Here is a 65,077-nt window from a genome sequence, read left to right as displayed (position 1 = left end):
TTATGATCAAACACTCACATTTACCCTCCATTGAAAGAAACTCTTGAATGTCCTTCCAAGTGCTAACATTGAGTCTGCTTACACAATTATTTTTATTCATGTCTTTTTTTTTTTTCCTTTGCTTTTCTTTTCTATAAAGTTTTCAACAAGCGAGACTAGATTCTAGAAAACCCATAGCCGAACTAGTTTGATAAGATGGGCAACATATAAACTCTCTGTTTTTGTTTCTGTTTCTGTAGTACAATAAGCTTTTGTTGCATAAAATCACAATGACCTCAAGAAAAATATAAAAAAAGATTAAAAAATAAAAAGATGGACTTTCAAAGAACCTCAAAGAAAAAATAATAATGACCTCAAAAAAAAAAAGGCATTAAAGTATAAAATCACAATTACCTCAAAAAAAATATAAAAAAAAAAAAAAAGGAATAAAAAAAAAAAACCAAATTCCCAAAAAAAAAAAAAAAAAAAAAAAAAAAAAAAAAAGGGACAGTCAAAGAACATTTTTAAACGACAAAACGACATAAGTTAGTAAGCGAACTTTTGAAACGACAGCAGATGAGTCAACGAACATATGAAACGACATGAAACTAAAGACGACATTTTCGAAGAAATACAAAAACACGGAAACAACATTTGAGAAAGAAAAATTACTTTTGTAGACGACATATACTAAATGTTGTTGTAGAAAGAACAATTACTTACGACAAAAATACAGAGCGTTTTCCTTTGAGGGAGAGACAACAACCTGGGAGAACAATGATAGTCTAAAACCGACATAAACAGAAAACTACATCTACTGAGAAATGATGAGCACACAAATCTATCGTCTATATGTCGTTATGGCATAATGAAACGACATAAATAACTAAAATAACAAACTGGCATAAAACAAATTATATTAATTAAATAAAAGGACGTCAGCTTAAGTCAATAACAGTCGACAGCAACAAGAAACAACATTTAGGTAAGGGATAGTAACCTGGGAAAACAAAATCGAAGAACGGCCTAACCACAACATCTATGTAAGACAACAAAGAAAAAACGACATCATCAATCAGATCGACAATAAGATTGTGCCCAAAAAAATAAATAAAAAGAGAAGAATGACATTAGAAAGAAAGACAAAAAACCAAAACCGACATCGTCAACACGAGTATCAAACGACAACACTATTGAACGAAAACGGCAACAGCATTGAAAACGACTACTTTTTTGAGGGGAACTCCGACATGAACCTGAAAACGACATAAAATAGCATTGGAAAAGGACTACCTTTTTTCAGGGGTACACCGACGTGAACCTGAAAACGACATAGTAAATCCTACACCGACACGATTTAGTAGAGCAGCAAAATGACCTTCGAAAACGGCAAAAACATCAACAAACAAAATTGAAATTATAAACGACAATAACATAAGGAAACGACAGCTTGTAAAAATGAAAAATGACATGAAAAATTAAGCAACGAAAGCACTAAAGACCAAAACCAACTCGGCAACATTCAAAAATAAATAAATGAATGAATGAACAAATAACCTGGTAAATCATTCTCAAAAAAAAAAAAAAAAAAAAAAAAAAAAAAAAAAAAAAACCGGGGAAAAAATTTTAAAAAAAAAAAAAAAGAAAAAAAAAAAAAAAGAAAAAAAAAAAAAAAGAAAAAAAAAAAAAAAGAAAAAAAAAAAAAAAGAAAAAAAAAAAAAAAGAAAAAAAAAAAAAAAAAAAAAAAAAAGAAAAGAATAAACGCATCAAAGTATGGTTTCCTTATCTCTCATTTTATACAAGGGTGTAAGTCGGTGTTAAAAGTACACACGAGAGGTAAAACGCAGTATCATTTCTTCCATTAAGCAGTGACCTCAAAAACATTAGCAATAGATTAAGAACGTGGAGAAGTTAGCAGACAATTACACACAAATGCCAAGAGCCAAAAAGCTCGCAAATTTTTATAGCTTTTATTAAGCTTTGAAAGGTTTGTCCGAACAAAATTACAGCGGGGGAAAAAAAAAAAAAGAATTAACACTCTCCCCCCCTTTTTTTTTTTTTTTACCTTTCCTTTTTCCTCGACAAAATTACAATTTTTGGGTATAAGAACTGTGAGATCCTACGAAAGAGGGAATGGGTTAGTGTTCCTTACGGAGAAACAATGGCTGTGCAATTGTTGTATCCTAATTCATGAACTGTCGGCAGTTTGGAGCTTTACACAAACAAGGGACTTTGAATTCTTCGGGTTCGTCAGGATCAAATAAGTAGTCATACCTATAAAAGCCAAAAATAAAAATGAAAATAAAGAATAAGACCCAATTAAGAATAGCTGATTATCTACAAGGCAAACAAAGGACGGGGAGAGAGAGAGAGAGAGATTACGTTAGCTCGTCACCAGCAGCTACGTTGGTCTTAGCAATAAGTACAATACGGCTCTCATCATCACCAACACTCATGATCCTCGCGTAGCAATTGGGCATGCACTATATATCAAAGTTGGACAAGGACAAAAGAGATTGAATAGGAAGGAAACTTTGTCAATGTTAAAAGGATTATGGAGATCACAATATCCCAAAAATAACTTCTAACATTAATTATAATCTTTACTTACCGAATGATTGATTAAGCGTGCTATGTTCCCTTTATCAGTAGCATCCACCACTACCTCTTCACTGATCTTAAAGAGCTGCCCAACAAAAAAAAAAAAAAAAAATATATATATATATATAATAATAAAAACAGAAAGATCGCATTAGCTTAGCTTCTAGGTAATAAGAAGGAAAGTAGAAAGTAACACAAATTATATCTTCTATATCATTCATAACAAATCAGTGGAGAAAAGAGAGTAACTTACATAGCAGTCTTTGCCTTCCGATCTGTAACGTGCTTCCCTAAGATCTGCAATACTACGCCTCACCTGCTCTCCACGATATTCAAGAACCTGTGTATAACAATATATGCTTCTCATTCCTTGTCGAAAGCCAGAATATTTCCCGAGGCCACATAACTGAAGAGTGACCCAAAATCAAAAGATCAAGTAAAAAGGCTATTTTTTTTTACCATATCTCCTTCTTGAATATTTTTACGTGCGAAGAGACCCCAGCCATGTATGCCAGATCTACCAAAGCAAACACGATTGTTTTCGGTTCTCTGGAGTCCAATAAACACAAATACCAGTCAAAATCAATTCCAGAAAGTCAATTATAGAGAATAGAAAAGGATTAAGATTGTGCCTGTAAGTGGTAAAGCCGTTCTCTGAAAGAAGAAAAGGATTTTGGTTCCTCAGCAACCTGCTGAAAAAGAAACGACAGTGTGTCACCTTGAGGTTATGATCAAATTACTATATTTGCGAAAGAATTTTACAAAGTTGAAGAATGTTTACCATGAAAGCGTTCAAGTTTTCTATGTCTCCCAAGGGATGATGGGAATGTCCTTTCACTCGGTGAGTAACGGTTTCTTCTTGCATTCTCTATCAACCAGAAAAGTCACGAGTGATGAAGAAGAATGTGCATAATCAAAATATAAGGAATCATCAAAGCCCAAACATGTATTACGTGAAATAGAACTGAAGCCTGCACTTAAATGTGTTTTCTTGATCCAACATACAAGAAACAATAAAAAGAACTTGCCTACTTAAATGCTGCTTCACAAACATATTTTGCTATCCAATTAGTGGTGGTAGATGCATAAGTAAACAAACAATAGTGTTTGTGATTATGAATATTGTTTTATATAATTTAGAATTACGTATTAGTAATTTGTTACTAGCTTATTATCTCACACGTTACCAGGTGATTGGTAGTGTATGTAAGAGACAGAAGTCCTGATCCCCCACCAATTTCACCTGAAAATTATTTAAAGCATTCACCAATTTGACAAGGACTAGTTGCTTTTGCATATATTTTCTCGTTAGTGGTCTTGCTTTAATTCTATATTACCTAAATGACAAATTCACATTGTTCAACTAACTATTCAGCTCCCAAAAGACGAGAGGAGAAGAATGAGAGGAAGAGGAAGGTTGAGACGCATACTTAGGCGCCAAAGAAGGAATAAAAATGAAAGCAGAGAAAGAAAAACATATAAGGAAATAAAAATCAAAGCAAGTTACCTGCTTGTTATTGTTTGATCTCTTGAATACCCGGCACCTTGCAGCAGATAATGGCTCGTGCTCAGTAGTTTCAACAGTTGGAACCTCTTCTGCTTTTGTTCTATTTGATGAAATTAACCTTGAACCGGCCCTCTTCTTATTTTGGAGAAGGTTTTTTGCTGAGAAGACACCTAGAGGAGTCTGTATAATTAAGACAGTATCTGGATTTGGGGCCCTGCACCAAAAATGAAACCATTGCTTCATGTTTTGTGAAGGAACAAAATTACTTTATATTTGCAACACAACCAGCAAAGCAAAAACAAGAGAGACTCGTCAAAAAAATCATAATTACAAACCTGTGATAAGCACAATAAGAAATCATTTTCGTGATTTGCCTGCCATTCTTTTCCGAGCAGTGTAGCTGCAATAAAAGTCAAGCATAAATCACTTTTTCTGGGTGAAAAAAGAGATGAATTACTATAATTTTGAACAGCATAAAGCACTAAAAGACGGTGTCTAGGATCTAACCTCCATGCGATACCCTGCCCTTGATGCACACATCGCGTGGTAATAAGTGGAACACTTGCAACATTGCATGCATGAGCCATGAATTTGCTTGCAAATAACACAAATCTGAAGGTCACAAAAAAAGCCCCCCTTAATACTGCATCAGCTAAATATTCTACAGGTGTTCAACAAGACTACGAATACTAAATTAGATTTCCAGTAGATATAATAGTTTATTGACTACCAAGAAAATTAACAGATTGGGAGTTGGCAAACATGTTATTCAAAAGATAAAGAATGGTTATCCTCAAGAAATATTGTGTGGATCTAATCAAAAAGTTTCCATGAATCAAACTGAATTAAAACAGCTATAAGGTTGTACTGACTAAAGCAAAGAATCCACCTTAACAAAAGAATTAGATGGAATACTCAGGATCCCAAGAGCAGGCTCCATCTTTTCGTCACTTGCAAAAGCGACTTCAGGCCTGAACCAAGCACATGTAACATGAACCCACAATGCCTCAATATCAGTTGGCTTTAAAGCACCTCCTGCAGCAAACATAAAATAAAATACATCAACTTATAATAGCAAAATGAAACCAAAATTGGTTATCGGGGGAAAAAATCCATCATAAATTAATGACCAGTGAAAACTAAAGAGTAAAGAAGTTTAGACGAGGAGTTATAAAGTCATCTTTAACCGGAGGAAGGTTGCCATTGTATGAATAATCATTCTTATAATAACACCCGCATTACTAATTGACCAAACTTTACGAAAAGCGGAACATCACATAAACTGAGAGAAGTTGTGCATTATGTCTGATTTCATAATTGGATGACGAAGACCATAGGAGACAAGTATGTATGAAAAACAAAACTTAACCTTTTTTCATAATGAAAAATTGCCCAAAAAAAAAAAATCTTAAGGACTTGCCTTTAACAGGACAGAGGCAACATTCTCTCTTGATTTCAGGTGTTTCACATGCTTTGCAAACCCATGAAGTGAAATCCCGAACGTTTCTTGCCCCATAGCATTCTTGATGAACAGCTATTTGGCATCTGATAGAAAAAGTAAGCACTCTGTAAGTTCCATACAAAACCACTAGCAATCAACAACCTCTAAGGATGTAGGGATGCAGCTATGTTGAGCAATATTCCTAAACATCCAGAACGTGCCTAAATACAGTTCAAATTCCGCAACATTTATTCCTTTTCACGCATTTGGTAATAAGTGGAATACGACTATTGGTCCTGCTGGATTATCATTGTTATACTAAGGCAATAAATCTCAGACAGTTGCCCACATGATAGTACCTGTTGCAGATGATGATCTTGTTGTAATCCCAATCTTCAACCCATCTACATACAGCACATCGTTCTGTGGTCCACTTAGCATAAACAGGTTCATACTTCTCTGTCATAGCAAGTATAAGAATGCAGTTAGCTCTCACCAGGTCAGATAATTACTGGAAAAAAATTCAAATAATAAATGATTTATACATGACTCATAAAAAATGACAATAAAAACAACTCACCTTGCAAAAAGGCAAGCAATTTCTGCTTTCGTTCTTTCATAGAAGGCCTTTTAGCAGGCTTTGCAGACACAAGAGCACTTTCGTGATACTCTGCCAACTGCAACATCTACAACGTGAAACGAGATTCCATTAAACTAGAGTTTCATCCGTGATACATCAGTAGCTATGAACCCAATACATAATTTGCTTTCCACATTGAAAATTCTCATCACCATGTCAAAGAAACACATGTTTCATATTAGAAAAAATCAATACTCCCAGAATAGTTTGAAAAAAAATGAAGTAGAGTACAAACCCATTGTTCCAGTGGCAGCATAGAACCTTTCACCCTAACACTTGTCTTCCAGTTTCTCGATTTGGAACCTGTGTGTCGCTCCCATTCACTAAGTGCTTGCTTTTCAGAGCCGCAAAACCCACATTTGCAGACAACTCTGGGATGAAAAGAAAAAAAAAATGAGAGGATTGTAGAACTTTATAAACAAATAAAAATGTAAAATTCAGATACACAGATCATAGCCATAATAAAACTACACCAGTATGAAGAAGCATTGACAAATGTCAGTGGCTAACGATTCTTTTCCACAAAATTTCTTCTTTAGAATACTTGAGAAATAAGAAAAGAAGGAAAATAGCCCAAATAATAATCATAAATTTGTTTGTCCCAACAGATAAGATTGCCGGAAAAGACAGTTAAATTTGAGCCACTAAAGCTTACAAGTGAAGGCTTGGAAAATATGTGCCTTCCACACCATTGCAAACAACTGTAACCTTGTTAGGCAGCACCAATTGACCATGACTTTTGTTCCATCTGCATCAAGAAACTCAATATTTGTTAGATATAAGGAGGGGAAAGAGCACATCCATTCAATTAGGAAATGCAACCTGTATCAAGAAAATAAACTACAACAATAATAACAATCATGCAATAAAAGGAAAATAAGTCCAAATTTTCTAATTAAAAAACATTAAATGGGGCTCCACAGACATACTTGACTCTTGGTTGTCCCTTTTCTGAATCTGATAACTCGAAATTGAACTTCGCTTTGCAAGTTGGGCAGTAATAGTCAGTGCCGCCCAAATTCTTCAAAAAAAAAAAAAAAAAAGAGAACAACTTTGTCATTGAAGTGTGCAATGTCTCGTTTCCCATTAAGCAAATAGAAAAGAACAACTTCATCATATATATAGTTTGATCAAGAGACCTTAAAGAGGTTGCTGGAAATTTTGTCGCACTCCGCATGAACCCATACTTTACAACCATCACATCGAACCTGTTAAAAGAGGAATGTTTTCAAAAATAATAACCAGAATAACAAAACAACAATAATAACTAGCCGTCATTTACAAAGAGTTTGTAGAGCTCTCTTACCCAACTTCCACTGTCCGCGTGATTCCAGATTTTCTTGCATATGCCACAAAAGTGGTTTGATTTTATTAACTGCACTAAGAATTCGTTTAGTACGAACATTGCAACAAAACTTGCAAGCCCAAAGTTATTACAGAAAACAAATGGCACACAGAAAATAAGAAAGACACAGAGCAAGGCATCATACGAACCCTTGCACATGTTCTGCACAAAAACTGTTCTGATGGAGTTGAAACCTTCATTTTCTTTGTCATTTTAAGAGGTAGAATTGAGCCACATCCTTCACAGGGCCGAGTGTCTTTCTTCTTATCAAATAGATCCTGCATACAGGACCCTAATTCAATTAAACAACGAGGATTGAAAAACATATATATATACAACACGGGATCAAAACCCGTAATCTTCCCCCAAACCCCATCCCACCCAAATGCCCCCATGCCACCAGACCAAGTGGTCTTAGGAAAAAACAGACATTTTTTTCTAATCAAAGGAATATCCTCATCTCCTACAGGTTACTCAGAGAACTCAGACAAATTGTGATTTGTAAATCTTCTGCAGCCAAATAATGATGTTAAATTGTTAATTAAGACAAGACGCTTCATCAACTCCAGCCGCACAGTAAATATATTCTCAGATTGTTTACATTCAAGCATAAAGAAAACCTGGAATAATAATTAGTCGACGGCGAAGATAATGCAATGTGGATAACCTTTTACGTGACATTTGTCAAATACTGCAGTCAACATTACATTCAATCCATTACTCAAAATTAAAAAGCACGATACTCCAGACAACTTGCCTGATCCTGGTTTGAACCAGTAACTTCTTGAAATCCCCTAAGAATAGATTCATCATAAGTTGCATTCCCAGCAGCCATGTTTATATCTGCAATCAGTTTCTCCGTAAATCCTTGTTCTGCCAAAAACGCCTCTTCAATCGCCATTTGAAAATCACAGGGTGCACAATCATTTACTCCAGACTGCCCCTGGAACCTATGCCACGCAAAGTATTGCCTCAGAAACAAAGACGTTTCTAGATTAAAATTCGAATAACTGTCCAAAATAAAACCACTAAAATGCACACCTGTCTACATAATCCATAAATGGAAAAATGTTTCCCCGTCTAACCCACGCATAATCCTGCTCAATATCATTGAAGTACCACAATAAATGACAAACGTTAATCAATAAAGACAATTATAGCATTTAATAACACAATCCATGACTTAAATTAAAACTCAACATCGGAACCAATCCATACCCTTTGGTTTTGGTTTCCAGAGTATCCAAAAAACATCACACAAGCAGCATCGGCAATGCAAGCCCTCAAAACTAGCTCAGGCGCTTGCGACATCGGGTCGATGACAATGGCAGGCCAAAAGGGCTCCTTCTTCCCTGGTTTTGCCCACACTATATCACCCGAATAAAAGTCTTCAGGTCCATAAAACCCATCAGTCCTCTCACTACCCTCTTTCCGAAACCTCTCCGCGGAAGCCAAGTCAGCTTGTCCCTCCATTGCGAACGTCTCTTCATCAACCACTTGCTCGTGTACTGAAGTAAGCGAACTCCGGGAACTCGAATACTTCTTCATGTAAAAATTCTTCACAGCCGTGTACTTTTCCACTTCCCCATCCTCGTCCTCGCACAATGCAGTATACTTCATGGACTTAAATCCATTCCTATCGACGTTCTTCGTCTTTTTCGCATTCTGACTACAAGTTTTCGGTGTCCTAAAGCTAAATTTCTCCTTCTTACACTCAATCTCCTCATCGAAACTATAATCACGCAAACTAGTCTTACTTTCTTTCCTCCAATTCTCAATTACAGAATCATTAAAGCGAGAAGGCAAAACCTGAACTCGACCCCTCGAAGTCCTCACGAGAGGTGGCCTTTGAACCTCAACCTTGCCATTGATCTTCTCAGCCGTCGAATCTCGGCCGTTTGACTTCATCTCCTCCACCGCGGGGGAGAACGAGACCTCGGTGCACCACGAAGCACAGAATCCCTTCTCGGCGGCGACGGAGCTCAGAACCAAGCCATGGAGGCTGACGGGGATAATCCCCGCCGCGACCTCGCCAAGCAGATTGAGAGGGTAATAACCATTCGTTTTCCTCTTCTTCCTCGCGGAGCCCTCGTCGTCGTCACCGGCCGAATCCCCGGGCTTGCATCTCTTCAGACGCGGCATTTGGGATTTCAAATTCCGTTTGATTATCATCGTGTCGGAGATTCAGAAAAACCGCAACGCGAATCCTCAAATCCCAAAAAAACTTCTTCCCCTTCTTCCCACAAGCAGTCTCAATTTTTCACATCAAAACCCCAATTCTCCGTACACGCATCATAAACCCTAATTTTCGAGAGATTCCAAGAAACAGAGCAATCGAGAAGACAACAAGCGTCGGAGAGAATTCCGCAAACTAGCACCGGAGAAAGAAATTCCGACGAAGAAAGAGACTTCGGAGAAGAGAATGCCTGAGAATTTGACGAAGAAAAGGATCGAATTGGAGAGAGAAGAGTTAGAGAGAGAAATAGGGATCTGTTTCAAAGCGGAGTTTCTCTCTAACTGCCTCAGCGAGCAAAAAGAGAGAGGGAAGAATAAGAAACTTAATTTATTAGACCAAAATCCCAATTTAATCACGGAAATAGTGAAAATTTTGAGTTTTGGAATGGAAAGCTTTCTTTTTCGCAAAATTCTAGAGAGAGAGAGAGAGAGAGAGAGAGGGTGGTGTTGTATAGGGCGGGTGAGTGGTGACAGAGTTCAGGAGAGAGAAAGAGAAAGGTCGGCGTTACCTTGTAAAAGTGTTATACTAGATGAGAGAGAGAGGGATTGAGGCTAACTTGCGCATTACGTGTTGGGAGCGCAAAATCTTCAGCCCCGGTCATGAGCTTGGTTCTGGTATGGTGCTATGTAATGGCAAAGCCATTGGGCTGGTTTTGCGACTTTTTTTGTGTGTTTTTCTTTCTTATTATGTCAATTTTGGTACCTTTTTATGTGGGCACTGAAAAATAAATAGAATCAGTCAGTTCCAAGAAATTCGGAACTCAAAAATGTGTCATGCACTCTAGATTATAGGTGCAATTGTTATTGAATTGGAACTTAATTTGTCAACCACGCTACTACATATAAGTTTTGGACTGCAAAAGTTGCGAATTTTTGGTGGGGTTTTGGTGCAAGGAATGTTGTGTACAATTTTCTGCAAATTGGAAAGGTTTCAGAGCAAACGCCGGCAAAAATGAATGAAAGCTTTGATTTTTTTTTTGGGTGTTTTCTTTTTACGTGGGAGAGTCTGTTGGTGGTCACTGGTTCATGGACGGGAAAACAACGGTATGACGTAATAAAGGTGGTGCTTGGGTTAGGCTTCCCCAATTAAATTCGTGAATTTTCCCCCCAAGTTTTTGGAGGGGCATTTTGGTACTTTCGCACGAGCCCATGGAAACTAGTTGAAAGTGTCAGCAGATCAAAGTAATTATCTTCAACCTCAAAAGAAAAAAGAAAAATCTGTTATGGAAATCTGAAATTTTTCGTTATATATTTCATTTTTTAGAAAACCAAAAAATAAAAAATAAAAAGCCCAAACAGCTTTGATCTTGGATCTTGGATAAGGGAATATAGGGAACCGATTCTCGGCGGTCGCTCTCCGTTGCTTTTAATAAATCTGTGAAAATTTTTCAACATTAGTTTTCCTTGAATTGTAACGTTTTTTTTTTTTTTTTTTCCTGCAATCGTATTTTACGTAACAATTCGAAGTCTGCTGAAAATAAATTGAAGATTACCTTTTGAAAAAGTTAAATCTTTTTTAATTGGTATTATATGATTTATAAAAATGGGTTTTTAAAATTGATCGCAGATAATGTCCTCCTGTGCTGCGAGTTCGATCGAAGGTGATGGCAATTATTGGCACATGTTAGAACCGAATATTTTCTTTTTTTTTTTTTTAAATTATTTGTGGGGGTTATGCTTGCGAAGGATTATTTCTTACGGGCCTGATTTTCAAGAGACATAAAACTTGAAGGATTATAAAAAAAAAAGTTTTGGGTGGATGTTTGTTTCTGGTAGATGGGTTTGGTGGAGGTCAAACCGTTGAAATGGGTTTTGATAGGTTCGTTCAACAAGAAGAAAAATATTAGCTACCAAAAATTAGCAACCAAAAAAAAAAAAAAAAAAAAAAAAACAAGAGACTTTCTTTTTCTGGTAAAATGGGAATGACACATCTTAAACCGAAACGGGCATGTTATCACGTGGTAAAAGATTTTCAGAACATAATTTATTTGGTTTGAAAGCCTGAAACTTGGAAGATATAAAACCGTCACTATTATCTGTCATTGTCATTGCCATTTACTAGTTTTGCGATTATAACGTGCTTAGACTACAAGAATCCTATAAAAGTAGCGAGCGGTGAAGATGGTGGTGTGCTTCAACAACGTGAGCAAAATGAGATGGTAGATGATGAGAGAGAGAGAGGAGAGAGAGAGGAAGAAAAAAAAAAGATGGGTTGTTTAATATGGCACAGAATGTGTGTTGGGTCGGCCATATCTTTTTGAGTTCTGGCCATCACGGTACTATTAAATTGTCTCGGTGGTTCATTTATGATGTGGGTTAGTGTAATAGATGAAATTGTTGTGTTTTTTACAGGAGGGATTAATGAAATTGTGAATGGTTTTCTATTTTGATCTTGTTCCATATCTCGGCTCATCCAAGGGCAGGACGGCGAGTTTACATGAGTTGTGATATTTACAAGGTTTCACTAGTATATTTATTATTATTGTCTTTGTCGTCGGGAGAGACCGAGACTTATCATTCATCACAATTCGCACAGTTCATTCAAATTTTTTGTATAGAGACGACAGTGGGGGTTAATTTCAATAATAAAACTTCTAATAAATGATTATTAATTTTAGTATTATTTTTATATACTTTTATAATTAACATCATGGAATCATATTTATTTTTACTTGAATTAAAATGACAATTGTGCCCCATTTCAGTTTTAAAACCTTGAATATATATTATGAAGCCTTTTATAATTCAAATATTCAAAGTAGAGAGAGAGGAGGAGAACGAACGCAGGCGTGCACAGAGACCAAGAAACCCCACCGTCTACCACCTTGAGCACCGACGAACTCACGACAGTGAGAACTCACGCAATCACGCGACGAGAACTGACGAACCTTCGCCGGAGAAATCAACACCTAAACCTCTTCGTCGGAGAAAAACGAACTAAGAAAATCTCACCCTCTTCGCCGGAGAAAACAGCCACGAAACAGACAATGTCAATGACGGATTCTGAGACGAAGGTGAAAACTTTGTTGGTTTTTCTTATTTTTTTGTTTTTTTTTCTTAGGTATTTATTTTTTTTATTTCTTTTACCATTTTTTGTCATCTTAGAAGAAAAGAAAGACTTTAGAGGAGGAGTTAAAAGCAAATAAGGTCAGTTATTTGAAATTTTTTGGGGTCATTGGATTGTCATTATACTCTTTATTTGGTATGTGCCTCTGTTTGATGGCCGGTCATATCATTATGACTGCTTGGTATAATGGCTCATAGACAATGACTCGTACTGTTATGATTGATTGGTTATTCATAGTATTATGACCGGATATATAAAACTATGAATCACAATACAATGACTCCCAAGGTCAACTATGTCTTTGACGTGGTGGTCGTTACAATCAGTTTACATATCAATTATAAATCATCTAAAATCTCAAATTGACGAAGGATAGTATCAATTCCTATCACATTAAGTTCAACCTAGTCATTTTTTTTTGAGTTCTATGTACTAAGTTTCAGAAAAATAAATTTAAGAAGAAAAAAACAAAAAAAAAACAAAAAAAAATTGTGTACCAACCTCGATCTGGTGCACAACCAGAGTATTAACGACGAGAAAATGAGGGCGTAGGGAAGAGAGAGACCGAGTAGAGAGAGAGAGAGAAAAAAAAAAATTGGGTGTAGAGAGAGAGAGAATGGGTGAGAGAGAGTTGAGAGTCTGTTTGAGGTGCTTTTAAATGATAATTTTGACCTAAGTGACATAGAAATTATTTTACCTCACACTGTTAACATGACAATGCTAGTTGTGAAAGTATACAAAAATGGTTCTAAAATTAATAATAATTTATTTATGAATGCTATTATTGAAATTAACCCGACGACAGTGGGCTCTTTTTCGGTTTATGTTGCATTCGCCAAAAGGCAAGAAAAGCCACGCGAAGGAACAAAATGGATATAAGATGGGATTACTAGTATCTGTTCTCTGTAGAATTGAACCAGAGAAGGGACTTTGTGGCTGTAAAAGGAATAAAATTATGGTGTGTTGTGGGCGATATTATCCATAAGAAATGGTCACGGGCTTCCTCTAGCTTGGGCCAACGTGATTGATAATGTGAAAACCAAACAAACAAGGCAATATATATATATATATATATATATATATATATATATTTAAAGCGAAATAATGGCTCAAAATATTACATTTCATAACATATTATATGAACAAGTAACACTTAGTTTGCCTCCCCTTTTATTTAGCATACCCTATTTACAACTCTACAAGGCCATGTAGGTCTGTCTACAGAGGAGGTTATTAGTTATTACAGCAATAAGAGATCTACTACTTTGCAGAAGTTGGGAATTTGTTGAGCAACATCGTCGGATCTAGCTACTTCATTCCTAGGCTTCTTCTTACTATGGTAAGTCAAAGTTATAGCCTCTTGCAGTCGGATTCTTCGGTCCTCGCAAACCTTCCGCGGATCCTTGGTTGGCTGTCAGCAAGAGCCTTCCTGCAGGCATACTGAAAACGAAAGAAACAAAATATAATTTCTTCGCGAGGAACGGGTTCAATGGGCTTATCTGAGACACCGGAAATGTCAATGAGTCGCCTTTGTTACAAGTAAAAAGTTTATATTGTGTATTTAGGCTATTAAGCCATTTAGTTTCTAAGACTGCATGAAAATGTTGCCAATTTGAACTCAGTTTACAAGTTTTTACAACACATTTACATAAGAAAGGACAAAACATTGAAGAATTTATTAGTATTTTTACCTTGATCTTCCTTCCAAAGTTCCTCTTATTCTTCTTATTCCTGTATCTAGAAAGCTTTTCCTTGCGTTCCTCGGAGATGCTTTTGCTGATGATCATCGGCCGCTCGTGAGGAGAATGGATGAGGCTTATGCTACCATTGCCAAGAGTCTGTGACAAAAGTTCAGAATCAATGACTCAGCCCCATCCTGTCGAAATGGCCAGAAACATCTAAGCATTGCTTAGTCCGTAGACTTAGTTAACTAAAAAGCCAATATCATGCTTGGTGCTCAATTTGCAAATCCTTTCATTGCAATTTTAGAGAGAGACATTTCTCTATATGTCTCCAAAAACTCTTCCATTTCAAGATATCATTGTTTTCTATTTTTTCCTGAATAATAGCACAAAGACTATTTCTCTAATTTAATCTCATACACAATATTGGAAAACAAATATGAATAACCAAATCTGACCTTGATGTCCCCGTCACTGAATGCTCGTCGCATCCCGTAGGCAGCGCCCAAATCCATTCCACGAAATTCCAGAAAACTCGGCGTTGTCATAGGTCCATGCATCCAGTCCATTGAGCTTAAACATTCCGAGCTAACACTTTTCTGGAACGATAAATCAAAAAGCGGCTTGTTCTCTTGGATTTGGTTTCCATCAATCCTCAAAGAAGGAATCTTAATTTCTAGGACTTCAGAAAGAGGCACTTCCATCGCCGCCTGTTCTAAGAGATCCTTCTCGCACTCGTACAAAACCTCGCTCAAAAGCTGCTCCTTTTGAAGTGATTCAATGTCTGCAACCTTGAGCGCTTGGCGAGAGATGACATCTTCACCGCATGATATCAAGGACATAGCCGCAGACATCGGATCAAGGCTCATGACTGGCTCTTCAATAATGGGTTCTGGAGCCTTGAACAAATCCCCTTCTCCTCCCATGTCATATTCTGATATCATGGAAGTCTGCATAAGGTCTCTCTGAATTGAACAAAAAAAAAAAAAAAAAAGTATGTAGGTCCCGAAAAGATATTAGGGTCAATCCCAAGCAAAAATAAAAAAAAAAAAAAAAAAAAAAAAAAAATGGCAAAATCAAGAACAGCAACAAAATGACAATAGTTAGACAAAATGTCGTGACTCTTAGCATTAACATTGCAGTTATAGAACCCGAATGGATACACACATAAATTCAATCATTTGTGACAAAACACAAGCAGCTAAAATTCTTGAAAATTCACAAGAGAACCAATAATAGAGAATGTGAATATGCATCCATATTACAGGTGCCGTGTCCCTTTTTTTTACAGAACACCCTTAAGGGGTCCCATGAAAGGCACTATTGGTGATCAAATAAGAGAACTCCTTATATTTAAGGCTTTCCTTAACACTCTACAAAAAACACGGTTTAAGAAATGAAGCATTAATTATCTTTGTGAAACTAAGAAAAATGGAAGAATATTTACACTAAAAAACTGGAAGATAGAATAATCAAGCACAAGAACTTGTTCAGTTTTGCTTCAAATTGTTGCATAGTAACAGCTTACAAAATTGCACATCTTTATAGCTGTAACTTTCACTAGTACCAAGCAACACCACTAAAGTTATATCCTTAACCATGTAAAACACCAATACATTCACTGAAGGAAACAACCTCATTAATTCAGAAAACCACCCAGCTTGAGAAAAAGTATAACCATGGAAAGTCACAACTGATTGTTCCTTTTCCACTCCTCCCCAAAAATTTACCTTTTTAATAGCAAAGAAATCGCCATGGGATCTAATTAAGGAAAATTAATTTTCACTTTCCTCTTAACTCTTTTTTCCCCCCCACGCCCTAAAGAAAAGGAAAAGAGAACTTTATTCATCTTTAGTATTTTCTGTAAGTGCGGTGGAAAAGGCAAAAATCCCTACTACAAGTTCACATCAGAAATACAAAAAGAAACTGCAAGAAAGATTATGGAACACGTAACTATGCCAGAAAAAAAAAATGTTTTTTTTCCACTTATGTACTTTCTTTTGCCTTTTCTATCCTTTTCCAGATCCAGCATAAAAAGCCAACTCCAGCTGTTTCCGCTTGTGCTTTGAGAAAACTACTGCAGAAAATAAAATAAAAAAATCCTTTCCTTTTTGTTTTCTATTCTGAAAATAAATGAAAAAAAAAAAAAACCATGATGAAGAAATTTGAGGTTTGGAACAAAAAAAAAACTGAACTTGCCCAAAAAAAAACCCAACTTTGTTCTGAATTTATCATAAAAACAAGCTTTTTTGCTCCATTTTATCATGAGGATCATTGAGAGAGAGAAATCCATAACATTAACTTTCTGGCAAATGAGTTAAAACCCACCTCAGAAACAATCAAACTAATCCAAATCAAGCTAATCCACAAGCAAAGGAAGAGAAAACAAAGAAAGTAGTACAAATATCGACACAAGTTTCATATTTATATATTATAAAGCTATTTAATTGAAAAAAAGATAAAGAAAAAGAGTACCATCGAGGCATTGGACTTCTGGGCTTTGCACAAATCCTCAAATTGCTGAACTTCTTGAGAGAAATTCTGAAAATAAGGGAACAAAAGCCCCGTCTCTGCATACATTTCTCAAAAGCAAACCTTCAAGCAGATTTTTTTCTTTTCTTTTCGTTTCTTTTTTCTAAATTTCCCAAGAACAGAGCAAAAACATATAACAGAAGAACAGTGAAAACAGAGCTGCCAAAATGACAGAGAGGGGAGAAAGAATAGAGTAAGAAATTGGCTTTGATGATTTAGGACTTGAGTAGGAGAGAGAATTTATATATATAATAATGACGGGAGTGGTAATTGAGTAAATATAGATGATGACGTAATATAATAAGGACAAAAAATGAAAAAGGACATGATTATTTCTATAATGCTTGTCCCCATGTCTCTTGTTATAGTCCTTTTTTTTTTAATATGCATTACTGTTCCATCTAAAGTTAAGTATTTTATTATTTTCAATTAAAAAACTATTTTATTATTTCAATTAAAAACTATTTTATTATTTATATGGGAATATTATAGTGCAATTTGTAATTTTCTAGACAGGGGTGGTGAATTGCACCAAGCCAATTTCTGTGGACTGTACGGTAATTGTCAGTCGTCGGTCATCAAAATTTTTTTTTCCTAGTCATCATATTTGTTTAGGGCTGTCGATAGAGAGTCCCACGCGCTTTGCAACGCGTGGGAGCACGTGCTCCAATACATGTTTAATTGAAGTGAAGTGCAACTTGGCACAAATTGCAGTATTTTTATATTGAGGTTTCTTGTTTTCTTTTGATTTCGATTTTGGACGGTTTTTTGCTCTCTATTCATCTATGGAACTGGAATTCTGTGTAATTATATACATCCCATCTGTTTGGGAACTTCTCTGCTAGGTATTTTGTATTCTTAGACTTCGTTTATTTCACCGATTCGAGTTTTCAGTTTTAAATTTTTACAGTAAAAAATTTTCAAAAAATGTCACATCTAACATTTTTATTATAGTGAAAAGCTCTCAGAAAATGTCACATCTCAACTCGAATCTACAAAGTGAATGAGACCTTATTGTATATTTTTTAACGTTAAATCACATTAGTTCTTTCTTTAGATAAATTATCTTGTTGCCAAACTCAGGGTCATTGGATTCGACAAAATTTGATGAAATTGAGATTATATGTGAACAGAGCAAGAAAAGGATCGTGTAACACTCAAAAAAAAAAAAAAGAAGATTTGCTCTTGAGGAGACAAATTTCTTAACCCCTCCGTTTTGGTGATATTATTAGTTGTATATGTATGCCATTTTCCATGTAGTATGTTCTCTGCACAAATCCAGATAATAAATGTGTCTCGAGCTATTACAAAAAAAAAAAAAAATGTTGGTTAAAGTTCTTGCAATTATTTTTTTTTTTTTCCTAAAATGATGTTTTTATTTTCTTAGCATCACTTTTTCTGTCTCTCTCTGTATTAATTATTTAGCACGTAAATTTTATTATTTTATTTTTATTTAAATAATAATATATGTTACGATCCTCTCTTCTTATTGAAATGCATGTCTTATGTTTTTCACTGAAACCCATGAAAAACAAATCAAATTGTAGATATCATTGGGTTGTGTGAGAAATGTAATCTGTATCGTGAGTACCAACTGCCATCATTTAAATGTCGTTTTGTAAATCAGTATGTTATTAGAGATCTCCAACGATTACAGTTATACCTACTTAAAATGGAATTAAACAGTTATATTCATCCAAGGAAATCTTTTGATAACCCTAGAAAAGTTAACCGCATGAAACTCTGTTTTCTGTTTCAATCTGTGATCCATCTAAACTTGCCAAATATACAGTTACGTCCGAACATTTATGTCCACTAAAAATGACGGCTGCGAGGGAAGAATCCATATTCAATGCAGGAGATTCGTCCACAAATTAAAGACTATTGTTTTACTTTTGCATTTTTTCAACAAACAAAAAAAAGAGTCAATTGTCCAAAATTCAAGTCAAGTATAAATGTTAGGGCAGTTCATTTTATCGATTCGAGTTTTCAGTTTTAAGTTTTTACAGTTAAAAATTTTCAGAAAATATTACATTTAATTTTTTCTACTACAGTTAAAAATTATCAAAAAATATCACATTTCAACTCAAATCTACAAAGTGAACTAGTAGTATGATGTTTTTCTCCAACATTTCGATTTTGTTTTTTTAAATGCTTACGATAAATTGGTCTGGATGAAGAGTTATAGAAGCTTTTTTATTTTTGGCTGAAAGCGTTACTTATTTGCTTTGTTTTAAGTGCTTGCTCACCTATATATTACAATATTAACTATACTATTTATTCTTCAAAAGAAAAAAAACAAAGCTTTTTCAACGGAAAAAGAATGCAATAGTAATACAAGTCATATTTTATCGTAGCATAATATCGTATTAAAAAACACTATGAGTTGTAGTTTTAAGCTTGACCTAATTATGATAAATCCACACTCCGAATCGCCAATCCGATAAAAAAATAAACAAAATAAAATACTCTTTTAATTATTCTCTCCACATATTACCCGTTCATTTCACCGATTCGAGTTTAGAATTTAAATTTTGCTACAGTAAAAAGCTCTAAAAAACAATCACATCTAAATTTTTTGCTACAGTAAAAAGCTCTCACATAAAATTACATCTCAACTCAAATTAAAAACTCGAATCAGCGAACTAAACGCGATATTTCATCTATTTCTTTCTTCCTTCCTTTGTTTTCTTACCTTCCACTTGTTTAGGGTGAAAAAAACGCCATGCAATCAGAGTCATGGATAAGAAAGTCCGACAGTAACATTGGGCGAAAAGTTTATAAAAGATGTAATGGACAAGTAATGTGATTGTAAGGCTTAAAACCAATAATCCATCATAATTATTTGACCATAAAGTAATTTTCAAAAGTCTTATCTGCAGTTCAACCAAACAACTTGCAATCTAATAATATGGAAATATCTACCTTATGTGGGCATAAATGATAGCTTTGTCTAATAATCATTGACATTACTTGATTTAGATGTGTGTGGGTCTGGAGGCATGGCTATAATATTTATGTTCTGTTCTTAGTTCCAATCTCCTTAGTTGCTAAGTGAGGAAAAGATTATGCATACACTTTGAAAGATAATACAAATAAAACAATATTATGAAGAAATTAATGATCAAAATCTTAACTAAACTGTACCAAAACCTTCCTCGGTTTGCTAAGTTAGTTAAAAAAAAAAAAAAAGTCCCATTCATAGTCCTACTAAGATATGTCTGGTTTATGCCAAAAAACCATGCAATGGCTTAGTTGGTTTTGATTTGAATATTTTCATTATAATTAAGTTACAGCTAGATCTGATTAATTTTCACTATAGTATATCTGAATGACAAAATGTTTGGCACTTTTTCACTAGGGAAAGTAACTTTAAACTCTTTTTAGTTATCCCAAATTATCTTATGTTAATTTCATATTTTGGTTAAAAAAATATACAAAATATAATATATGATCATGTCCAAGCCAGTTATTATAAACCTGCTATTGTTTTCTTTCAGAGGAAAGCTTGAAAATATATAAAATAATATTAGCTGTAAAAGAAAGAAACAAAGAAAGATAGGATTCTGTATTCCAATATGATGAAAATATTCAAATTCTCTTTCAGTGTGGTGAGCCCTATGCGTCCACATTGCCAAATGGACTTATTAATGAAGTGTTTGGTATGAGGATTCGTGTCATAGTTTGAATCATGGTTCGTAGTTCGTTACAGTATTTTTTCTCACAAAAAATACACATAAATCAAAAATTATTCTGAATCTATGAATTAAACGTTCACTAAATGATAGATTAAAAGTGTCAACCAAACTTTTGTCCCTTTCTCAAACTCAAAGCATAAAAGTAAAGAATCTTACATCAAAGTAAACCATTTTTTTAAAGTAAACCTTCTCTTACTGTTTAAGAGCTTTTAAAAATATTTACTAAAAAAAAATTCAATCCAAAACCCGTGTTAAATTTTGGATTGAGATAATTTATTATGCTCCCGAATCACCGGTTCATTTTTTTTGTTCCCCTCACCAACTTAAAATCCATAAATATTCAGAAAATTTTGGTTTACAATTAATTTGAGTTTTTAATTTAAGTTGAAATGTGATGTTGTGTGAGAGCTTTTTACTGTAGTAAAAAAGTTAAATGTGACTGTTTTTTAGAACTTTTTACTGTAGCAAAACTCGAATCAGCGAAAAGAACGGGGCCTATATGCAAACTCCGAGAAATCTCTAAACATTTATATTAGTTATAAATTTAACTTAAAAGACAATTTACAAGCAAATGCAAAACTACCTATTTATCAAGCTTGATCGGTATTAACAGTTAAAAAACAAAACTTGAAAGTATTGCATAACAATTTTCTTCTTTGTATTTCTATTTTTAGGCTGGAAACCCTACATAGTGAATATTTGAAAACTACATGTGAAAGCAAAAGCCCGAATACTTGGTGAATACGGATACCCACTAAGAGATTTCTCTTTCAGAAGTATAGCTTAATAATTATTAAGGTCAAATAGCTTTCAAGTGTGAAAGAAAATTCATGTGAGGAATATGGACTTTGGCTGTAAAGCAAAAAAAAATAAATAAATAAAAAAAATAAAAGAATTTCAACCAATTAAGGACTTAAAATCTGAAGTATGAAATGTATATGCTCTCCACACCTTTTCATTTTTTTTTTTTTTTTAGGGCATGTGAAGTAAGGAATGCACATTTTGGGGTGGCCAATTGCAGTACATGTAAAGTATAAACCTTAAACTCCCTACATTAGGAAAAGGAAATTGTAAAGAGGAAACCTCTCCCTACAAGAACCTTCACCAAAGGCTTTTGGTTCACACAAAGTTCAAATTCTTTGTTTGGTGTCTATGTCATGGGAGATAGCTAGTATCGACCAATAGCTCGATGCCACGTGCCGCGTTCATCTCTCGACACCTAGCCAGCCAGAATGCAGTAGTGGACTTTAGCAGACAAGGAATGTAAATAATGGGAAAAAGGCAAAAATGTCCCTTTTTTCTTTATTTTTTTGGTGCTTTGGCAATTTTATATATATATATATATATATCATGGGAAATCATTGAGGCTGCGGAGCCACAAGTATGGGTCGGCAATGTGCCAAATGAATATTTTGGAAGGAATATGTGAACCATTGAAGTGCACTCATGAATCAACACTGAAATATTATGCAATTTGTGATAATTGCTATCGATTAGATATAATATTATGGCAAGTTGGTAGAAACCAAATTTCCCAATTCACTTATATTTAGACATTTGCTAATGCATAAGATGAGACGAATTTAGACATTTTCTTTTGCAAGTTTTAGCATATATTGTCTCTACACTTTCTCCTTTACGAAAAGAGGCACAATTGATCACTTATATTGGAATCACCATAATAGTCAGCAAGGAAAATGGGGTTCTCGGTATTATCACTATAATAGCATGGAGATGTACATGAACTTGATCAATTCTTATGTTTAATAAATCAAATTCCGATGGTTCAAAATTGTGCCTTAAAATATATATATTTTTTAAAAAATGTTATCACATAAATTAATAATTACTTGTCAGAAAATGTTTAGTAGAGGGATTCATTTCCTGATTCGAATCATGATTCGTAGTTCGCTACAGTATTTTCTCTCACAAAAAATTCACGTAAATAAAAAATGATTCGAATCACATAGTTTAAATTCTCTAAAACGTCCTCTTAATTTAAAATATCAACAAGAGTAGTACTCTTGTGACACGGCTCGGAGGGAATGTAAAATGTCAAATTAATTAAAGGGATTCTGGCCTTTGGTGGAGATGAAAATGAAATTAGGAATGTGGAGAGAGAAAAAATACAAAGGCGAAAGAGATGGGGGGTATTAGAAAAAAACAGCTGTAGGGAATTGTCCCATTGTGCTTTCGTCTCTTGTCTTTCTAAAGAAACTTGTTGTAATTGGAATTGCTTTGGTTGGTTGGCCCCACTTGCTTCCCATCTATCTACATGGCCCACACTTGAAGGCAGGCACTTTTTGGATTCTTATGGTGACTCTTTAGATGTAATGCATGAAATGATGGGTACAATTTTAAGCAGGTTGGTTTTGCCGTACTAAAATGTTTTTTTGGCCATTTGATTTGAATTGCCTAATTTACAAGTGAAAGAGTATTTTTATATAGCACGGTGTATTATATTTAACGTGAATACTAGTAAATTAAGTGTGCGTTTAGTTTAGTGTATTTGTGTAATAATTTAAATTATAATTCGTGATTCGTTACAGTATTTTTTTTAATAAAAAACACACGTAAATCAAGAATGGTTCTAAATCATGATTCTAAATCTATGAATTAAACATTTACTAAATGATGAAAACATTTTTTTTTTCATTGTGTCATGGAATTATTTTTGATGCGGATACTTATAAATCCCAATGTTAAAATTTAATCAAAACTTTCGGCAAAACAGCCTGCCTTACCGGAAAAATTTTCTTTTTTTTTTTCTTATTGAAAATGCATGAATGATTGGTTCAAAAAAAAACAAAAAACAAAAATGCACGAAATGATGTGTGGGAAATAAGAGAGGGTTTTGGAGACTTATATATAACGCTCGTTAATAACGACAAAAGTAAGTCACTAGCTCTTCTTCGGTCTTCTCCAAGGCGAACAATGCACACTTTGTTTGAGGCCTTTTATTTTATTTTATGGAGGCCTAGAACAATGTTTTTTTTTTTTTTTTTTGGGTTAAAATAAGAAGGATAATTTTATGGTTGAAAGAAATATTGATTAGAAATATAGTTTTTTTTATTTTATTTTATGGTTGAAAGAAATATTGATTAGAAATATAGTTTTTTTTAATCTATCGTATCATATGAAGATAATATCGGATTAATATATTTAATTGAATAAAATTTGATGAAATTCTTAAAAAAAAAAAAAAAAAACAAAACAAAGAAAGAAAGAAAGTGAGCGTACAAGTTAGTCTTGGCAACTTCACAAATTAACAAAACAAATACTAATCCAAGATTACAAACTATATAAGCATGCAAGCATTTGAGAACTGGGCAATTAATACATCTTTCACAACTTGATTATCACGAAAGGTCCTTATATATATTATATCGCTATTGAAAATCAAAATCTCTAAGAACCTTTAATATTAATTTCTTTGCACTGAAATTACGAATTAAATACACACAAAAAAAAAAACTAGTGGCTCAGTGGACAAGTTAGGTAGCACAACCCCATCATATGTTTGGACAAAAGCGTTTTATATTTTTGTCCTCTTATAGTTTTTTGTTTGTTTTTGGTGTGCTAAGCTACAGGGTAAAGAAAAAGGAAAGGAAAATTAATCAACTTGCATTGCGGATAAAAAAATTAAAATAAAAAATAAAGGGTTGCGAGAGTCTAAAACGTGTGACGTTTGGTTCATTGATTCAAATCACGTGATTAGAATTATTTTCAATTTACGTGAATTTTTTGTGAGAGAAAATACTGTAACGAACTACGAATCATGATTCGAATCAGGGAACGAATCTAGGTACCAAACGGAAATAGAAGGCTTAGATAAGAAGATAAGAAATATATAATCATTGGCGATTTATTCTTTCCATGGTTTCAGACTCAAAAACGGTTGAGGGATGTTTAGTTTGATGGATTTGGGTTAAATTGTATTTTTTCTAAAAAAAAAAAATTAAATTTAAAAAATTCTGTTACAATACTTTCTTTTATAAAATTTGAATTCTATATTAAACTCCTTAATTTGAACCCTTAAACTAAACATATATAATTTCTCTGTATTGGACTTTCTGTCTCTCCTTTTATGATGCTAACCTTTATTCTTGTGGTGCCAATTTTCTCTTGGAATACAGTGATTGGGAATTATGACTCATCACCTATATATGGCAATGACATAGATACACACTAGTGCAGCCGCAGCCGAATTGGGTAATCTCATAGTACACATATCAAATTGCAACAAAAAATATTGGCCATCTTACAATAATTTTATAGTATATTAAATGAAAAAATTTTAATGCATGAGCGAGTATTATAAAACAGACCTGCATGCTGAACGTCTTATAATGTGTTCAGAAAAGAAAGATACAAACTAGAATAATATATATGTATATATATATCCTTAAGTTCAGTTAGTTAAATTAAATATGATTGCATCATTCAACGTTTTTTCAGACACTAGATCAAAAATGTCTCCGTTTATTTTACCGATTTGAGTTTTCAGTTTTAGATTTTATCACATCTAACTTTTTTTGTTACAGTAAAAAGTTCTCAGAAAATGTCATATCTCAGCTCGAATTAAAAACTCGAATCCTCGAAGTGGACGAGACTTAAAGAGCTCTCAGAAACAGTCATATCTAATTTTTTTAGTATAATAAAAAATTCTCATATAAAATTACATCTTAATTCAAATTAAAAACTTAAATTAATAAACTAAACGGACGCTTCGTAAATTAAAACCGTTCAAATTTCGATGGATTTTTTTTAAGTAAATTACTTGTATAGTTGTGACAAACGTCAAACTCCTAGAGAGAGAGCGTGGTTTAATCATGGACTTAGTTTCATACTTTTATTTCATATATAGAGGACCCTACGACATGCACAAATCATGATCAATCTTTCCCATCATGATATTGATAACAACCCAAAGAGTACGCATAAAACCAAAAACATAATATATGACCAGTGCTACATGGTGCAAGTGCAGTACCACACTCGATTGTCTTTACTGTCTTAAAGTCTTTGCAGTACAATACAGCAAATTAGAAAGAGGAGAAAGCCAAAACCATCGGAGCGTTTGAAATTAATTTTAAATTATTTTTAAAAGCATTTTTTCACGTCTTTTAATAAATAAAAATAAAAATATTTTGCAAAATATATTTATTTAATAAATATTTTAAAAATGAAATCAAAAATAAAATCAATAAGAATAATTTTAGTAAATAAATTAGAAAACGGTTAAAATTTTTTTTTTATTTTTTTTTATTTGTTAATATTTATCAATAATGTTATATTATATTAATTAATAATTATAACTAAATACGATTTTATTTTTTTATTATACTCAAAATAATTTTTTAAAAAATTAACTAAATGTAATTTTAAAATTGATCTCAAAATAATTCCCAAAATAATTTTATTTTTATTTTTGTACTGAAAATAAAATTATTTTGAAAATATTTACCAAATGGCCGTATGTTACATCCCATGATGTGCAGTAGAACCACAATCAAACATAATTTATGAAATCAATCTCTTTCATTGGCGTGAATTTGAGTGACACCAACCAACTTAGGATGGTCGATCGCAGTGACATATATATATGTGTGTTTGTTTATATATATAAGGATAGACTATAGTGACGCACATATATATATGTATGGTACTTTTGGCCCCAATTTTAAATAACATTTGTGCAAAGTTTTTTTTTTCCCTTTCGAAAACATTTGCAATAATTTAGAGAAGTTGTAGCAAATAGAAATTAAATTAGGTAAATAACATATTTTAACACTATTTGAAGTATATAGTAGTTTATCGTGTACATATTTTATTTATCACTAACAAAATAATTTATGTGATAAAAAATATTTGTTTATGTGGAAATTTTTTTTACTAGTCATAAAAAAGTTTATATAGAAACAAATCTATTTACTAATCATAAAAAGAACATTTACATAATAAATTATTACTATTTACTTTAATTTTTTTATTATTATAAATCTACTATTTACTTCATTCACCAAATAATTTAACATCAAAGCTTAGATTTGGCCATTACCATGGACCTGTTGTAGTCTCATGAGTGGTCCAACATAAGTGGAAATCCACTTGTGCATTTGTATTTATGAGGATGCCAAAATATAGATCGCCATGTGGCACATTTTAATAGTAAAATAATACTGCGTGTGTTAAACATCACAACTAATAAAATATAAACTCATTTATAAACGACATCTTATAAGATTCACATTTTATTAATATGCAGTGACCACTATTGATATCCGTAGCACTGTTCAAAAAGTTTACAGTCATCAAATTTCGTTATATGACCTAAGAATTTCATCTTTTACCATATACGGTGATTTGTGGCTACCTATAATAAGTAGCCGTGTTCACTAAAATTACACAAAAGCACAAATTACGTGTGTCTCACTCACACAACACTGAAAGAATGCGTATGCAGCGTGCAATATTGCAGGCTCTTTAGACCTATTGCAATATTGCAATATTTTGGACATGTCGAATTTCATTAGCCTTGATTCCATTTTGCGACAATGTTGGCTATCCCATATGTCGGACCATGCGGGTTGATGATGAGATGACAGTTTGCATTATTTGATCCATTTGGAATTTTGTGTATCTCAAAAGTGTCCTTTTGTGCAACTTGTCATATAGATCAAAAAACATAAATACTATTTCAATTCATTCATTCACAACCTTTAAGGGTAAAAAGGAAGAAAACAAAATGTCCATATATAAAAGGGCGTCTTCTCAAGTCCTTTCCTTTTCCTCTCTCTCTCTCTCCCTCTCTCTCTCTCTCTCTCTCTCTCTCTCTCTCTCTCCCTCTCTCTCAATGCACCGCAATTGGTGTTGCCAATTTCTCACTACTCACAAGTACTATCTAGAAATGCTTCTCAATAATTTGATGATTATCTATTGAAATTATTTTGCTTAATTATGGATTTGTAGAGCCAATCATAAACGAGATGTCTTTTACAAGACTATAGTTATGATTTTGGTATTGAAACCGATGTTATTGGTGCATCAACCTTTTATTTATAGCAATGAAAAAGACTTGTTTAAGAAAGCTGATAAATACATACCTCTCTAGATTTGAAAAGTGGCTAATAATGTGAGAACTAGGGAAAGTTCCTTCCCTCAAGTGATTGTTATTTAATTTTTTTTCTGAAATTTGTAAAAAAAAAAAAAAAAAAAAAAAAAAACAAAATTTTTTTATTTTGGGGTTTTTTTTTTTTTTTTTTTTTTTTTTTTTTTTTTTTCTGCTAGTCAAAATTTAATTATAGGTAGTTGATCGTTTTGTAGAGTGTGTTTGAGGAAGAGCGACAGTTTTTATGGATAAACCTTCTGCGGAGACCATATTTGGAGTAACCGCTTAAAGTATAAGAATAAATATGTCATCTTCAAATCATCTTCAAATATCAACAATAAGGTTGGATTATGATTTTGAAAAGATCAAACAATTAATAAACCGTGAGTCGGTTCTTTTCTACTTGAAAAGGCTTGAATATTTATATACTGGACGCGACATAACTAAAAAAGCTTTATTTTTTAATTCTTATTTCTAATACTGCTCGCGATATTTTAGTTGTGTTCATTTTACAATTTAAGTCATAACTATTGTATATGTGAGTTAAAAATATTATAACAAAAAATTTAAATTTAAATTTTTGTGAGAAAAAACACTATAATAATAAAATTTAAGTTGTAAAATGAATAAGGTTTTGATTACGGTGACGACATATATTTTCTCTCAAAGTCACTAATTCAACCAAATATCAGCACCTACTATTAAGACAATTCGCCACTCTTCTAGAATATTTAATTCAAATCATTTTTTCAAAGAACTTGCCAGCTGAAAATTAACAGAGACTATAAGAAAAGAAGACAAGGATAGACATACAATTGTGATCATGTAGTATGACATTAGCGGAAAAACGCATATAGAGAAAGCAACATTACAAGGCAAGACATTGCTTTTTTGATAATCAAAATGTTAGATATTATTTTGTCAAGACAGTGAAGAAAATCACGTTGATATGATAAAATAAATTATGCCTGAAATAAATTTTGTAAGTTTGTTTCTACCCCAAATAAAAAATTATGCCTCAAAACTCAGATTTTACTCTTAGGCCATAGTAAAAGGACAAGTTGTCTGCTATAAATATATCTCCGATGACGTGTAAGCTAGTGTCACCCGCGTATAAATTGAGGTCGTGAAAAACTAGACACAACCAAACGAGGAATTATTAAATACACTGGATGTAGCACGTCATATTATTTATGTAGTATATCCGTTTAATGAGATTATACCATTTAGACATTTTATCTATGTCAGCTTTTCACTTTTAAAAAGTGAAAAGCTGACATAGACAAAATGTCTAAATGGTACAATCTCATTAGACGGGTGTACTAATAATACAATCTCATTAGACGAGTGTACCACATAAATAATATGACGTGGTACATCCGGTGTACTGAATAATTCCTTGGACCAAAGTTAGTTGGAAGACAATTAAAAGTCTTTTTCCCTATAAAGTTTGGTATTACCGACTATTAATTAGGCCTACTATAGGGATGTTTCCCTGGAAATTGGAAAATATTCATTGATGAAGTGGACAGTAAAATATTAAATACCACTCATAGTGATGAAATTAATAATGATCCTTGTTTGTTTTGAATAAAAATATAGAAATTATCTTGTGTGCTCTAAGAGTTAATATTTGGACCTAAATTTAGGTGATTACTAGTCGTAACCTTTTGCTATTAGGGCCATTTGAACGATGGTTACCCTTTAATGGATTGAGGAATGGGGATGAGAAGAAAAAACAAAGGTGTCGTTTTCCAGACCTGTCCGAAAGAACCTACCCACAGTGGAACAAATGCAGTGGCGCCCTCAGGAAGGCCACCACCTTTTTATGGAAAAGGGCATCTGAAAACGACAACCGTGGCATTATGGGCACGTGTCGACAATAGTTTGCGTCGTGCAACTGGAGACAACACAAATTCCAGACATGTCCATTCATCTATTATTATTGTTATTAGGATTTATATAACACGACACAGAGATCTCCCAGCAAGGGAACACCGTCCCTAAGAGCTAAGACTTCCTTTGGTAAGATGAATGACGGAGAGGATTGGAAAGACGAAAAATGTGAACGATAATGAAAATTATAATAATTTATATGTTATTTAATAAAAGGAAAGAGAATTAAAAAGATAAATGATAATTTTTTTATTTAATTACTATATAAAAAATGTAAAGAATGAAAAAAATTATAATTAAAATGATAGACGATAGTTTTTTTGTTTAATTATTATATTATTCATTTTATTATTTGTTAAAAATTATTTTTGAAAGAAATTATTTTTTTTAATTTTAGTGGATTAGTTAGATCCTTTCCAAAATAATAAGTCCGGAAAGAAAGTCTCTCCCTCCATCCATCCTCTTCTCCTTCTTATCAAACAAGAAATTAACCCTTTCCCTCCACCATTCTCCATCCCTCCAACCAAACATTCTCCTTCTTACTAAACAAAAAATTCACCCTTTCCCTCCACCCCTCTCCCTCCCTCCCTCCTAACAAACATACCCTTAGGATGTATAATCATACCCCCCAAAGAGTATGGAGTTTGGTCCGAAACGAACGGTCGTCGTCTTATGGTAGTTGGCACCTTGAGTTGATCATCTATTATTAGTTCTTTGGAATTGCAAAGGAAGAATGCAAATAAGCACACAAACGACAAGAATGCAGGAACAAAGGCCAAATTCACAGCTACCGTTAAATCACTCTCCAGATCAATCATGTCTCAAATATTATTCTCTAAAGTTTTTAAGCTTAATTAAGGCTTCAAATAAAGCAGTATGTAGCAATTGTAAGTACATAATAAACTATATAAAGGATAACGTAAAGATTGTGGGGTTCTTCTATCAAGGCAAAACCAGCAAGACGAATAAACTATCCTCAAAAAGAGAAGAAAAACAAACCACCAAAGCGAAAACTAGGAACCAGCAAGCATTAGGCGTATTCACAAATTCTCCATAAACGGCATGATAAGTTGTGGGGATATTATAGCTACAGAATAAATAAATGACTGCATATGATAAAAAGTTAAAAAACCAAGTTTGCACCACCTTAAAACTGACAAAAATAAATAGCAATACTTTAAGTCTGTCTATGATATCTTGGCATATGATAAAAGGTTAAAACCCAGGTCTGCACCACCCAAAAACTGACAAAAAGCTCCAAAAGTTCCCCCGAAGTAAAAGTGGTTCCATATAAGTCCAAAATTCTAGTCCGTTTACGATAACTTGGCATTTGAAAAGTCCAACTCCGGATGCTGCAAAAGAGAACATACAAATCAATAAAGTTTTACTAGAGTATTATGATAACCCCTCTCTCACTCAAATGTGTTTAGTGCTCACCTCGGTCATGAATTTCTTGAGAAGCTCTTGCTTCTGCATTTCCTCACTAGTTGGCAGGCCCATGGTCTTCTGCCTCTGATCGAACTGAACAAATTCACACAGCGCTCATTAATCATGAATCAACAAATGCATGCAGCGATAAACATTCACATACAAAGACAATGACAAGGACAAGTACAACTGTACAAGTACAAAAAAAAGGGACAAACAATTGGGGCGAAAAGTGAGAACTGAAGAGGTGGTGGAATGTGAATAGTGATTTACCATCATCTTTTCAACAGTTTGTCGAGTTTCCGGATCCAAGTCAGCCAATTTGCTAGTTTCAGGTTCAACCTTCTGAGTATCAATTTCAGGATCACCTTTCACCAAAAATCTCCACCACTCCATTTGATCATGCTTGGTCAAAAGAATAGAGACAACACTCTGATCCTCTGTAACAAGTATAACATATTCAGAATCCCCAATGTGTGCACCTTTGATAAAGGTTATTCTCATTCATAGTAAAAGGTTCAAAAATCTAATGCTACACAGTGAACATTAACTAATCAATCAAGAAGCTCGCATCATAGGTACACATAACCTAGCAGTGTTGATGCAAATACCGAAGGGGTTAACACAAGAATACAAAAATATAATGTAATAACAGGATAATTCAACAAAGATTAAGTCTGGAACTTGGCTTGCTCCAATAAACAAGTATAAAACATAACGTCAAACGTGTCTTGTATGCTATTTATCTGCAGTTACTTACCTATGCTCCAGTAAGAATCATCAGGTTTGATCGATCGGTAAAGCTCTCCCTGCAAGTATTTGGTTTTACATTATAACCGGGAAAATATAACGACAAAAAGAAAAAAAGAAAAACACTCAAATTAGTGAATTGCACAGCTATGCAAGCATGCTTACCTCAATTATAGGTGGCTGGCCTTTGAGTCCAACCTTTAGATGGTTCTTCTTGATTTCACACACAAGAAACCTTGCTTTCGTCCCAGCAGGCACTGGAACATTTACATTAACTTCTTGCAAGGTTTGAGTCCACGAGTACTTCTCCAGATCAAGGCCATTGCCTCGATTGGGAGCTGCCCAGATATTTATGTAAGTGAAACGACAGGGGAATTTAAAGCAAATAGGATACAAGACAACAATGCTTATGGATAAAAGGAATTCCAAAAGCACTACTCAATATAAAAATTCACCAATGAGAACTAGATAACCACTAATTGCTCACATTATGCAACACAAACATTTTATATACGTTAAATTTCACGGAAGATTTCTCCACTACAATCACATGCAATTTTCTTTCCCTAGAGTAAAGTGATTTCTTTTCCTCAATGTGGCATATCTGTGATGGGTTTTCCTCTATTTTCCGAGCAGCCAAACGTACTCAGCACCACAGACCAATATCCACAAAACATAAACAAGAATCTACCTAAACAAGAATAATGTAGCTCTGTAACAAGAACACAATCACCAACAAGAATTTATCCCAGACAAACAATCTAACCAGAACATAAGCCAACAAGAATTTACCCAAACAGATGATCTAACAAGAACACAAACCATTCACATAATTGCAATAAATATTCTCTCTTTCTTTCTTCCTCAACTTTCTAATCGTAAAAACAATCAAAAAGGAAGTTACACACAGAGAAAGGTCGGTACCTAAGGCGCCATTACCCTCCTTATCCACTTCAATTGGAGACTTGCCCTCTTCCTTCTTAACCTCCTTCTTCGGCACTTGGCTCACCTTCGGCTTCTTCTCCTCCACCTCCTCAATCTTTACCTTCTTCGCCTCCTCCTCAATCTTGATATTCTTCGTCTCCTCCTCAATCTTGATCTTCTTCTTCTCCAATGCCTTCCTCGCCTTCGCGGCTCGAACTACCGACAAAATCTCCTTCTCCGCGGTCACTTTCTCGAGAAAATCGCTCTGATGCGCAACAAAGTCGACAGCTTTCTCCAAAAACCCTAGGGGATTGGAAGGGTCGAAGGTCGCGGTAAACGACGCCGTCACGGCGGAGGACGATGGTGAAGGGGAGGGCTTCATCTCCTTCTGGTCTTCTTCGAAATCAGAGATTATCGCCATGGCAGAGTAATCGCGTCGTGGATTTGATCAATGAGGAGTTAGGGTTCTTGGATTGAGACACAAGCAAAGAAGTATAAATATATAAAGGAAGAGAGAGCAGAAAAGAGAGGAGTGTGGTAGAGAGTTCCGACTCTAGTCCGAGACAGAATTTGGAAAGCGGCTGGGTTCCAGAAACTTCTTTTATTTTTATTTCTTTTTCTCTCTCTCTTTTTGAATGGTTATTTCTTTTTTTTTTTCTGAGTAAAAAAAAAACTTTATTTTTTTTATGATATCGAGACAAATGACCCTTTTTAAAAAAAAAAATAATAATAATCAAAGTTTTATAAAATTAACAAAATAATGACTTTTTTTATTAATTAAATGGTCAATTACTGATTGATTAGCAGTTAATTAATGATTGATTAGCCATCAATCACTAATTGGCTTAAATTTATCACTAATTAACTCAATAATTTCTCATTATTAATTAATATTAATTAATAATTAGCTAAAATTAATTAATAATTTATCAATTTCAATCAATAAATTACTTGTTTATTAATAATAAAATATTAATGAATTATAATAATTAATAAGCCGATTCATGCTTAGCTAAAGTCAATCATGATTGATTATTACAAAAAAGACTATTTTATTAAAATAAAAAAAAATCGGCCACTTATTTAAAAAATAAAAAATTCAGCCATCTATTAAAAAAGATAGTTAAAAAATGGTCATTTACCTAATTTTTTTTCTCTTTTTTTTAGTTTATCATATCATCAAATCAAAATTACTTTTTTTGGTTAGAAAAATCAAATTTACTTTACATTCACACATCTATATTTTACTCAAATTATAAAAATACAGAGACACTCTTTTTCAAGTCAAATTAACAATTAAGGTTTTTTGGATAGTAAAAAAATTATCATTTAAAAAAGAGAATCACAAAAAATATTACTCTATGGTCAAAGAATTATCTCGGTTATTCTAAAAAAAAAAATAAAAAATTTATCTCAGTTGTATATATATTTTCACTCTTATTTAATCAGCATAAATAGATTACAAGAGTGATTCTCACACAAGTTACGACTTGAACTTATTGATAAAAAAAATTGACGACAGTAACTTGGACTCAATTGATAAAAATTGACTCTTTTTTTTCCCTCAAATCTCCCGTTTAAATACTAGTCGTAGGACTATTTACCTTTAAAAAAAAAGAGGTAGTTTAAATTAAATCGACCTGATCCACCAAAGGCAGAGATCGGCCTCAGGGATTACGCGTGGCAGAAGCGACTAAGTTTAAAAAAAATAAAAAATCATAAGCCCAAGAGGCTAGATCTACACTTGGGATGGAAAACAAAGGAAAGTAGGAAGGAACAACATCAAAAGTTAAAACCAGGTTAACAAATGACAAACTTGACAAACTTGACAAATGACTTGGCTTTTTTTTTAAAAAAAAACAGGAAAACAACTTTTAAATTAAACAGGGCGAGCACAACAGAAGATACAAAGCAAGGAGTCGCATAAACCCCAACAAAATTCATTGTACAACTAAAACCAAAAGAAGCTATAACATGAGCAACTTTATTACCACTTCTGTTTATATGAGAGTACTCTCACCTCTTCATAGAGGATAATAACCGAATAATATCTGGGCAATATGCTAGAATGACTTTCCAACAAAGTGAAATTAACAAAATGACCTTATTCTATTTTTTATGAAGAAAGACATTTACTCATTCTTTGTAAAAAGATGTCATTTTACAAATAAAAATTTTTGAAAAGTTATTTTACTAATAAAACTTTTCAAAAGAGTTATTTTTACAAAGGCCTCACAATATCTTCTATAATAACACCTTCTTCGCCCATCGTTGAGCTTTCTTTAACCGCTTGAACTACACGAACAACATCAACTTCAACCACGCTGATGGAGAACCCCCGCTCTTGTGTGAAAATTAGGCCTTCCTGAAGGGCCATGCATTCGGCTAAAAATGGTGAGAAAGATCTGGCAATCCTCTTCTCCAGACAAGCACAGACTATTCCTTCCACATCCCTGATGACAACACCTATTCCAATGGAGCTCGTATTATCTCAAACTGACGCATCAGTATTAAGCTTGAAAAGTCCAGCCACCGGAGGTTTCTAGCGTACTTCACTAACGGGCACCGTAGTCTGATGTTTGGCCACCGGATCCCAACAGCTCTGAAACTCAGCAATTGTCTGCCCAGTTGTTCCTAGGATATCTGTCGGCTCCCGATAGACTCGGTGATGGACAAATTGGTTCTGAGCTACCCAAACCATCCACGCTAGTACACAGAAAATTTCAAGGTCCTCTCAAGTTGCTACTTTGCTAAACATAACACATAGAGCATCAAAACCTCTAACTTTGAGAGGCTTTAACTTGTGCCAGAGGGCACTCACTTCCCACACCTGAATAACAGCAGGGCACATCCATAGTGCATGCCAAATAGATTCCTCCTCCTCACCACAGCGCTGACATCTCGTTGCACAATTAATCCCCCTCCGAACTAAATTGGCAAAGGTTGGTAAGAAACCCAAAATTGCCCTCCACATGAAGTTCTTGATTTTATTCAGAATATGAAGATCCCACAATTTCCTCCACCACACACTATCCCCTCTCCCTCCAGAACTACTAGGCAAATTTCTTAGACGCATGGCTAGCTTGTAGCCCGCACGAACGGCATAGAGCCCCTTAGAATCATAATGCCACACCCAGAGATCTTCACTAGAGCCACAGCTCAAAGGCATGTTGAGAATAATTTCTTGATCAATAGGGAGAAAAATATGACGAATAAGCTCCCGGTTCCATTGCCTATTAATAATAAGATCTTCCATCAACCAATCTTCAGTTTCTTCAGTCACTGCCGTAATTGGACGGAAAGAATGAGGTCTAGGGACCCTAGGTCCCTAAAACATCGAATGGATTTCTCGGAACCAACACGTCTACGAATGCCACCTTTCAAAAGTTCTCATCCCCATATATACGACGCCAAGTATATGAGGGGTTGTGTCCAATATTAGTATCAAGAAAATCACCTCTTGGAAAATACTTAGCCTTAAAAATCGTGACAACAAAGGAGGAAGGTTTTGAAAGGATTCGCCAACACTGCTTCACCAGAAACGCTTGATTAAATGCACCCACATCACGAAAGCCCATACCTCCCTCTCTCTTAGGACGACATAATAGCTCCCACTTTGCCCAATGGATCTTATTCTCAGTGTCGTTGCCGCCCCACCAAAACCGTGAAATCATAGCTTGAATCTCCCGACAGAGAGCTTGAGGGATCCGAAAGACACCTAAGGTATATGTGGTAGTAGCTTAGGCCATTGCTTTAATCAAGATTTCCCTTCCTGCCATAGAGAAAAGCCTCATCTCCAAAGCGTAAGCTTCTTAAAACACTATCCTTAATTACATTAAAAGTAACCAGTTTATTCCTATCAACAAAAAAAAGCAGCCCAAGATACTTATCATAAGAGAGATTATTCTTATCCAGCTGCAAACACCCCTTAACCTCATCTTTATGATAAAAGCTTAAAACCAGGTTTGCACCCGAAAAATTGACAAAAATAAATTATTGAAAGGAAAAGAAATGAAATTAAAATAGAATTAATGTCTGATAAAAAATATATTGAAAATTGGCTGTCGTTTGGTTGGAAAAGCAACACATAGTGCTTGCTGTATATGTATAAAAACAGCACGCGTCAAATCGTTTGCAAATTCCCTGTCGTTACAATACAATGAGGACATTTCAAATTGCTTTAGAGCTCGGTTTCCTTACACCAAACATGTTTGTTTCTTCTTTACCTTTTAACTGTCGTCAAGTCAAAATGATATTTTGTTCATGGTCTAAACATTTCTGTCGTTAAGTTTGTTCATTGTTGTCCTTTAGCCACATAACGACAGATACTTTTGTCCTCTAGGAAGTAGGAACAACATATCTTTTGGACTAAAATGAAATATATATATATATAAACTGACAATTCTTTTAAACATAATGGCGTAATATACAGCACTCTCAGTACTCAGTAGGGGAAAAAAGATTTTTTTTCCCCTCCTTTTCAATTAGACAGTTTCCTTGTTGAGGCCCTGTTTTATAACAGCTTCGCAAATGAGTTTAAGAGAATCCTCAAAATCGTCAAACAATTGCTGAGGATCAGGAATCACATTCGGGTCCACTGCCAAAATAATAGTCATCTTGTCAACATAGCTCTGGAAATGGATTGTTAATGCCTGTAAGAAAACGGGACACCAAAGCATAAATATCTCAAATAAAGAATTTTAAAAAAAAAGTAAAAAAAAAAAACAACGCGCGCACACACAAAACACAAATGTGTGTGCAGGATTGAATAATAGTTCTCGTCTTAAAAGAGAGCTTACATGTGGATGGCCGTAAACGCTCGGAGCAAGGTAAGAAATTTGATGGCCATAAAAGCTAACTTCTTCTAATGGACCCATCATATTTGAGAAGGCCACTGTAGTGTTAGAAATGGCTCTTCGTGCTGTAGCTGCAGTTATCTGTTCAACAATGTGAACACTATGTTACTCAACAATTAGCTCGCAAATATACTCAGTTAGTTGAGCATGAGTGATTATGTTATAACTCTTGGGTAGAACTCATCTCCAAAAGTTAGCTTGTAGGGAGAGGGTGCCCAAGTGGTTATAAACCCACATACTAAGCCCATACTTTAGCAATGTGAGACTCAACCAGGATCCTAACATACCACCACGCTTCCGACACCGACGTCGATGGCGGCCCACTCTGGATGGCCCACTCTGGCCTTTCCAGGTCGCCCCTCCCCAGGTCGCCCATTCCGCAACATGGGCCTGAGGAGGAGCATGCTCTGATACCAATTGATATGCTCCCAAGTAAATTGACACAGAAAGATGGTAAATTGAAAGAGAATTCTGTATTAATGGAATCGAAAATCAACAATGGCGACAAGAAAGTGTAAAGAAAGGTATGGGGATTTTCGAGAGATCCAGTGCTCTCCTATCAACTTGTCTAAGAAGTTTCTGAACAAAATGATCGAATGCCTCCCCCTTGCTATGACTAAGCTATTTATAGTATTTCTATATCCAGTAACTAACTTCCCTCTAACAAACAACCTAACCTCCCCCTGAAATTGCCAGCTTAGCCATTGGACCTGCCAGCTCATCTTCTCCCCGAGTAATTCCTTGCTGACTTGCACCCTTACTGCCAGCCCCTGCACCAGCCACATTCCTTCCTCTAGCTCTCCTCCGCACGTAGGTAAAACGCACAGGAGGCTTATCAGATTATTGCAAATAAGATTCACTTGAATTACATATGCTAGACAACTAAATGTTGTATGCTAAGATTTATTCAATTTAGTCAGAATTTCTCATTCCTACAATGTGGTTGAATTTCTTGATAATACCCTTAAATCAAAACTAGTACAAAATAATTCTCATGTTGCTCGTCAAGTAACAATGGATATGTATATTTGAGAGATATTGAGAAAACTATACGCACCTCAACTCCGAATATTTTTTGTAGAAATCGGGCACATAAGTATGTGCAAATAGCTTCAAGGGAGTGCTTTTTTCGATCAATAGTGGCTTTGGCTTGACGAACATAATCCAACGGGTCATCTTGTAAAGCAATGTTGAAGGGGAGCAGGAGGTAACCCAACAAATTGCCCCATTTAGCCTTCGAATTCTTAGCCATCATATCTGTCAGAGCCTGTTTTTTTAGCAAGTACGTGAGAACGAAGATCAATCAATCAAAAGTACAATGTGAGAATACTGAGAAAGTTTGTCATGTTGATCCACAATCAAGTACAAAGTATAGTATATTCACCTGAATCCCCACTGTTGGTCTTAGATTAACAAGAACAGTTGAACTCAAACGAATCTTTTTAGGAAGAAAATTTGTCTTCTTGTTTGTTCCCTCATCTTTCTCAATTTGAGCTGCTCCATTACACAACGTGTTTAACATCAGTAATCAGACAAAGAATCCTTATGTTAATTGCAAATTGTAATCTCAATCTAATGAAGGAAATCCTAATTAACACCTCATTTAATCTTAATAATCTTTTGCATGTACTACTAACAATTTCAAGTGGAAGTAAGACCTCCCCACCACCAATGAGAAAACAAGAAAAACAGTAGTAAAGCCAACAAATTTAAAGAGTTCTCTATGTATTTCCGACGTATGCCTAATTACACAAGTAATAGCCAGATTAATCTTCAGTAACAGATACAAAAGAAGCAATTCTCAATTAGAAACTCACCATATCTGCGATTCAGATACCGCGAAAGACCAGCTTGCGTCACTCCCAGTAAAACATCATTAATCGTCTGATTAAATCACCCAAATTAACACATAAGAAACTTTAATCGCCCCATTAAATCATCAAAATCAACACACACACAAAACAGTATGCGCACCGTATTCATGGCGTTCTTGACGAACTTGATATCGCCGAGACTAATACTCCGGTGAACGAATCGCTTGGTGGAGAGCTCAACCCCCGGCGGACCTTTGATCGGAGTCTTCGAATCACTCAGAAACAGAATCGTCGCCGCAAACACTGTCACATCCACAAACGTGTTCCAGATCAAAGTGATCACCGACCAGATAGCCATCAAGAACCTCAAGAACCGGACGGAGAAATCTCCGGAATCCGGCGGCGGCGGCCGTTTGGACGGCGCCGGGAGGGTCGGGAGCGCGTCGGGATCGGAGGTGCGGCGCGTGCAGGCGAGGAGGAGGGACATGAGAGACGCGCCGTCGCCGACTGAGTGGTGGATGCGGAAGATTCCTAGGGATTCGGAGTCGGAGGTCTTGAGGTTGAGGAGATGGAGCTCCCATAGCGGCTTGGAGAGGTCGAGAGGCGTCGTCGTGAGATGGGAGATGTAGTCTTCGACGAACTGGTCTGGATTTTCGATCTTCGAGCCCAGGATTCGAATGAAAACGTGGTCGTCTAGGTTCACGGGAGTTCGTACCCATCTCCTTCTTCTACAGAACTTGCCGTCGTCAACAACCTTTCCGTTTCAAAGAAAATCGAAAATCAAAGATCAGAAAAGGACAATATGAGAAGTTACAGTTGGCGCAACAAAGTCAAACTGATAACACCCGTCAACATGACAATGGACCTAGTGGGCCATGACATGACAGAGCCCAAGCCTTCCAAACTATTTTTTCATTCTTATTTTTTCTTAAATGTAGGATCAAACTCTCTAATTATGATTTGTGATTAGTTGAGGGAATTCATTGTGTACACTGACGGGAGATCTTTTTTGTGGACAGAGGAGATTTTTTTTCTTTGAACACCGGAGATATTTCTGTTTTTTTTTTTTTTTTTTTCCCAACTTCAATTTTACATCGAATATTTCAGGTTAAACCAACAGTCAGCAGTTCTGGAATTTGGTTGGTCCTCAAAAACGACAAAAAAGTGCTTAAATTTTTCAAAACTCAAAAATAAATAAATTAACCTAAAAAAGAAACAGTAAAAGGAAAGTAAAAGACTGACTTTTGGAGCTTTAACACAGAAGAAAGAGAATAAGTAGAAGAAGATGAAGAGAAAAACGATGATATATTGTGTATTTTTTTTACTACAAAAAATTATGAATCATGATTTAAAATTAAAGAGAAATATAAGAAACAAATGTACCTACCAATTTGCTGGAGAATCGAGGATGTTTGAACAAAGTGCGAGTTAAACCATCTTTGATGACTTCAGGATCGATGGTTGAGTTGCAGCCGATGATTGAGACTATGTAGCAATTGAATCTTGGTGACTGAAACAACCGTGCGGCTGGACTCAGCTTCATCTTCCGCGACTCTTCTTCACTCGGAGGAGTCTCCATCTTTATTTCTTGTCCTAAGTTTGATTCTCTCTCTTCTCTCTCTCTCCTCTCGCCTCTCGTCTCTTTAGCTGTTCTTGTTGTTTCTGTTGTGTATTTAATTGAGTATCTTTAAAACTTTTGTCAATGGTATGAGGTAGCCGCCAAGCTGGAATGTGAATTCTTTTTTGTTTTTTGTTTTTTTAAAGAATTCTTTATAAATAAACGTCTCTCTCTCTCTCTCACTCTCTCTCTCTCTCTCTTGTGTGTGTGTAAACTTTGAAGGGAGCTAAGCCTTGCTTGTGGTTTAGTATAAAGTTTCGTGGGAATTGGGTCTCCTTTGGATTTATCGTTAATAAGGTAAAGTTTGTGCAATAAGTCCAAAAAATAATCAAGAACTGAGAGAGAGAACAAAACAAAGGCAAAGCCTTGCTATTAAAAGAATTATTATAAGAGGAAAAGTGGAAATTTCCACTAAACGTGTATTGAAAAATTAGGACTTGAAGGATTCGGGTCACATAATTGGAGTCAAATATAGGAATTCATGTTTAGATCCATCAAATTATCTGGTTGATTTGAATCAGGGTCTGAGTCATGTGGGTCTTGATTCAGAATCAACCTCCCCTTAATTCAGTCAAATTGTAATCAGGAATACAATACACAAACAGTGGAGTAGTTGTGTAGGTGATGGCAGCTGAAAAGCTGGAAAGCATACGACATTCCCCCCCCCCCCCCCCCCCCCCCCTATTTATGCTCTCTTAAATATAACTTCTCATTGTTACGCCCATCTTGTTTGTAGGATTTGTTTTTATTGATAAATCTAGTTAATATCATATTAATATATATATAATTAATCATTTTTATTTTAATATGACACGTTAAAATTAAAAAATTATCATTACTTTCGTAGTTAGTTTATTATAATTTTGAGTTATAATTATTTGTATAATTTTTTTCTAGTACTTCATTTTTTAAATTATATCACGAATTATACTTATTATATAATTTTTTAAATTACATTTATTTTAGGCATGATTCAAATTCAGAAAACAAGACAATCAATCACCGGTTCAAATCACATTCTAGGTTAGAATAAGAATCATGGATATACACATCCAAACGAAGGTTCTAATCACTCTGAATCATTATTCAAATCATGAATCATGATTCTGAATCAAATGACTCAAACCACCATAATTTTAATCCTTATACCAAACAGACCCCGTCAAGTTTCATCAATTTGAATGGTCAAACCTATGCAGAGTTTTTATTTTGGCTCAACTTAGAGACTTGACGAATACAAAACTATGCTCTGTCCCTTTTTTTTTCTTTTCTTTTTTTGTTTCTCATTCGGGGGGCAGCAAGATTTTGCAAATTACAGAATAAACTATTATTGTTTTTGTGATTTATATTTTGGTGCAGCGACATTGTCACAGGGGGTGTAGCTCATATGGTAGAGCGCTCGCTTCGCATGCGAGAGGCACGGGGTTCGATTCCCCGCACCTCCACTCCTCTCTTTTAATTTATTGCAGATAATGCAGAAAACAATAAGAAACGACATTATGCTTTGAAAGCGACATACGCGCAAACGACAAGAAAGAAGCAAGCAAGGAAAAACGACATCCAAATTAGAAAATGACGGCAATTGAACGAACCATATAAAAGCAAGTTTTTTTTTTTTTTTTGTTATTTAGAAAAAAAAAATATAGCCTAAACAAATTAATGGTCTTGGAATAATAGAGGAAATTGTATTTAGCAAGTACCAGATGAGCGACAATATGTTTTGAAAAACAACAAACATAATTGTAAAAGACGAGAAAGAAAATAAACAAGGAAAGAGGAGATCCAAATTATAAAATTAAGCCGCAATTGAACATATCATATAAAGCAATCTGAAGCTGCTGCTACTGCTTCTTCTTCGGTATCCAGAGAGTAAAAAAAAAAAAAATGTCAAAACAAATTATTGAAACAAGAATCAACATGAGCAGTCCATGACGAACGATCAACGTGCCCACTTTCCACTAAAACAACGGAAAACATTGAAATAAAAATATTTTTTCCAGCGAAGCATGAAAGTTTGATATTCTTTTTTGTTTTCATGTGTAAACAGGTAAGAAAGAGTAAGAACTTTTTTTTTTCAGTCTTTTTCCATGCTAATATCGTCTTCTTCATAATTCGTGCTCACTGTTGAACAAAGGTACTTAGGGGAGGGTTTTCAAATGTCCTTCAAAGTTTTTTTTTTTTTTTTTTTTTCCTCGAAAGAGTTCTGTGAACTCTATGGAAAAAAAATAGAGATTAGGGTTTCTTATTGAATTGCTTAACCAAAATAAAATACAACTGAAAGCAAAGTTTATATAGACTAGTGAAATAAGAAAGAAAGACTATTCTACCCTTAATGAAGAGAAAAATAAAAGATAATAATAATAACTAATATAATTAACATCCCCTCTCAAACTCACGATGCGGCTGCAATGAGCATCGAGAGTTTGCCAAACAAAAAATGAAAACGCGAAGCGGAGTGCAACTTTGTGAACAAGTCAGCAATCTGCATATTAGAAGAGACGAAAGGTAACGTAAGAGTGCCAACTTGAAGATGATGTCGAGTGACATGACAATCAATCTCAATATGCTTGGTTCGCTCATGAAAAACTGAATTGCGCGCAATCTGAATAGCACTCTTGTTGTCACAATACAAAGGAGTAGGCCGATCAAGAAAAACACCCATATCTGCGAGTAGCCGACGCAACCAAACTATCTGACAAGTAGTAGAAGCCATGGCACGGTATGCCTCTGTGGAAGATCTAGAAACGACATCTTGCTTCTTACTCTTCCAAGAAATGAGAGAATCACCCAGAAAAATTTAAAAGCCAGTGATAGACTTACGTTCTGTATGGTCACTTGCCCAATCAGCATCAGAGAATGCACGCAGTTCTAAGGATGAAGTAGATGGAAGTAAAAGACTCTGAAATTAAGTACCACGAAGATACCTCAAAATGCGAAGAACAGCAGCCCAATGAACTGTAGTGGCGAAGTAACAAACTGACTAACTATAAGAACAACATATGCAATATCAGGATGAGTGATGGTGAGATAAACCAAGCTACCAACAATAGTACGATATAAGCTAGGATCCGGCAAGGAAGAACCATTAGAAGAAGAATACCGGGCATTAAGTTCAAGAGGTGTATCAATAGTCTTATTGTAAGTAAGACGAGCACGCTCAAATATGTCAGTTATATACTTAGATTGAGAGAGAAGATAACCTTTTGGAGAGGAGGCAACTTCTATTCCCAAAAAGTAACGCAACGAGCCTAAATCCTTCATTGCAAAACAACAAGCTAACTCTGAATTTAGTGCTGCAATCCCATCAATATCATCACCAGTAATAATCATATCATCGACATACAAAGAAAGCATAATACGACCGACAGTGGTATTTTTGATAAATAAGACTGAATCATGATAGCTAGGACGGAACCCAAGTAAAGTAATCACTGTAGAGAACTTCGCAAACCAGGCTCGAGGTGCTTGCTTGAGACCATAAAGAGTTTTTCTAAGCTTGCAGACTTCACCAAGTTGATGAGGAACCCCTGGAGGGGGTAACATGTAAACCTCTTCTTGAAGGTCACCATTCAAGAAGGCATTTTTAACATCCATCTGAGATATGTGCCAACAACGAACATAGGTGATTGCAATGAGGGTGCGAACTGTAGTCATTTTTGCAACTAGAGCAAAGGTCTCCTCATAATCCATGCCATACTCTTGAGAATATCCATTAGCAACCAACCGGGCTTTGTATCTTTCAATAGACCCGTCAGACTTGGTTTTGATTTTATAAACCTAACGAGAGCCAATCGCTCATTTACCTGGCGAGAATGCCATAAATAAAAATCATAAGATGAACGACTCAAATGAAAGGATGACAAATCAACACTGGAAGCTGCAACTTCTGGTACTTTAAGCTGATCCAAAACATAGAGTCTCCCTTGCCTACGGCCAGTCCCAATCAACTTCTGAGATTGCAGGTCCTGCATAAAACAATCAGTGGAGGAAAAGAAAACTAAGTATCTAGATTCACATAATTGACTTCAGATTCAAGATTCAAAGTAAGATTAGGAATGTAATAAACATTAGGGTGGGACAAACAAGGTGTGACAATTGAACTGACACCTGCTAAAGGCATAAGAGTACCATCAGCAGTCATAACTGACACAAAAGAGTTGGGAGATAAGGAAACAAAGGATAACAAATCAGGTGACATATGATGAGAGGCTCCAGAGTCTAAGACCCACAAAGAAGACATACCTGAAGAACCAGAGGGTGACAAACCTATATGAGAAGAGGCAGACATAGCATGCGGCTGCGTGGTAAGGAACTTCTGAAACTGCTCAAACATATAAGGGTCCAATGATGGTGCAACCATCACAGTATTAGGCTGAGGTGGCCTGAAAGTCCACTACTGTGATTGATTTCCAGACTTCCACATTGGAGGAACCTGTAATGGCAGTGGTAGTTGTTGTTGCTGTCAAGGTTGTTGTTGTTGTTGGTGCTGCAGTTGTTTGACTCTATTCAACAACGTAGGACATTGAGCCTTCCAATGACCCTTATGTTTACATAAACTGCATTCATCAGGAGCAACCCTCAAATTTGACCTATTTTGATTACTGGGAGGCGGTCGCTGAGGAGTTGGTGTTGCGAAGACAGAAGGATTGGATATTGGAACAATCCCTTTCCCTGCATGAGACTTAAGGTGAATCTCTTCTGCCAACAATTCACTGACCATTGAATCCACTGAAGGAAGTGGACTGCGATGCAAAATCGACCCACGCAGCCCCTCAAAATCATCACGGATCGCCATCAGAAATTGAACTAGTCGTTGTTCTTCTCTTCGGGCAATATAAGAAGCAAACGCCCGCAACTCTTCTGACTCTGTAAGTGCCAACTGGTTCCATAGGTCGGTCATAGCAGAATAAAATTCTTGAATGCTCGTATTTTTCTACTGAAGGGCACGAATATCCATCTCCAATTGGTATTGTTTTGCAAAGTTAGATTTTGTGTACAATCTTGCCATATGCTCCCAAACTTCCCTGGCAGTCTCATACTTCGCCAACTGAGTGCCTATCGAATGCACAACAAAATTATTAATCCAAGTAATAATCATCGAATTATTTGCGTCCCAAGCATCCGAAAAATCTACATAATCGGTAGCCTTCTTATCAGTAGACCTGGCCGAAGTGCCTGTGATATAACCCCACATCTTTTTACCTTTCAAAAAATTCTTCATTACATAACTCCAATATGAATAATTCTTGCCATCTAATTACACACTAATAGACTGCAGAGAATCGTCTCTAGCCCCAGCCATCGCAATACGAAGATAATAAACAAAGATGCAATTAAATCAGAGTCAAGAAAGCGAAAGCGGAAGCGTATGAATTTTTTTTTCTTTGCGAAAATGCAGCAGCGAGAACCAACTCCAATTTTATTGAATCATGAGCAAATTGAATCCAAATTGCACCATCAACGTGAGAAAGCCCAATGCAAAAAAAAAAAAAAAAAAAAAAAATCCAAACAAAGCAAATCTCTTCTTTTCTTTTAATAATATGCAGCAAACAACAAGAACGACAAGAAATTGGAAAGCACAAACTCAAACCTCAAGTAACAATCGCAATCGAATCTCAAAGCTGAAAGGAAGCCAATATATATAATTATCAAGATCGCAACAAATTTCCGAAACCAAACAAAAAGGAAAAGGTTCTCTGATACCATGTGAACTCTATGGAGAAAAATAGAGGCTAGGGTTTCTCATTGAATTACTTAACCAAAATAAAATACAACTGAAAGCAAAGTTTATATAGACCAGTGAAATAAGAAAGAAAGACTATTCTATTCTACCCTTAATGAAGAGAAAAATAAAAGATAATAATAATAACTAATATAATTAACAAGTTCTAGTTAGTAGTTATAGTCTTATTTTAAGTCCAAATCATATACAGGACGACCCTCCAAAAATCCTATATTTCCTTCCCATAAATCATCAATTTGCTAGTGTAGTGTTTGACACCAAAGCCATGAAGAACAAAATAGCCCCTATTATATTCTTTGCCATCGTCTTCTCTTTTGCTTTCCTAACAACTTTGCGAGAGGCCAACTCCAACCACCGCAACATCCAATCAATCTCCACCATTCCCGGCCGTCTTCGGCTTTGAGACTCGACCATCTACTCCGCCAACAACAATGGCATGTGTTCAGATGATGAAAATGGGGTGTAGCTCACATATGGTAGAGCGCTCACTTCTCATGCGAAAGGCACTGGGTTCAATTCTCCGCACGTTTACTGTTTTTCATCTATCGTCTTTCACGACCAAAACTAGAAGAAAAAATACGTTGGTATATATTATAGGTGAAAAACGACGACTTTGTATCGTAGTGATTCTTCTTCCGAGCCACTTATACAGTACAGAAAATCTCCTCTAATTTGAATTATAAGTGACTTTTCTTTTTGTTAAGTACTTGGCTGAAAGAGTGGAAGGCGAGAAAGGGAAGAGGGAGGGACTCATGTAATAGAAAAGCTTCAATACTGTGTGTGTTAGACTTCCCCCCTGCAAGAGCTCCGCTAGTTAACATAGGGGACTAGCCTATCGTATAGAAGAGAATTTTTTTTGTTTTGTTTTTGTTTTTTTTGTTTGTTCTCTCTCCTTAATTTAGTCAAACAAGCTCATCCAAATAATAACCGGAAAAATGTTAGCACGTTAATTTCACTGATTTAAATTTTTAATTTTAATTTTATTATAATTAAAAATTTTAATAAAAAATTAAATTTATTTTTTTTATTACAGTTAAAAATTCTCTTATAAAATTATATTTTAACTTAAATTGATAAACTGAATAAGACCGTCATCTACCACTAGTAGATCTCATCAGTGAAGCCGCGACATCATGCAAGCGGCAAAAATCGCGGGAAATGACACCATAATATTTGAACGACGAACTTTTAACTCCAAAGATATTCTCATGTAACGGAATTTTACTGTTCAAAACCACGAAAGAGCGTCATGAATAATGGGAAACGACAATAATCCTGAAACGGAAACAAAAAGAACTGATACCTTGAAAAATGATAATGTAAAAGAAGTCAAACAACTTGAGCGACATAATAATTTGTTTAACGACGTGAAAGACAATGTAAAAACACGATAACTATAGAAATTAGACATGACAACTCCAAAAACAAAAAAAAAAACAAAAAAAATTTGTAAGCGACATTAAAATTTTGAGGCAAGAAAACATAAGAAGCCAATAAATTTGAAAACAGAAAAAAAAAAAAAAACACTAACAAACGACATGAATAATAAGGCAATTAAACGATTCAAATCATCCTTTGGCTATGAGAACGACGTAAGGCCAGATATACACTACAAGAATTTGAATTTTTTGTTACCAAAAATTTAGTAACCAAAAGTCCTGTTTTTGTTACCAAAAAATTTTGTTAGCAAAAAGTGAGTAAAATAAAGTATTAATTACTAAAATTTTGGTAGTAAATAATTTTTGCTATTAAAAATTTTTTTAGTAACAAAATGTATTTGGTAGCAAAATGTATGATATTCGGGGACTAAAAATTTCAGTAGCAAAAAATGTGAGCTTTAAGACCCCAAAATTTTAGTAGCAAAATATATTTGGTAGCAAGAAGTACGCGATTCAATCATCAAATATTTGGTAACAAAAGGTATTTGGTAGCAAAAACCATGAGATTTATGGACAAAATATTTAATATCAAATTATTTTTGGTAGCGAAATGTATGAGATTTGGTGACCAAATATTCGGTAACAAAAGGTATTTAGTAGCGAAAAATATGATATTTAAATACCAAAAGTTTGGTAGCAAAATATATTTAATAACGAAAAGAACAAGAATCATGTACCAAATATTTAGTAGCAAATAACTAATTTGTTGCAGCCAAATTTTTTTAGTCACCAAAACTAAAACATATTTATATACCTGTATTTTTTTAAATATATATATATATATATATATATAAAATGTCAAATATTAATTTAAAATTTTCTAAATATTTCAATACATATTAGAATCCAAACAAAATACTAAAATAGTGATACTTAAGCAAAACCCAAACACTTATGCAAATAATGTACTAATAAAGTCTTAGTATTACAAGAATTAAACTATCTAATAAACTGCGGCCGGTGGTGATGGTGGTGGAGGATATTCTCTTCTTGAGACGGAAGGTCCAAAATAATTTGATGGCGAATTTATCTACTGAAGTAGCTTTTGTATAAGCTCATGTTGTTGACCCCTCTAGTAGTTACTTAAATGAGCATCGCGAGTCTTGATCATTTGTTCTTGCATTAGGTGAAGTGTTATAAACTTTTAAGTTAGAGTAAAAAAAAATACAAAATCAAACGAAATGATAAAGTGTTAAGTAATTCTTATACAATCTTTGCTCTCTCAGTTGTCTATCCACGTGATTCACTCCATGAGTATTCTTGAAGAACTCAAAGTACCCTTTCGAAGTATTTGAGTTAAAACTCGAATGTGTGTTCTACATAAAATCATTATTTGTTAGTTAATAATAAAAAAAAGTTAGTCTTCATCTGGTATATACCAGAAAATCAGCACCCTGAAGAACGATAAACAAAAAAAAAAGAGAAAAAAAGAAGAAAAAGAAGGGATGAAAGAAACAACAGACACCTTTACATAACGGCAAAAATAAAACATTTTTTTTTTAGGTAAAAAAACATTTATTTACAAGTTAATTTGGAAACGGGATTTATTTTAACTGAAAAAAAAAACAATTGCAACTATGAAAACAATAATAAACTTTCAGATTAGAGACAAAACGACAGGAATATCGAAAGACACGACGATAATCCTCAATGCAAAAACATAAATAAAACCAGAAATCCCCTTTAAAAACGATGGAAGAAATATAAAATAAGATGAAACATGAAAAACAACTGCGAAAATTAAAACGACACAAACCTTTAAAAATGATTATAAAAATTATGCAAAATGCAACTAATTGTTTAAAAGGACTTTCAATTTGAATAAGGATATGAATTTAAAATCCCATATAGATGAACGAATCTAAATACGACATTTTAACTTAATGACATGAATGATTTAACAAAAAGGGCAATAACAAAAAAATGATGAACAAAGATGATAGCGACTAATAACTTAAGAAATTCCATGCATCTATAATAACAGTAAGATCGACAACAAACTAAAAAAACAAATAATAAAATGATGAAAATGGCACCACAAAAGACGACAGTAATGTTATAGGAGACAGACATCTTAAGAGTGGCGGATAGATAACAAATTGTCAAATCGACATGCAACTTAAAGACGAATTAAATTTTGGAAACGAGAAATAGAAACGACAGTAAATTATGAAACGACATGGTAACTTAGAAACGACTAACAATCCTGAAAAACAACAGATACAAACAATGACATAAATAATCTTTGTATCATTTATGTTACTCTATATTTATAAATGATACAATTGTACAATGATATAAATAAAAGCCACGCGTCTTAGAGAAACGACATCAAACTGGAAAATGATGAGAGAGAAAGAAAATGAGAGAGAGACTGACATCTTGTAGAATGACATAAAATTCAAAACTGAAGGACATGGAGAAAAAAAGAAAAGAAAAGAAAAGAACAACACACAACTACCTTTTAGAATGACTTGCAACTTCAACACTATGTTTGGTAGAGTGCAAAAGGGAAAGGAAAGAAATTAAAGCAAGGATTTAGAGAGGAAAAGGAAATCTTAGACCGTTTGGTAGAGAAGAAATGAGGAATGAAGGAAGTTGTAAATTCATGAGGCCCATTACTTTTCATTTTTTTCAACTTTGGGAAGAAAATAGGAGAGAAAATTTAACAAATAAAAAGGATGTAAAATAACAATTGTATCCTTAAACCATTCACCATATTTTTATTTATATAAGAGTAAAATAACAATTGACATTTTCTTCATTTTTTTTCTCTTCTATAAAATCTCATTTATATTATTTTATTTCATTCATCTAAATATTTTACTTATCCTTTCTTTCTATATTCCATGCCTCCTACCAAAAATAAGCGTAAAAAAAAAAAAAGCCACCATGAAATTGATAAACAGAAAAGCCGACAACTTGAAAACTGCCGGCAATAAAATAAAATCTTTTGGAGTCATTGACTCTATATTTTAACTCAAAACTTTATCCTATATATTACTTCTATTTTTTATGTGATATTCTCCATAAATTAACATATATCCTCACATTAATCCTCAATAGTACTGTTATGTCCCTATCCGTACTTATTGATGTGGAAACTTCCCACATATCATTGTTATTTGTCTTTGTGTTATTACAATATTATAATAAAATTTAAAAGTTTAATTTCGTCGAAGGCTACAATACTTATTTGCAAAATTTGACTTTTCAGAATATGGAAGAAAAATGAAACTTTAGACTACAAAATGACATTATAGACATAGTTATACTCCAGCTTTTCTTTCACACATGTATAACCAATAAGGCTAAATTGGCCATTCCAAACCTTGTTCAGCTTCTTTGATCCTTCCATCCAGTGTAAGGAATATTCTATCCAAACTACTAATTTCTGAATTTTCGTTGGTCCTTAACTTCCTTAACTTTATAACCTATATTATATAAATATTGCTGATTGACCCTAGAATTGTGAAGCAATTTGGCAACTTGTACTTTTTTTTCCTTTTTCTCCTTTTTGGTTTTCAGAAAGTCTTTCCCACGATCATGCTTCTCATTCATTCTTTTTGTCTCTCTCAATTCATTTCATGTTGATTGAAGTGCTCAAGACTACTGCCTAGCACTAATTCTCTCCTTTGTGGTATGTTTTTGCTTTACTTTCCTCGCAAGTGTTTTGGTATGTCAAAAATTTTGGATATCTAGAGCTGCTGTTGAAGCTAATTTTATCCTAATCCTATTGTCTAATTGGCTGTTAGTTTACAGATATTACGGAATCGATTAATGATCTTTTAATAATCATATTTGTTGTAGCTGAATTGGGTTATGCAACTACAATCAAAGGCATAGTTTTTTATTGATCACATAAACTTGGTGTGTTTTTGTTCTGTTTCTGTATGGTTTTATATTTTCATTAAGTTGCTTAAGTTCTTAAATACAATTTAGTTGATTGTTCGTGGCCTGCACTTTCAAGTACCACTAATTGATAATAATTCATTTTTTATAATGTTAAACAGTAATTAGCTATCCATAATTTTTGTTAGCAGGATTTTCCTTCTGTACGGAGCACATTAATTAGAGAAACATTCTCAAAAGATAATAGATAGCAGAAGAAAAATGGGAAGAAAGTTCTCTGCAGCAGAACTTTTCAGCGTTTCAGGACCTTCACATCTCACTGCTGTGGATTGGTAATCCTAATAAAGTTATCTTAGTAATATTTTGAGTGGTGTGAAATTTTTCTACTAATTTAATAAAAGACGTTTTCACTATACCACTTTGATGGCGTAAATGTTAATTAGTCTATTTTGAGTGAGTGGTATTTTTTATTTTCTCACTTTTTTATTTCAGTCCTCAAAAGGAAAAAAGGATCTCCATCTAGAAAAATACTGAATGAGTATATTTTATTATGCCTAATCTCTTTTTATTTGGGGCACAAAAGATTTCTTGAGCATTAAATTCCTATTTCCTAATCAATTTTGTTGCAGGACAAATGTGCATCACCGAAGAGCCATTGCGGCCAGCTTGGTGGAAGCAGCCTACAGAATAGAACGAGACCGCCAAGAAAATCGCCAAGGCCCTGAAGCACAAGCTTCTCCATATTGGGAGTTCTTCCATTTCAAGCTAAACCATGTTCTCATAGATAATGTAGACAACTCAATCTTCGGCGTCATTTACGAGTACAACTTCCCTAATCCACACTTGTTCCACAACAATCACAATCAGCTAAAACCCCCTAAATACGCCGTCGCCTTCCGAGGAACTCTGACTCAACCCGACACGAGATCAAGGGACTTGAAGCTTGACTTCCAATGCATTTGCAACACGATTCATGAGAGCTCGCGGGTTCTGCTTGCGATGCAGGCTATGCAGAGCTTGGTTTCCTCATGCGGGGCTAAAAATGTGTGGTTGGCAGGGCATTCTTTGGGGTCAGCCATTGGGTTACTAGTAGGTAAAAACATGGCAAAAATGGGGTTTCCTCTAGAAACTTACCTATTCAATCCACCTTTCATATCTGCTCCTATTGGAAGCATCAAAGGAGAGAGAGTTCGACATGGGATTCGCATCGCGGGCAGCATTATGAAGGTGGGCTTAAGCACTGTTGTGAAAGGTCATCATCCGCAGCACATCACAAGTGCTCATGATGATCATGATAGAGACACTTTTAGTCTTCTCTCTGCTTGGTTTCCATACCTTTTTGTGAACCCGGCTGACCCCATTTGTTCAGGTTATATCGGGTATTTCGAGCACAGGAAGACGATGAAGGAGATTGGAGCTGGGGAAATTGGCAAGTTGGCAACAAAGAGTTCATTTGAGAGCATATTTTCAGGCGCTCTAGGGAAGGAGACTGAACCGTACGATCTCCTTCCTTCGGCGTTTTTGATTATCAATCAAACTCCGTCGCCTGATTTTCGACGCGCTCACAGCGTGGAGCAATGGTGGAATCCTAATTTCCATTTCCGTTCCTTGACGTACCAATTCAGTAGCTGAACATTGTATAACTTTCCTCTGTTTCATTTTTGCTGTATGAAAGAAAATTTACTTGATGATCACATGGCAAATTGAGTGATATGAGGCTGCAATAATATTGGCTCATACATGTCTAATTTTGGTGATCATGTACACTACTTTTTAAGATTCATATGCTAATTCTGAGAGCTATATGTTATCATCATGTAACGATTGAAACAGTTTTTTCACTGCTGATTGAAAAATCTGTGATATCCTATTTATATTCATTGTGTTCCGGTATGTTAAATGCTATATAAGAGCAAAGCACATAAAGCTTTGGGCTACCAAGTGATCAACATGATCTCTTTACGTTGAGAAATTTTGAGAATTCCCAAAAAAAGTCTCACTTTCAGATTTATGCCACGGATGTTAGAGCTTTGGATTTATGCCACACAAATAGACTAATCAAAATCAGTAAAAAATGACATAAATCTCAACCACAAAGATCTTGTAACATAAATCTGAAGATATATTAGAGTTCTCAGCTAATTTCTCTTTCTTTTAGATTTGCCTCAAGTCCAGCCAATGAGCTTTCGGGCTTCGGCCAAATGTTGAATAACAGGATCCTAGCCCAATGTTTAGGTTGATTTGGTCAAGTGTTACTCACACAAATTTTTACTCTGATTTGTAAATTAGACCTAATACTGATACGAACCACGCCAACAACGTGACGAAATCCGAAACTAAATTTGAAATACGACTCAAGATCTCTCAAGATTGACGGAAACCGTGGCCCGTTGCTTAGTGTTCGCCAAAAACTCTATGCATAAAATGACTCAACGCAAGCGCACGCAATCGAACAAGTAATATAGTAATGAGTAAAGTATCGTCTCCACAGGGACTGAGTTAATGAGGAATTCTATTACAAAAACCAGTTTTATCAATATGATTGAGAATAGTTTGAATGCCAAATTGATATTAATTAAGTGAAAAGAATGTATAAGACCAAAGACTGTAATTTAAATGCAGACAAGAGGTAAAAGTCAACAAGATCTGAGCTTAGAGCTGTGATTTAATGATGGATGAAGGCTAGGATTACTGATTTTCCCTCGGTTGCAACTCTGACCACGATTTGCTATACGATTGCTGTAGCAAAGTTCATCTAGTCAACCTAAAATTCTACATAATCATCTTCCGACAGATTTATGCTTGTAATTCCTTAAACCAAACCAACATATTCCTATGTGTTTTAGTTTACAAACCTGACGTTAACATCAATTTTAATGGGTTGTACAAGATAATAGTATATTCCTATACTATCTCTTACATTATCCAAGCTAGATCTAACTCAACCAACCTTTCCAGAATTAGCTTAAGTTTGTGTTTTCTTACTAAATGATGGCCTGTCACTTAATAGAAAGTAAACAATAAATATGCTTGAATAAACCAGATGAAAATTACATTATCAATCAAAATAGCAAATAGATCTTCATTGCAACTTTGGTTCCATCAATAATCCTAGCTAAGGAATTTAGCTCATGTTTAGTTCAACAAAATCAGAATTAATAACAAATAACAGATCCATAAGGTCTCGGAAAGTAAATACAGAGAGAAGGAGAAAACAGCTAAGCTAAAATCTGAGGTCAAAAACCCCTGTGTATCCGTGCTGTACTATTCTTTTCTCCAGCTCCAGCGTCCAGGAATTCTCTTCTGTCTCCGTTTCCAGCTTGTACAGGAATTCTGTGCGCCTCCACTGATTTCTTTCCTTTTTTCTGGCCCGTTGTACTATACTCTTCTTTTCCTTTATATACTAGGGCATGTTGAGGTGCCCTAGTGACAAGTGTCTGCATGAGAGTCATGATTGATGGTCCCCCCTCCTGGTGCTCTTACAGCTGTCCAGACTTTGCTTAGACCACTACCAGCGCTAAAAGACAAACTGCGCCAGCTTGCTAATTTTTGGCTGCTCCTGCTTTTGCTGCGACTTTGCTGCAGCAATGCTATGGCATTGGAGGCATTTCAACATTTGTGTTTTCCACCGCGCTTTTCTCACCAAAAGCCTACGTCAGCACCTCCTGTGGACATCATGCACTAAGTTCCCAGGGTCAATGCAATGAGTTGAATTGAGGAATAACTTCAAAATATAGCAAGATTTCCCAGAAATAACAACTTTCTGCCACACGGACAAAGATTAATAAATGCTATTAAAAATACTAACACAAAGGCATTTTACCCGGAGAATATAAACAAATATTAAGCCTAAAAGTATGCTAAATAACTCTATTTCTGTGAGTTATCACACCCCCAAACTTAAGTCATTGCTCGACCTCGAGTAATGCCTAACAACACAAAACAAAACAACAAAACACGATATCTAAACACAAATTTCTGCTTTGGCCGCTGAGCAAGTTGATTCTCCATTCTCCAATAATGCCTCTAGAGTCCCATCTCATTTCCAACCGACTCTTCATCCAATCTCAGATCAATCTGCCATTCTGCCCACTCCACAAATGACATTCCTCTAATAGTGAGTGTGTGAGACCATAGCTAACCATCCTTGTTTCACCTAGGTTGCTTGAATCACGATCCTTGAGCCTAGCTTTTGGTCTAATAAGCTGATTGCTTGACCCCTCTCCTGGTGCTCTAGAGAACCAAACGCCTAAGGCTTTATTCAACCCGTAGTCTACCTCTAAGGGCACTAGGTGGGTGCATACATATAACCCTTTTTGAACTCTTTTTTTTTTTAGATCTTCATGTCACTGCTGCCTTTTTACGCGAATGCCAACATTGGTGATGAAGGCACCCGGTTACTCAACAACGTCACAAACCAGATTTGCTTTTAGCACACTCATATCCCGAACTGCTGTTTGACGCAAAAGTACACATGGGGCTCATGTTACTCCTGGTTACTAGGCGGCTCGGAATAGTAGAGTATAGATTTTTTTTTTTTTTTATAGCAAATACACTTCCACCCTTTTCAACATTGATTTACCCTAAAACGTTTGCCTCCCCCCCCTGAACTTAACTTCAAGGGCATCATACAATCAGTTCTATGACCCCAAGTTCTCACAATGACTCAAAACTTCCTAGGCTTTCCACTGGACAACTGTGCTATGATCTAACATGCTAAATTTCACATGACAACATTCATGGAGCTAACGAACCACAGATATCACCAAGATTCAACTCATGCCGAATTGTTATACAAGCTGAGACTTTTGACACACTGCGTTTTTCATTGAATGTCCTTAAACCAACACAACTGCAGCAAGACCAAGGCATTTATTCAAATATATATATATATTTTTAACAAAAATCAAACTAATATGCTACTAAACAAACAGACTCAATTAACAGGCATTAAACACAAATCTACATAGGCCTGCCAAACACCCCCAAACTTAAAGGAAGCAGTGTCCTCACTGCTTGGGGAAAATGCTGATAAACTACCAAGAACAAACAGATACTAAAAACAACTGAAATAAGACAAAGCAAAAATGGGGCAGAAAATTTATACTCCCTGGGCAGGGTAGGCAGGGCGCCTACCCTGTTACTCCTTTTCTTCTTCCTCTGGGTGGACCAAGGCACTGTCCTCAGAAACAACGGGCTCCAGCACCTCTTCGGGAAATTCAGGGAATGGGAACACTGGCTTGGTGAAGTTTTTCTGAAGAGATTTCTTCAAGGCGTTGTCCCGTTGCTCGGCGTATGCCCAATATTGCTGCTGCTGCTTATGCATCCGCTGCATCATTTCCATCATCTCAGCCTGCTGAATTTCCTGGAGAGTGATTCGTTGTTCCATCATGCTGAGTGAGCTGATTATTCTCGCATTCTGACCTCTGCTACTCGATTCGGCTGCATGTCCGCTGGTTGCGGCCTGCCCCGCCGGGTCTGGCTCCTCATCCTCATCGGAGGACTGCTCAGCTGGAGGTTCTCCTTCCGGCTGATTCTGTGCCAACCGTGCTATGGTCAGGGTGGTGATTGCTCCACGCGAGGACAACGTCTCCTCATGAGGAAATACCGGCGCGCCACTGTTTTGACACAGTCCTGAAATGAGTGCGGGAAACCACAAGCTACCTTTAGCCTTTCGAGCACACGTCCGGAGTTCCCTGTTGATTATTTTGCCGACATTGATTGGGCGGCCTGCCAGGACAGGATCCAGCAGTAGCATTCGATTCTTGGACACTGTGTGCATCGTCGTGGAGGGCAGTAGGCGGGTCTTCAAGAAATGGTACTAAATTCTGCTCTGCGGGGCAAGGCTGCTTCTTGGCACCGTCAAAGCACCCTGCTTGGAGACGCTCCATTTGGTGCCTGGGACACAAAGATGTTCCAGCATGTTGTTTAGCTGAGTTGCATCAACCACCGCTGCAAACTCAGAGTGCAGATCAACCGAGGCCTCTAGCCCATAGAAACGATTTATCGTCTCCGGGTCAACTGGAACCTTAACACCCCGGGTGTACACATGCTGCTGCCCTTCTTGGGTGAAGTGGGCGTAGAACTCTCAGACGAGAGGGACTACTGCGGCCGGCGGGGGAGAACAAAAAGTTCTCCAATTTATGGCATTGATGACCGAAGCTATGCTCTCATCATACCCCATATTAGGGGCGCTGGTCAGCAAGAACACATTCTCAGGGTTGAAAGAACGCCGGCAGATGCACTGGTCGTACCGGACTTCCGCCGCTATTGAGGAAAATGTCCGATAACTAATCTGTGGGTTTCTTGGCACGCGACCCACTCTTTTGTTGGCTGGTCTCTTCGTGCGCACCATTTCGGGATCGGCGACGGAAGGAGCGGCTCAACCAGAAAAAATTTCAGCCCTAAAGTTAAAATTGAAATTCCGCGCCAAAACTTCTCTTGAGGAATCTGAATAGGGGAAAGCCTCAATGGTAGAATCAACACCAACTGGGTCCCTTGGATTCGAGTGCGCACGAGGCTGTGGTCACGGCTGATCAGCAGGGTCGACGGCGCAGGAGAAAGGGATGCCACGGAAACACTTGGTGGGGCTGGTAGGGTTTTGACTGAAAGGGGAAGTGGAAGTTTTGAATGAAAGCGATAGGGCATGTTGCCCCTTTTTATCCCCCGTGTTTTTTTTTTTTTTTGAAACATTGCTACAGTAAAAATTTTTTATTGAGAAAAATTTTGCTGCAGTAAAATTCTGGACTTAGCCCTCCCTTTCCTTTGAGCTAAAACCTTCCTTTCTCCCGCCAACATTACTTCTGCCCAACGCCTTCCTGGATCACAATCATGCTCTTCACAACAGAAACAAAAAGTCATTACAAAAACTAAAAATCAAAAGACATATAGGAATTAAAAGTATAGGGTTGCCTCCCTCAAGCGCTTGTTTTAACGTCTTCAGCCTGACTCGGCCGTGCTCTTATGCGTCTTGAAGTGAGATGGAGGTTTTCTGGCGAATAATCTCGTCACCCCAGTAGTGCTTTAGTCGCTGGCCGTTCACCTTGAAGGTTCTCCCTGAATCTGCAGCTGCTATCTCTACTGCCCCATGTGGATAGACTTGATGTACCACAAAAGGACCTGACCATCTGGACTTCAATTTCCCTGGAAATAATTTCAACCTGGAATTGAAAAGTAGAACCTGCTGCCCAACTTCAAACTGTCGAGGAATGATTCTTCTGTCATGCCATTTCTTAGTTTTCTCCTTATATAATTTGGCACTTTCATATGCTAGCAGCCGGAATTCCTCCAGTTCATTCAGCTGCAACAAACGCTTTTCTCCTGCTAAATTGAGGTCCATGTTCAGCTGTTTCACTGCCCAGTATGCTCTGTGCTCCAACTCCACTGGTAAGTGGCATGCCTTCCCAAAGACTAGGCGGAATGGGGACATTCCCAGCGGTGTCTTGAATGCTGTTCTGTATGCCCATAGAGCATCCTCCAATCTCAGCGACCAATCTTTTCGATTTGGGTTGACCACTTTCTCCAAGATGCTCTTTATTTCCCTGTTGGAGACTTCAGCTTGCCCACTGGTTTGTGGGTGGTATGCTGTGGCAATCTTGTCCTTTACTCCATATTTGCTCAAAAGGTGCTCAAATTGCTTGCTGCCGAAGTGGGTACCCTCGTCGCTGATGATAGCCCTTGGTGTTCCAAATCGTGTAAGGATGTTTTTATGAAGGAATTTCACGACTACCTTGGAATCGTTTGTTGGAAGTGCTGCTGCCTCCACCCATTTTGAGACATAATCTACTGCCACCAAGATGTACAAGTTTCCAAAAGAAGGAGGAAATGGGCCCATGAAGTCTATGCCCCATACATCAAATAATTCCACCTCCAGAATGTTACTCAACGGCATTTCGTGCCGGCGGGAGATGTTGCCAACACGTTGGCAACTGTCGCATCTTTTTACAAGCTCATGCGCATCCTTAAAGATTGCAGGCCAATAGAATCCAGATTGGAGGACCTTTGCAGCTGTTCTTGTTCCTCCAAAATGCCCTCCATAGGGTGATGAATGGCAATGTTGGAGGATACTTTGAACTTCTTCCTCAGGGATACATCGTCGCATTATCTGGTCCGCACACTGTTTGTAAAGAAATGGCTCATCCCAATAATAAAATTTAGCATCATGCAAGAACCTTTTCTTCTGTTGACTACTCATTTCAGGCGGAAACAGCCCACTCACTATAAAATTCACGAAGTCTGCATACCAGGGAGCCTTGGCTTATTGCACGGCCAGAAGTTGCTCATCTGGGAAGGTCTCTCGGATGGGCTCCCTTGGTTCAGTCCCACTTCCCTCCTCTAGCCTGGAAAGATGGTCTGCAACCTAATTTTCGGATCCTTTTCTGTCCTTTATTTCCAGATCAAATTCTTACAGCAGCAATATCCAGCGGATCAGCAGTGGCTTGGCGTCCTTCTTTGCAATCAGGTACTTAATGGTGGAGTGGTCAGTGTATACGATCACCTTAGTGCCCGCAAGATATGCCCTGAACTTATCGAAAGCAAATACCACAGCTAACAATTCTTTCTCCGTGGTAGTGTAATTCAGCTGGGCCTCAGTCATCGTCTTGCTTGCATAATAAATTGAGTGGAACACCTTCTCATGTCGTTGCCCCAACACTGCTCCCACTGCATAGTCACTAGCATCGCACATGAGTTCGAATGGTAATGACCAATCAGGCGAGAGGACAATGGGAGCAGACACCAGCCGCTTCTTTAATTCCAAAAATGCTTGATGGCATTCGCCATCGAACTCAAATGACTGACTTTGCTCCAACAAACTGCATAATGGCTTAGATATCCTTGAAAAATCTTTTATGAACCGCCGATAAAAACCAGCATGGCCCAGGAAACTCCTAATCCCCTTCACTGATGTTGGTGGTGGTAGTTTGTTTATTACTTCTATCTTTGCCTTGTCCACCTCAATGCCTTTGTTGGAGATCTTGTGACCCAAAACAATGCCCTATTGTACCATGAAGTGGCATTTTTCCCAATTTAGAACCAAATTGGTTTCCTCACACCTCATTAAAACTCTTTCCAAATTGGTGAGGCAATCCCCAAAGGAATCTCCGAAAACTGAGAAATCGTCCATAAAAACCTCCAGCGACTTCTCCACCATATCTGTAAAAATGGACATCATACATCTCTGAAAAGTTGCTGGAGCGTTGCAGAGTCCGAAAGGCATCCTTCTGAAAGCAAACGTCCCATACGGACATGTGAAAGTGGTCTTTTCCTGATCCTCTGGTGCTATGGCAATCTGGTTGTAGCCTGAGTATCCATCTAAGAAACAGTAATATTCTTTTCCAGCCAACCTATCAAGCATCTGGTCGATGAAAGGCAGAGGGAAGTGGTCCTTTCTGGTTGCTTTGTTCAGTTTCCTGTAGTCCATACATACCCTCCAACCAGTAACTGTTCTTGTAGGAATCAACTCGTTATTGTCATTTGGAACCACGGTGACTCCACCTTTCTTGGGTACGCATTGAACTGGGCAATTCCTCCAGTTCATTCAGCTGCAACAAACGCTTTTCTCCTGCTAAATTGAGGTCCATGTTCAGCTGTTTCACTGCCCAGTATGCTCTGTGCTCCAACTCCATTGGTAAGTGGCATGCCTTCCCAAAGACTAGGCGGAATGGGGACATTCCCAGCGGTGTCTTGAATGCTGTTCTGTATGCCCATAGAGCATCCTCCAATCTCAGCGACCAATCTTTTCTATTTGGGTTGACCACCTTCTCTAAGATGCTCTTTATTTCCCTGTTGGAGACTTCAGCTTGCCCACTGGTTTGTGGGTGGTATGCTGTGGCAATCTTGTGTTTTACTCCATATTTGCTCAAAAGGTGCTCAAATTGCTTGCTGCCGAAGTGGGTACCCTCGTCGCTGATGATAGCCCTTGGTGTTCCAAATCGTGTAAGGATGTTTTTATGAAGGAATTTCACGACTACCTTGGAATCGTTTGTTGGAAGTGCTGCTGCCTCCACCCATTTTGAGACATAATCTACTGCCACCAAGATGTACAAGTTTCCAAAAGAAGGAGGAAATGGGCCCATGAAGTCTATGCCCCATACATCAAATAATTCCACCTCCAGAATGTTACTCAACGGCATTTCGTGCCGGCGGGAGATGTTGCCAACACGTTGGCAACTGTCGCATCTTTTTACAAGCTCATGCGCATCCTTAAAGATTGCAGGCCAATAGAATCCAGATTGGAGGACCTTTGCAGCTGTTCTTGTTCCTCCAAAATGCCCTCCATAGGGTGATGAATGGCAATGTTGGAGGATACTTTGAACTTCTTCCTCAGGGATACATCGTCGCATTACTTGGTCCGCACACTGTTTGTAAAGAAATGGCTCATCCCAATAATAAAATTTAGCATCATGCAAGAACCTTTTCTTCTGTTGACTACTCATTTCAGGCGGAAACAGCCCACTCACTATAAAATTCACGAAGTCTGCATACCAGGGAGCCTTGGCTTGTTGTACGGCCAAAAGTTGCTCATCTGGGAAGGTCTCTCGGATGGGCTCCCTTGGTTCAGTCTCACTTCCCTCCTCTAGCCTGGAAAGATGGTCTGCAACCTGATTTTTGGATCCTTTTCTGTCCTTTATTTCCAGATCAAATTCTTGCAGCATCAGTATCCAGCGGATCAGCCGTGGCTTGGCGTCCTTTTTTGCAATCAGGTACTTAATGGCAGAGTGGTCAGTGTATACGATCACCTTAGTGCCCACAAGATATGCCCTGAACTTATCGAAAGCAAACACCACAGCTAACAATTCTTTCTCCGTGGTAGTGTAATTCAGCTAGGCCTCAGTCATCGTCTTACTTGTATAATAAATTGAGTGGAACACCTTCTCATGTCGTTGCCCCAACACTGCTCCCACTGCATAGTCACTAGCATCGCACATGAGTTCGAATGGTAATGACCAATCAGGCGAGAGGACAATGGGAGCAGACACCAGCCGCTTCTTTAATTCCAAAAATGCTTGATGGCATTCGCCATTGAACTCAAATGACCGACTTTGCTCCAACAAACTGCATAATGGCTTAGATATCCTTGAAAAATCTTTTATGAACCGCCGATAAAAACCGGCGTGGCCCAGGAAACTCCTAATCCCCTTCACTGATGTTGGTGGCGGTAGTTTGTCTATTACTTCTATCTTTGCCTTGTCCACCTCAATGCCTTTGTTGGAGATCTTGTGACCCAAAACGATGCCCTCTTGTACCATGAAGTGGCATTTTTCCCAATTTAGAACCAAATTGGTTTCCTCACACCTCATTAAAACTCTTTCCAAATTGGTGAGGCAATCCCCAAAGGAATCTCTGAAAACTGAGAAATCGTCCATAAAAACCTCCAGCGACTTCTCCACCATATCTGTAAAAATGGACATCATACATCTCTGAAAAGTTGCTGGAGCGTTGCAGAGTCCGAAAGGCATCCTTCTGAAAGCAAACGTCCCATACGGACATGTGAAAGTGGTCTTTTCCTGATCCTCTGGTGCTATGGCAATCTGGTTGTAGCCTGAGTATCCATCTAAGAAACAGTAATATTCTTTTCCAGCCAACCTATCAAGCATCTGGTCGATGAAAGGCAGAGGGAAGTGGTCCTTTCTGGTTGCTTTGTTCAGTTTCCTGTAGTCCATACATACCCCCCAACCAGTAACTGTTCTTGTAGGAATCAACTCGTTATTGTCATTTGGAACCACGGTGACTCCACCTTTCTTGGGTACGCATTGAACTGGGTTGACCCAAGAGCTGTCTGAAATAGGGTAAATTATCCCTGCATCAAGCCATTTAATTACCTCTTTCTTCACTACCTCCTTCATGATCGGATTCAACCTTCTCTGCTGCTCTACTGAATTGCTGCAGCAGTCCTGTAGCAAAATTTTATGCATGCAGATTGATGGGCTGATTCTTTTTATATTAGCGATGGTCCACCCAATTGCACGTTTGAACTTTTTTAACACCTCTAATAGTTGTATTTCCTGCATGTCATTTAATCCAGAGGCAATAATTACAGGAAGAGTATCGGAATCACCCAAATAAGCGTACCTCTCTGTGCCGGTAAGGGTCTTAGTTCCAAAATGGGAGGCTCTTCCACGGAGGGCTTATTTTGCTTTAAAGGCCTTGCTGATAATTCCAATGACTCGAAGTGCCCCCTAGATCTGGTTGATGTTTGCCTACCTTCCAGCCATGATATTTGTCTATCATTGTTGTCCTCATCAACCTCAGAATCCATCACTTCCTCCTCTGTCATCAATTTTTCAGCACATTTCTTTTCAAACTCTGCTGCCACTAGTGAATCCAGAACATTAATTGCTGAGCATTCCTCCACAAAACGCATCGCTTTGAACACGTTGAACGTGACTTGCTGATCGTGGACTCACATTGTCAATTCTCCCTTTTGCACATCAATCAATGTCCTGCCTGTAGCCAAAAAGGGTCTTCCTAAGATAATCGGCACCTCCGCATCCGCTTCATAGTCTAACACTATAAAATCTGTCGGAAATATAAATTTGTCCACCCTTACTAGGACGTCTTCAATTTTGCCCTCTGGGTGAGCGTAGGATCTGTCAGCTAATTGCAGCGTAACAGTGGTGGGTCTTGCTTCACCTATTCCCAGCTTTCTGAAAATGGACATTGGCATTAGATTAATGCTCGCCCCCAAGTCGCACAAAGCTTTTCCGATATATTGATCTCCAATGGAGCACGGTACGGTGAAGCTACCAGGATCCTTCAACTTGGGTGGCAGCCGATTCTTCAAGATTGCACTGCATTATTCGGTTAGTGCCACCATCTCGAATTCACCTAGCCTTCGTTTCTTTGAGAGGATATCCTTCATGAACTTAACGTAACTCGGCATTTGCTCCAATGCCTCCACGAGTGGAATGTTGATATG

The 65,077-nt window shown here is 36.2% G+C and overlaps 6 protein-coding genes and 1 non-coding gene across 10 annotated transcripts in view; 3 read left to right on the top strand and 4 right to left on the bottom strand.

The window, feature by feature from the left end:
* The window catches only part of LOC112092374, a 1,764-nt gene extending 1,517 nt beyond the window's left edge, over positions 1-247 (top strand). Inside the window, exon 5 of the mRNA XM_024168419.1 lies at positions 240-247. Coding sequence (XP_024024187.1) covers positions 240-247 — 8 coding nt within the window. The remainder of the gene's footprint in view (positions 1-239) is intronic.
* Positions 248-1,885: 1,638 nt separating this feature from the next.
* On the bottom strand, positions 1,886-10,452 carry LOC21390243 (histone-lysine N-methyltransferase ATX4). Of its 2 annotated transcripts, none has more exons than XM_024168420.1 (23): positions 8,732-10,452; positions 8,555-8,610; positions 8,271-8,463; positions 7,663-7,791; positions 7,475-7,543; positions 7,308-7,376; positions 7,098-7,189; positions 6,824-6,916; positions 6,404-6,539; positions 6,109-6,214; positions 5,888-5,987; positions 5,508-5,632; positions 4,977-5,122; positions 4,595-4,699; positions 4,423-4,487; positions 4,088-4,301; positions 3,362-3,448; positions 3,213-3,272; positions 3,040-3,129; positions 2,834-2,920; positions 2,591-2,665; positions 2,362-2,462; positions 1,886-2,253 (listed from the first exon to the last, which is right to left on the bottom strand). In XM_024168420.1, the coding sequence occupies exons 1-23, from the start codon at positions 9,683-9,685 to the stop codon at positions 2,163-2,165; spliced, it is 3,243 nt and encodes a 1,080-aa protein (XP_024024188.1). In that variant the 5' UTR covers positions 9,686-10,452; the 3' UTR covers positions 1,886-2,162. The 2 variants fall into 2 exon arrangements, with proteins under 2 accessions (XP_024024188.1, XP_024024189.1); XM_024168421.1 differs by having other exon boundaries at positions 3,213-3,269.
* Positions 10,453-13,920: 3,468 nt separating this feature from the next.
* LOC21390242 lies at positions 13,921-17,228 on the bottom strand. Its single transcript, XM_010102460.2, has 4 exons — positions 16,973-17,228; positions 14,956-15,462; positions 14,507-14,653; positions 13,921-14,255 (listed from the first exon to the last, which is right to left on the bottom strand). The coding sequence occupies exons 1-4, from the start codon at positions 17,075-17,077 to the stop codon at positions 14,166-14,168; spliced, it is 849 nt and encodes a 282-aa protein (XP_010100762.1). The 5' UTR covers positions 17,078-17,228; the 3' UTR covers positions 13,921-14,165.
* A 13,601-nt stretch (positions 17,229-30,829) lies between these two features.
* Positions 30,830-33,437, bottom strand: LOC21390241 (protein BOBBER 1). Its single transcript, XM_010102459.2, has 6 exons — positions 32,837-33,437; positions 32,078-32,250; positions 31,923-31,971; positions 31,436-31,602; positions 31,172-31,255; positions 30,830-31,086 (listed from the first exon to the last, which is right to left on the bottom strand). Exons 1-6 carry the CDS (start codon positions 33,255-33,257, stop codon positions 31,048-31,050), a joined length of 933 nt encoding a protein of 310 aa, XP_010100761.1. The 5' UTR covers positions 33,258-33,437; the 3' UTR covers positions 30,830-31,047.
* A 3,464-nt stretch (positions 33,438-36,901) lies between these two features.
* LOC21390240 (O-acyltransferase WSD1) lies at positions 36,902-41,178 on the bottom strand. Its single transcript, XM_024168408.1, has 7 exons — positions 40,894-41,178; positions 39,667-40,260; positions 39,510-39,576; positions 39,077-39,186; positions 38,750-38,959; positions 37,636-37,773; positions 36,902-37,488 (listed from the first exon to the last, which is right to left on the bottom strand). The coding sequence occupies exons 1-7, from the start codon at positions 41,083-41,085 to the stop codon at positions 37,321-37,323; spliced, it is 1,479 nt and encodes a 492-aa protein (XP_024024176.1). The 5' UTR covers positions 41,086-41,178; the 3' UTR covers positions 36,902-37,320.
* Positions 41,179-42,496: 1,318 nt separating this feature from the next.
* TRNAA-CGC lies at positions 42,497-42,569 on the top strand. Its single transcript has one exon. It is a non-coding gene; the product is annotated as a tRNA-Ala (tRNA).
* A 9,268-nt stretch (positions 42,570-51,837) lies between these two features.
* Positions 51,838-53,960, top strand: LOC21390238 (GDSL esterase/lipase At4g10955). 3 transcript variants are annotated; one of them, XM_024168416.1, is made up of 4 exons: positions 51,838-51,946; positions 52,350-52,490; positions 52,788-53,385; positions 53,528-53,960. In XM_024168416.1, the coding sequence occupies exons 2-4, from the start codon at positions 52,420-52,422 to the stop codon at positions 53,561-53,563; spliced, it is 705 nt and encodes a 234-aa protein (XP_024024184.1). In that variant the 5' UTR covers positions 51,838-51,946; positions 52,350-52,419; the 3' UTR covers positions 53,564-53,960. The 3 variants fall into 3 exon arrangements, with proteins under 3 accessions (XP_024024184.1, XP_010100758.1, XP_024024183.1); XM_010102456.2 differs by having other exon boundaries at positions 52,788-53,960; XM_024168415.1 differs by having other exon boundaries at positions 52,347-52,490; positions 52,788-53,960.
* The last annotated feature ends 11,117 nt before the right edge of the window (positions 53,961-65,077 follow it).

Source organism: Morus notabilis, unplaced genomic scaffold (assembly GCF_000414095.1).
Source record: "Morus notabilis unplaced genomic scaffold, ASM41409v2 Scaffold581, whole genome shotgun sequence".
Lineage (NCBI taxonomy): Eukaryota > Viridiplantae > Streptophyta > Magnoliopsida > Rosales > Moraceae > Morus > Morus notabilis.
This window is presented reverse-complemented; position numbering and strand designations above follow the sequence as displayed.

Bases quoted from the DNA above. Each gene is read 5' to 3' on its own strand.
- LOC21390242 (XM_010102460.2), bottom strand. From the start codon at position 17,077: ATGTATGCAGAGACGGGGCTTTTGTTCCCTTATTTTCAGAATTTCTCT. The intron at 15,463-16,972 runs GTACTCTTTTTC...TGTTCAATTCAG, and splicing joins AGAAGTCCAATGCCTCGATG to AGAGACCTTATGCAGACTTC. The intron at 14,256-14,506 runs GTAAAAATACTA...TTTCGTTTTCAG, and splicing joins ACTTTGGAAGGAAGATCAAG to TATGCCTGCAGGAAGGCTCT.
- LOC21390240 (XM_024168408.1), bottom strand. From the start codon at position 41,085: ATGGAGACTCCTCCGAGTGAAGAAGAGTCGCGGAAGATGAAGCTGAGT. The intron at 38,960-39,076 runs GTGAATATACTA...CTAAAAAAACAG, and splicing joins GACCAACAGTGGGGATTCAG to GCTCTGACAGATATGATGGC. The intron at 37,774-38,749 runs GTGCGTATAGTT...ATTGTTGAACAG, and splicing joins AAAAAATATTCGGAGTTGAG to ATAACTGCAGCTACAGCACG.
- LOC21390241 (XM_010102459.2), bottom strand. From the start codon at position 33,257: ATGGCGATAATCTCTGATTTCGAAGAAGACCAGAAGGAGATGAAGCCC. The intron at 31,972-32,077 runs GTAAGCATGCTT...AAATACTTGCAG, and splicing joins GCCAGCCACCTATAATTGAG to GGAGAGCTTTACCGATCGAT. The intron at 31,256-31,435 runs GTAAATCACTAT...GAATTTGTTCAG, and splicing joins AAACTGTTGAAAAGATGATG to TTCGATCAGAGGCAGAAGAC.
- LOC21390238 (XM_010102456.2), top strand. From the start codon at position 52,420: ATGGGAAGAAAGTTCTCTGCAGCAGAACTTTTCAGCGTTTCAGGACCT. The intron at 52,491-52,787 runs GTAATCCTAATA...ATTTTGTTGCAG, and splicing joins CATCTCACTGCTGTGGATTG to GACAAATGTGCATCACCGAA.
- LOC21390243 (XM_024168420.1), bottom strand. From the start codon at position 9,685: ATGATAATCAAACGGAATTTGAAATCCCAAATGCCGCGTCTGAAGAGA. The intron at 8,464-8,554 runs GTGTGCATTTTA...TGCGTGGCATAG, and splicing joins TTTATGGATTATGTAGACAG to GTTCCAGGGGCAGTCTGGAG. The intron at 7,792-8,270 runs GCAAGTTGTCTG...TCCTGTATGCAG, and splicing joins CTGGTTCAAACCAGGATCAG to GATCTATTTGATAAGAAGAA.